The sequence below is a fragment of the Amborella trichopoda genome, chromosome 3, assembly GCF_054954075.1.
Source record: "Amborella trichopoda isolate Santa Cruz 75 chromosome 3, AtrichopodaSantaCruz75HAP2 v2.0, whole genome shotgun sequence".
In the NCBI taxonomy this organism is placed as follows: domain Eukaryota; kingdom Viridiplantae; phylum Streptophyta; class Magnoliopsida; order Amborellales; family Amborellaceae; genus Amborella; species Amborella trichopoda.
In genome coordinates, this window is record NC_142338.1 from 50,019,247 (window position 1) to 50,090,308 (window position 71,062).

The 71,062-nt window shown below is 36.3% G+C and overlaps 5 protein-coding genes across 20 annotated transcripts; 3 read left to right on the forward strand and 2 right to left on the reverse strand.

Annotated features, from left to right (window-relative positions):
• Window positions 1-2,465: 2,465 nt before the first annotated feature.
• On the forward strand, window positions 2,466-8,758 carry LOC18429126 (uncharacterized). Its single transcript, XM_006838418.4, has 3 exons — window positions 2,466-3,907; window positions 6,963-7,221; window positions 8,140-8,758. The coding sequence occupies exons 1-3, from the start codon at window positions 2,871-2,873 to the stop codon at window positions 8,332-8,334; spliced, it is 1,491 nt and encodes a 496-aa protein (XP_006838481.1). The 5' UTR covers window positions 2,466-2,870; the 3' UTR covers window positions 8,335-8,758.
• Window positions 8,759-12,610: 3,852 nt separating this feature from the next.
• On the reverse strand, window positions 12,611-21,203 carry LOC18429127 (coiled-coil protein). The gene is made up of 3 exons (XM_006838419.4): window positions 20,802-21,203; window positions 13,646-14,175; window positions 12,611-13,006 (listed from the first exon to the last, which is right to left on the reverse strand). Exons 1-3 carry the CDS (start codon window positions 20,968-20,970, stop codon window positions 12,788-12,790), a joined length of 918 nt encoding a protein of 305 aa, XP_006838482.1. The 5' UTR covers window positions 20,971-21,203; the 3' UTR covers window positions 12,611-12,787.
• A 1,511-nt stretch (window positions 21,204-22,714) lies between these two features.
• Window positions 22,715-35,629, forward strand: LOC105420248 (Cox19 family protein (CHCH motif)). 4 transcript variants are annotated; one of them, XM_011623188.3, is made up of 4 exons: window positions 22,724-23,033; window positions 25,301-25,377; window positions 28,048-28,126; window positions 35,369-35,629. In XM_011623188.3, exons 1-3 carry the CDS (start codon window positions 22,943-22,945, stop codon window positions 28,093-28,095), a joined length of 216 nt encoding a protein of 71 aa, XP_011621490.1. In that variant the 5' UTR covers window positions 22,724-22,942; the 3' UTR covers window positions 28,096-28,126; window positions 35,369-35,629. The 4 variants fall into 4 exon arrangements, with proteins under 4 accessions (XP_088717242.1, XP_011621490.1, XP_088717243.1 ...); XM_088861117.1 differs by lacking the exon at window positions 35,369-35,629 and adding an exon at window positions 30,901-31,152; XM_088861116.1 differs by lacking the exon at window positions 35,369-35,629 and having other exon boundaries at window positions 22,715-23,033; window positions 28,048-28,205.
• Window positions 28,158-37,520, reverse strand: LOC105420272 (uncharacterized). 9 transcript variants are annotated; one of them, XR_016051461.1, is made up of 6 exons: window positions 36,005-37,520; window positions 35,716-35,820; window positions 34,615-34,756; window positions 30,886-31,150; window positions 28,998-29,103; window positions 28,158-28,585 (listed from the first exon to the last, which is right to left on the reverse strand). XR_016051461.1 is itself a non-coding variant. In XM_020664551.2 (6 exons), the coding sequence occupies exons 1-6, from the start codon at window positions 36,088-36,090 to the stop codon at window positions 28,257-28,259; spliced, it is 1,029 nt and encodes a 342-aa protein (XP_020520210.1). In that variant the 5' UTR covers window positions 36,091-37,520; the 3' UTR covers window positions 28,158-28,256. The 9 variants fall into 9 exon arrangements, 5 of the variants coding, with proteins under 5 accessions (XP_020520210.1, XP_020520209.1, XP_020520211.1 ...); XR_016051460.1 differs by having other exon boundaries at window positions 30,946-31,150; window positions 35,716-35,876; XR_016051459.1 differs by having other exon boundaries at window positions 35,716-35,876.
• A 12,514-nt stretch (window positions 37,521-50,034) lies between these two features.
• On the forward strand, window positions 50,035-70,351 carry LOC18429128 (glycine-rich protein). Of its 5 annotated transcripts, none has more exons than XR_016051464.1 (13): window positions 50,035-50,447; window positions 57,898-58,148; window positions 58,244-58,309; window positions 60,124-60,202; window positions 60,950-61,029; window positions 61,156-61,179; window positions 61,690-61,814; window positions 65,724-65,940; window positions 66,059-66,154; window positions 67,809-67,855; window positions 68,931-69,015; window positions 69,630-69,693; window positions 69,849-70,351. XR_016051464.1 is itself a non-coding variant. In XM_006838420.4 (13 exons), exons 1-13 carry the CDS (start codon window positions 50,108-50,110, stop codon window positions 69,959-69,961), a joined length of 1,545 nt encoding a protein of 514 aa, XP_006838483.2. In that variant the 5' UTR covers window positions 50,035-50,107; the 3' UTR covers window positions 69,962-70,351. The 5 variants fall into 5 exon arrangements, 3 of the variants coding, with proteins under 3 accessions (XP_006838483.2, XP_088717244.1, XP_088717245.1); XM_006838420.4 differs by having other exon boundaries at window positions 66,059-66,112; XR_002280172.2 differs by lacking the exon at window positions 69,630-69,693.
• The last annotated feature ends 711 nt before the right edge of the window (window positions 70,352-71,062 follow it).

The following is a 71,062-nucleotide window of genomic DNA, read 5'->3' on the forward strand; positions in this document are numbered from 1 at the left end:
AGGTTAAAAATTAACCTGACAGTTGAACATGAAAAATAATCACCATGTGTAGTGATAATATGTAAGGGTAGTTCATGAAGTTATATTTGTTAGTTAATGCAAAATACTTCTATTGACAAAAATATTTTAATTCCTACTGAGAAAAATAATTTATTTATGCAACATTATAGATAAAAATAGCCTATATCAACCACTACATAAAGAACAATAAATTTACATTGATATAGTATCAATAAAAAATATATTTACAATGGTATAGTAATTCACAATTCCAATACATATGGACTTGTCACAAATATTCATTTCGACAAATATGAATTAGTTCCCACTGAGAAAAAAAAAAAATTTATGCAACATTATAGATAAAAAAAAGTCTGTATAAGTCACACATGCCAAATATTCATACATCTCAATTACAAATATGCAAGATAATATAATAAAAAAAACAATCTCCAAACATGCCTACAACTCAATTATTAATAACATACATTTTTGGCATTAAAAGTTTAATAATAAAATTGATAATTGCAAGCTAATATAATTATCATACATGATATTTTACAATGATATTCACTTTAATTCCTCATGATAATTCAGTTTAACAACATGTATTTTTTGCATTAAAAGTTTAAAAAATTAAAAATACTTTTTTATTGCAAAACTGCATTAAAAATATAATACAGTTTAACAACATGTATTTGTTAATGTATTTTTTTGCATTAACGACAAATTAAAAAATACAGTTTTGCATTAAAAATATAATAACATATATTTTTTTGCATAAATAATCTATCAACATGCAATTTTTTGAACTAGAAATTTAACAATAAAAATTAAAAATATTGTTTAATTCCTCATGATAATAAAAAACAATTTTTCGAAAAATCACGATTTCTCAAAAAAATTGATCGTGAATAAATAAATAAATAAAACCCAGTTCTTCACATACCAACCTAACATCAGTCATTCCAACTCAAAAATCCACCTCAAATCGAATAAATTACATCAAATTTAATACATGTTTTAATAAACAACACTATAAGGAATCAAAGCCCTATAATATTAATACATTATTATCAAAATATTAAATAAAATCGATTAAAGTTCTTCACAGACATCAGTCATTCAATCTCAAAAATCAATCTCAAATTGAATAAATCAGATAAAATTGAATAAATGAGATGATAAACAGCACTATAACGAATCAAAACCCTATAAATTTAACACATTCTTTGCAAAATATTTACTGAAATTGTGAAAATGGCGGAAAAAAAAAAAACAGTCCAATTGTTTTTTAACAGACATCACTCTTATTTTCTATAAATCCAACTCAAATTGAATAAATATAATCAAATTGAATATATCTAATGATATACAACACTACAAATAATCAAAACCCTATAAATTTAATACATGATTTGTAAAATATTGACTGGACTTGAGCGCATGACCGAAAAAAAAAAAAAAAAACTGAGTTTTTACCTGTTCTTCATGCATCCGTGCCTTCAAACTCAAAATTGATATGTATTCCTCCAAGATAATCACAAATTATGAACACAAAATTATGACCAATACTCTTACAATCACTCAGCCTAAAATTTTATAAAAAATGAAGCTTTATTTCTATTGAAATCACTGAAATGGCGAAAACCCTAAATCTCACTCCTCGATTCAAATTTGTTGATAAAAAACGGTGGTTTTTAATTCGTTTTATTGAGTGAAAGTGATTCGAAATTTGAATTAAAGCATGTAATATTCATTCATAAGACTGAAAACGTCAAAAATCGATCACAAAATGGTAAAAAAAATTGAAATCCTGTGAAAAATACTATGCTGCCCGTGTTCTTCCAGGTGACTCGGTACGATTCGGACGAAATCGCCAGTCTACTATTGAGAATCGACCGGTTCTCTCTAGATAAGGGCGATTTCTGTTTTATATACTGAATTGATACGTCCTATAACGACTTTCGAGTCGAATCGAGCGAGTCCGACTAGACTCGACGTTTTTTTAAAACCTGATTTGAAGTATTGCGGCATGTACAATTAAAAAAAAAGCAAGTACACATAGATATAACTACCTCATACAAGTATTCCTTGGACATTGAAGTGAGTATAATGCACCGAATATTACTAGAGAGAGAGAGAGAGAGATTATGACATAGAGAGAGAGGCGGTGAAACACGGGAGACGTGGCAAGAGAGAGGGGGAGGGGCCCATGCCAAGTTGAATGGGTCCTTCTCTTCCCCTGTCTTAGAGAGAGAGAGAAAGTGACGACGATTCTATTCCTATGGTTTTGAGAGAGAAAGAGACGATGATGAGAAGGGGCTAAACTTCTGCTCTCTCTCTCTCTCTAGTTTCTTCAATGCCGGGACCAGATAGATGGTGATTACAATACTTCGCCCTTTTATTAGAATCTAGAGAGAGAGAGAGTGGCTTGATAAGGCCGGCCGTGTGGAAAACGCTGAGCGACTTTCGCAAGGGTTTCGCAAGTTGAGATTGGTCAAGAGAGAGAGAGAGTGAGTTTTACCAGTTTGGGCTTTCAGAGGATTGATGAGAAAGAGAGAGATTTTTATCATTTGCGGCTTTCAGGGGATTGATAATAAAGCGACTCTTATCTTAATTCCAAGTGTTTCTGAGGAAGAAAGAGCTTATTCTCCAAGGAATTGCAGAGAAGAGTAAAGAGAGAGAGCTTGTCAGTAGGAATTAGATAACTGGGAAGGGACCATAACAAAGGGACTTGCGGAGAGAGAGAGAGAGAGGTTTAGACCTCTTCACAAGACTCGAGAGAGCAGGTGCAGGTACAGGTACAGGTACGATACCATAAAGGGATTCTAGAGAGAGAGGATGTTGTCGTCACGACGCAACCTGTAATGCATCAGAAGAAATCGGAAGTTCAGATCGGTACGGAAAGCAGGGGTGTCTCCTCAGATTACAAGCGAGCCCCTCTTCTCCATCACCATAACCATAACCCCAATAACCACCCATGGCTTCACCATCAAAAACCACCCATAGAGTTGCAGAATGAGCAAATACACCTTAACAAAAGGGCCATGGCCTCAGTCCCCACCTCCCCTTCTCTCTCTCGCTCCCCCACTCTTACCACTCTCCCCACTTTCTCTCACTACAATAAACACCACCATCACCGCCTCCTTCGCCATCTTTTCACCAAATCGCGAAGAAACCATCACCTCCTACTTCCTCCTTTCTTAATTTTAGCTATACCCACTTTTTATCTCTTCTTCAAATCCCCTTCCTCCTCTTCCTCTCTCTCTCTAGGCCTTTGGTTTGACTTTTTCTCTGCTCTCCTCTTCGTCTCTGCACTCATCGTCTCTCTAAGAATCGCTTTCCCCCATCTTCTCCCCTCCCCACTTTCACGAACCCTCGCCGCTTTCTCTCCTCTCCTTCGACTTCACAACTCAAAGCTCTTTCTTTCTTTACTCCATCACCACCCCAAACTCCCCCTCTATACTCGATCTGCAGTTAGCTGGACCATTGGTTCAAAGCCCCAATCTCTTCGATCATCAATTCCTCAAAACCTAAAAGAAGGGGTTCGTGTTTACAGCAATGGAGATGTTTATGAGGGGGAATTTCATAAAGGGAAATGCTCAGGTAGTGGGGTTTATTACTATTACATGAGTGGAAGATACGAAGGGGAATGGGTTGACGAGAAGTATGATGGCTACGGAGTGGAGACATGGGCAAGAGGGAGCAGGTATAGGGGACAATACAGGCAAGGTTTGAGACATGGCTATGGGGTTTACAGGTTTTATACAGGGGATGTATATGCAGGGGAGTGGTCTAATGGCCAGAGCCATGGTTGCGGTGCTCATACCTGCGAGGATGGGAGCCGCTATGTTGGGGAATTCAAGTGGGGGGTCAAGCATGGCCTTGGTCACTACCATTTCAGGTGAACTCTCTCTCTCTCTCTCTCTCCCTTTCTCTCTCTCTCTCTCTCTCTCTCTCTCTCTCTCTCTCTATGTAAATTTTTATCTGTGTATCCCATTGTACATTGCTGTGTGCCTTGTTTGGATCTTTTTTATTGGGCTTCTTACTTATGGCAATTTGTGGCTTTCTTTTCTGGGTAGTCAAAAATACTGGTGTTTTTTTTCCGAGTTTTTGTGTATTTGGGTCTGTTAAAGATGGGTTTGATTGTGGAACATGATTAGACCAGACTTTAGAAAATTTGGGAAATTTTTGAAAGGTTGATGGATTATTAGGATTTGTCCTGTTTTATATTTCACTAAGCTTTGGCTAAGAGGAATTGTGCTGTTTTAGATGTTAACTGGTTGTATTATAGTTTTCCTCGTAAGAATAGCTATGCAGAATTCCTCTAGAGTCTAGATTCAGCGTTAGACATGTCGATTGAATATTCTCTTGATGGGTCATGTTATACATGGACAAATAATCAACAAGGGAAGCTGGTCATGTCTAGGAAGGATTGATAGATTGATTATTTACTAGTGGATAGGGATGAGGCTTGCCTAAAGCCGCCCTAGACCTTTTGTGAGGCACGTCATGTTGATTGGAGACTTTCACATCACAGATGGAGCTGTGGTAGTCCACTAGCTTCATTCACTCTAAGCATTGTTCAGGACTCCATGGACTCAGGTATAAGAATGGTTTAGAAAGAGCCTATGATCATGTTGATTGGGATACTTGGCAGTAGACTCTTAGGAGTATGGGCTTTGAGAATGCTGGATTCAGTGGTTCAGGCTTCTATGACTACGAAAAAATCCTCGGTGAGGATATACAGGATCTGGAGGCCTATTTAGGAGTTCATGAATAAAAATTCTCAGTGAGGATATACAGGATCTGGAGGCCTATTTAGAAGTTCTTGCTGTTTGGGACAATGGTGTCCTTTGTGTCTGCTTCTATTCACGATCATGGCGGAATCTCTGTGCATGCGTATTCTTGGTCTAGATTGAAGGCTTTCATATTTGTAGGTCGTAGAAATATTATGTGGGGTTTTGATTGAGGAGGGGTTGGATGTGGAACTTATGTTAAGGTGTTCCCTTCATGTTTTATAATCATGTGTCACCCTTCGTTATTTTTCTGAATGTACGTGTCTGATGATTTGTGTCTTATCTTTATCAACTGGTGGGGTCTGGGGACAATACTTGAACATGAAGCATCTATCGATGGTGCAAAGTGGCCTCATCAATCGCATGTCCCTGTGCACCATCATTATCATAGAACCTAAACTTGGGCATTGTCCCACTATTTCTGTGACTGAAAGCTGCAACATTTTCAACCAGGTATTCATATTTGTAAGATTTAAATTATGCTCTCTTCTTTGAGTTGTTTTGAGCTTTCTAGCTCTAGCCACACATTATGAGTTTTTCTGAAGCATTTCTTCCGACATTTTGTGGTCTTTTTGTGCGCCATCTGTTCACGCATTCATGATTTGGTTTCATCGTTGTGGCATCATGTTTACTCTAGCTTTGTGATGTCCAATGCTTCTGCCGTTTTCTATTTTTCTTAAATTTTCTTTCTTCATATTTTATTTTGGCATTTTATTCAAGGATAGGTGTTGTCTTGCATGGTGGTCTAATGCTTGAGGAGAGGTTGATTATCTCTATTGTCCTCTAGCTTTCGATATATGTTTCCGAAACCTATTGCTTCTTTTATCCCTAAAATGATACATGAATGGAAATAGTAATGTTTGCTTATGCATAGTTTGGCATGGAAGTATGGTTCATAGTTCGACAAAAAGTTGATGTATCTTCAAAACAATAGCTAAAACAGAAACCATAACCACGTTGAGAGAAGCTTTCTTAGTGCCTAAGGATGCCAGATTTGACATGGACTCTTGACTTCAGTCCGCAAGATGATGTGTTCTCCTTATTGGTGAAGTTTATGAATGTGCCGATGTTGCCACAGCTTGTGAGACTTTTTCCTTTTTAGAGATGAGAGAACCACATTAGAAGTTGAAAGTGCAGCGATTTTGCACGACTTCCTATTGAGAGCTACTTTGAGCAAGTCATTGGTGGGAGGACATTGGAGGTTCTTGTTTGGTTTGTGAAGAGGGATGTTCTTACCTAGCTTTTTGTTACTATTTTTCATGTTTGTTTTTGTGATAGTAGATGCCTTAATGGTTTCATGATATTAGATTCCGTATGTAGGTTCATTGAGGGATTGTGCTTCCAATGTTCAATGACCCCATATGCATTCGTAAAGCTTCAGGTAGAATGTCACTCTGATGTCTTGGATGATTTATTGGTTTTATGAGGAATAACTTTTGAGTCATGGAGGTGGTAGGACTGTAGGTGTAGTTTCTACCAACTAACTACTAGTTGGATATGATTTAATTATTCATTGAACCAATGATTCATTATTGGAGCAGATAGCAACAGATTTGTGATGATTCATTTGGCCTTTTAGGATTGGGAAACATAGATAATGGGTTTTTCCTCCTGAGATGGCATAATTGTAAGCAATATATTGTGGGAGGAGGGACCATTTGGCATACCTGGGAGTGGGAAGAAGATGAGAATTTGAATTTGTTCCCGACTGAGTGCAATAGTTAGATAACATGGTTGGGAAGGGGCATGAGTAATTATTGACTTGATGTTTGCGAAAAATAGAAGTTGTCATTTCTTTCAAAGATAGAAAATGCAAGTTAGATAAATCGGCTTGACAAGGACGGGCATGGCAATGGAGTGGTAGGATCTGGATTAAAAGACAATTTTTTTGCTTGAAGAAGCCATGTCCTGTTTTCTTTTCTTCTCTTTCTGTTTTTCACTTTTTTGTTGGAATAGTTTTCCTTCTATCCGTACATTCTGGATCTTAAGCTGTGAGAGAGGTGCTCTGGGTGGATGGGTGGGTGGGTGTGGGTGTGTGTGTGTGTGAGAGAGAGAGAGAGAAGGGGGGGGGAAGAGAGCTAGCTAAGGTAGAAAATGATGGGCATAATAGTTCTAACATCTTTCATCCCCAACTCGGACACTTTACTTGTGTTGGTGCAGGAATGGCGACAAATATGCAGGTGAATATTTTGCAGACAAGATGCATGGGTTTGGAGTGTATCGGTTTGCAAATGGCCACCGCTATGAGGGGGCTTGGCATGAGGGAAGAAAACAGGGGTTGGGGATGTACACCTTTCGAAATGGAGAAACACAGTCAGGGCACTGGCAGAATGGCAGCCTTGATACTCTCAGCACCCAAAACACACTTCCTGGATCTCCAATTGCTATTAACCATTCCAAAGTCCTTAATGCTGTCCAGGTATAAAAATGCACTTGTTTAAGATTTAATGCATTGGAAAGATACTACAAACCCAAATTTTAAAGTAGATATTCTTTTTCTTGGTTCTTTTTTTTCTGAAAATTGGGTTTAACTGACGAATAAAATAATTTTGTTTTGGCAATTATTTCTGTTCTCCTAATAAAAAACAAAACCCAAGTTTTGATTTGGACCACCCCTAAAGATTTTCTCTTTGATAAGAATTCCCTGAGGAATGCTAGAATTTCTCATGAAAATCCCAAAATATCCAAAATCTCCCTTGAAATTCCCTCAAGACCCAAAACACTTCCTGGATCCCAGTTCCTGTTGGCCATTCCAAAGTCCCCGATGCTGTAGATGTACAAATGCAACTCTTGAAGGATTCACAGTCCCAAGGGAAGACACAACAAACCCAGCCTTTTCTTTTCCCTTTTTTTCTTTACTGCTAACTTGGGACTTGGTGAGAATGTAACTCTAGACAAAACATTGTGGCACCTGCCTCCCTGACTACCTTTTGCCTAGCCCATCCCTATCCACTCTTGAAAAATTGATGTTCTTGCAGTGTTTTTTCCTTTTCTATCCAACAAAAGTAAACATGTTTCTGTTTTGGCAATTGTGTCTACTGAATAAAACTTTAAACCCATGTTTTGATATGTTCATACTTTGCTTTTTTCCTAAAAAAAAATTCCTTCAAATTAAGAATTCCCTTCAATTATCCTCAGGATCTCTTGCGATAACTAAAAAACCGCCCAGGAATACCCAAGAACAAGATTCACCTGATCTCATCCCAAAAGGAAGAAAAACAATATTTGTTACCATCGGAAACTAAAAAAGAAAAAGAAAACTATGAGATTTGTCACCAATGATTTATGCTTTAAAAATTTTGATAGTTGCATATTTGTTATGTTTAATCTTGTTCAGGAAGCAAGGTGGGCTGCAGAGAGGGCATTGGAGGTGCCGCCCGTCGATGAGAGAGTGAACAAAGCAGTTGCTGCTGCTAATAGAGCAGCAAATGCAGCAAGGGTGGCTGCGGTGAAAGCTGTTCAAAAGAGAACCAATAATAATGATAAGAGTGGTATTTCTCATGGCAATAGTCAGGCACAAGCCATGGTTTGATTATATGATATATTCTGAACCATTTGTTTTGAGAGGGACACACGCGGCTGAGGTTTATGTATGCTGTTTGTCGCAAGGCATGGGTACGCCGGCCGCTTCTGCAGCTCAAGAGGATTTGTGAGAGGGAGAGAGGGGGGGGGGAGGTGGGGGAGAGAATATGGAAGTGGGTCTCTGTTTTCTGTGAATCGTGTATATAGAGGGAACAATGTCTGAGTCTTTCGTGTTCTTTTGGTTTTCTTTCTTCTTTGTAAATTCGGTTTTCAACAAGCAGAGCTAGCTAAAAGGTAAAGACCTCAGTTTGGCTGCTGCGCTGTATCGGACCTTTATTTTACGAGGGTCGAGTGAGTGCTGTTGGATTAACCCACAGCTTTCTCCATGCATCACTTGCAGATCTAATGGTCATACTCCTTCACCATTGTGGATCTCTGATCGCCTCTCTCTCTCTCTCTCTCTTTTTCTAGATGTGATTTCTTTGGTGTTCCTTTTGCAAACTTGGCTACAGATCTCTGTAAGGATTTGATGGTTTGGGAAAAGGCAAGCTTCCCCTACAAGTAAAACTTAACATAAAACTTATATATTTCCTTTGTCACGTTTCTACACTATTTATTTTTAGTTTTTTTCTATAAACTATTTTGACACCAATTTTTGGACATCCAATCCTTTATTTAACTCGCACTAGCGAAAAATATAAAAAAAAAATTTTCAACAAAATAAGATGATCAAAATACTCTTGAAAGTTTTAAGGGGTATTTTGGTCATATATTTTATCAAAAACTTATTTTTAATATTTTTTGTAGGTGCGCTCCAATGAGAAGAAGACGGGTATCGAATTTCATATTCATACAACTTGTATAAAAAAAATTAAAAATAAAATACTTTGAGACGTCATATCTATGATCAAATGGTGAGTGGTTCTCTTGATCAAAATTAACATAAATTTTATATGCTGTAGAAACCTTTCTCTTATCTAAATTATCTAGTTGTAAAATTTTAAGGTGTTCACATAACTCGATTTGTATTATTTTTTAAAGGTGCGGTTTTTATAAGGTTCAACCTTTAACAATCAAATTAAGGCGTACTTCCAAATTTTATCATAACTTATAATTTTGGTGCAAAAAATTTTTAGGATTATCTGAAAATCTATTTTCATATCTAATTATAAAATTTTAAACTTCAAAAATGGTTAAAATCAAGTAAATCTATGAACATATGAAAATCTTAAAAATAGACAATTTAGATAATGTGTTGCAATATTTTTTTAATAGACAATCTTTGTTTTTTTTTTGTTTTTTGTTTTTTTTATGGTGTTAAGATGATCAATTAGAGGGTTTTTCAAACAACATTTTTCGATAAAATTCTGAGGTGCATCTCTAATTTTGCATGTTAAGGTTGCAACCTTATATAAACTTTTTCCTTTTTAAAATTTTAAATTTCTTAATTAAAAGTGAATAGATTTGCATACTAGCCTACAAATTTTCAAAACCAAAATTATTTCCAATGAAGTTGTAAGGTGTGCCTTACTGTATTATTTATGTTGACACTTTATATGCAAACCGCACCCATAGAAAAAGAAAAACAAGCATAAACCAATGCTCGTATATGATGTGATGCTAACCCCTGAATCAACAAGCAGAACTGCATATCGTCTCCACCACCCAATTTGAGAACCAACAATATTACTCCCCGGATGAGGTTTCTATAGGGCCCAAGGCTTTTTGAAAAGAAAATAAAGCCTCACCTCAAAATTGAAAATCTTTACAATGGCTTTAAAATTAATTTTCAACACTAAGAATAAAATTTGAAATTAAAAAAAAGGTATAAATCTTGCGGATCAGTGACCTCTTAGTTTTAGAGCAAAATGAATGGTCTTAGATAATTTATTGCAAGATACACTATTTTTAAAATTTAAAATCCTAAATTTTTTACACAACCATAATGTTCAAGTTGAGATGGTCGATTTAAAGGTTTTTCAACACTTAAATTGCAATTTTTTGTGAGTTATAAAGTGAGGCTTTACTTATTTTGATAGAGCTGCAACCCTATGAAACCATTTCCCTTATTATCCAGCAGATAACACATGCATCTCTTTTACCTTCTTTCCTCTAAAACTAGTCTTACAATGATGCACATTATGTCTGTACCCTGCTTTTTTCCAAGGGCAAGCTTTGTATATTTCCCTTACAACATAAAACTTTTATACTTCCCCTTATCCAACCATCCATTCTAAATGGAGGGCTAATGCCCCAATCACAATATCACGTCTCTACACTTCTTTATTTTTAATGTTTTTTATATAAATTATTTTGACACCAAATTTTGTACGTTCAATCCGCTATTAAATTCGCACTAGTGAAAAATATAAAAAAAAAAATTTAATAAAATAAAATAGCCAAAATACCATTGAAAGTTTCAGTGGGTATTTTAGTTATTATATTTTATCAAAAAATTATTTTAAATATTATTTATAGGTGCGCCCCAATGAGAAGATGGCACGTCCCAAATTTCATATCCATACAATTTGTATAAAAAAAACTAAAACTAAAATACTTTGAGATGTCGGATCTAAGATCAAACGGGGAGTGGCTCTCTTGATCAAAACAGGATGGTTGGATGGTATGGGAAGCATAGATATTCTATGCTACAAAGGAAGTATAGAAACCTGTCCCATTTTTATGAGCACGTATACTATACTCCCTCAGGAGCACAGTTCACTTCTATTCTCAGTTAAAAGATCTACTTGGAAGGATTTTTCTCACTATGAAATTTGGATAACCACTTAAGAATTATTAGTTGCTAGATGATTATTCTCATAAAAACAAAATAATTGAAAATTGAGTTTTCATACACTTTGATTTCACCATCTAAAAATTGGATGGTCTCTATTTAATCTCGAGACATTATTTTTTGGGCGTGGTTTCCATAAGGTTGAAACCTTAAACAATCTAATTAAGGAGCACCTTCATATTTGATCATAACATATAATTTTGACATAAAATATTCTTAGGATTATCTCACAATCTATTTTCATTTCTAATTATAAAATTTCAAACTTCAAAAATGGTTACCATCAAGTAGATTTATAAACATATGATAATTTTGAAATTGGATGGTCTAGATAATGTATTGTAAGATGCACTATTTATGGGACTCAAAATCATTCTTTCTTCATAATCATACATTTCGATGTCAAGATGCTCAATTAGAGGTTTTTCAATATTAAAACAACATTTTCCGATATATTTTTTAGGTGCATGTGTTGTTTTACATTTTAAGGTTGCAACCTTATATACACTTTTTCCTTATTTTTTTCAAATAATATAAATATAAAGGGTAAATTAGAAAAGGGTAAGATTTGTATACGGTGTCAAGTTGCTATTGAAATAAGATGCACCTCAAATCTATTGTTGTCCTCAATTATGAAATTTAAAGTTTAAAAAATAATGATGATCAAACAGATTTATAAACGCTTAAAAATCTTGAAACGGATGGTTCATATAATGTGTTAGGAGATGAACTGGACTAAAAATCCTTTTTTTTTTCATGTCTATGAATCTCGAGGGATTTGAAGGTTTGCAAGCAGCATACGAACAATCTTCTCTAGTGGTTTTTAGGTGCATCTTACTTGTACTATATACCGTTGACACCTTATATAAATTTTTTCTATTAAAAAATTATTTGTATTGCTCTAATCTATGGGTTGAAGTGGTCACATCCCAAAAACTCAGGATCCTAAAATTAATTTTAGATGGCGTTTTACTCGATGGAGCAAATATAAATTCTACTCCCATTGAAGTAGAATGTCTTTTGGTTATTTTTATAATATGAGGTTGACACTTTATATAATTTTCCATTTTCTTCTTCTTTATAATTTGGCCCATGACACAAGTGACACCCCGTAAAAGACACGCGTTTCGGGCTTTGCGTCTCGTTTGGTAAAATTATCAAAATAACTTTTGAGGAAAACAGTTGTGGGCGTTATCAGTCCACCCACCCCATTTTGGGGGGACCTACGGCCATTTGTTTCTCTTCAAATTTGGCACAAAAACTACTTTGGACCTGGCGCAAAAGCCCATGAAAAAAAATCAGAAAAAAACCTCCAAAAATAGTATTTTTAAAATTGAGCGAGGGTATATCATTAATTTTATTTCGCTAGATCAAAGCCTTCAATCATATTTTTTTAGCTTTTTAAAAAAATGTTCATACCCTATTGATGAAAAGATATGCAACATCTGAGGTCAAGCAGACCCTGATCTAATTCCTAAATTGCACCAGACTACCTGTTAATGACCTGAAATACCTTTGTTAAAATATACATGGAGGCTAAGTCCCTAAGGCCCCATATATTTACAAAAGTATAAAAATCATCATCACGTTCTTGGTGTAGTCACGAGAACTCGAAGCCAAATCTGGCAATAACAAAAAATGAAGCCCACAAATTAAAGAAGCTGGTGATTTAGTCTTCTTCAAAATATTTTTCCTCTGCATCATGGCTAACTTCTCGCATCCAATGATCATCTAGGGTTTCATTGTCATCTATTTTGGAATAATCCAAGTGTTGGGAATCTTCCCCTGCAAGAAATTTATGCTGCATCATGCGTGTGAATTGTTCCAACTGTTCTTTCATATCCACTTCCTCACTCTCTATATTGCTTCTTTCGACATTGGAATGTGCCTGCAAATTGAAAAGGTTGATAATCTGATTAGCTCTTAAACCTCTCGGCAGATACTGCAGAAATTAGAGATCAAGAAAACTGCAATCACCACCTATGCGAAAGCAATCAATTAACGATATTAGGGCTAATCTAGCTTTTTTTTTCCTTTTCTTTTTTTCTTTTGAAAGTTAGCTATCAGACCAAGAACTTAACCCTTCCAAGGCCTCCATCTAAAATTTCTAGGGACTTTATGGCTTTGAATTGTGGTATCCTTGAAACAAGGTTATTGGACTTCCCTTCCCACCCTCCCTTGGAGGTCACATTCTGTGAAATCAACAAAAGGATCCACTAATGTTTTTTGAAGATTCCCCACATTCTCTTACGTAAATACTAACTATCCTATATTAGACACAGTGGCCAACTACAGTTTGAGACCAAGCTTTAGAACCTTGCGTCATGCCTAAACCCTAGAAACACAAAATATGAACCCTAAACCCTTTAAGAGTTAAGCCTTCTGGTTTAGCAGTTAGGGTGTGAAGACCCTTATAAGTTCAAATTCGAACCCCCCTCAGAGCACCCCAACCCAAAAAAAAAGAAAAAAAATAAAAGAAAAAAGAAACCCAAGTCCTAAAGCATTAATCCCAAACATTAAACCCAACCTCTGCATCTCTCATTTTCTCCACTTCTTCCTCTTCCTCCTCCTCGTCCTCCTCCTCCTCTTCCTCTTCCTCTTCCTCTTCCTCCTCTTCCTCTTCCTCTTCCTCTTCCTCTTCCTCAGGCCCTTCACCAACCCAAGACGTATCAACAATTCCCCTTTTTTGCTGCTCCCCCCTGATTTGTGCAATTATTATGGCTTCCTCAGATCGACGCATCAAAGTCTCAGACCAACGTTCCCCAGGGCGAGCAAGGCCCCTACCTGAGGGCTCCTGAAACTTGCCCAAGTATTCATGGTGCAGAAATGGCTCTCTTTCCCTCATTGCATCCTCAGAGAAGTACAGACCATCTTGTATAAGTTTTTCCATGTAAGCATGGCGCCGGTTTTTTACAGTGACTGCTCTTAAGTGTTTCTCCTCTTCTGTGGGATTAAGCAAGCTCCTAAGGTGTTTCAGATGCCAGTTGATTTCATAATCATCATTTAGAGTTTCAAATTCTCGGAGCTCGTCGCCAGTCAGTTGGGAACCATATCTTTCTGCATTAACACAATGCAAACAAATCAAAAGACCAAAATATACATAATTTTTTTGCGCATGAGATTGAATGGTAGCTCAGATAAGGTGCATGATACACTCTCAAGCATAATCTATTAGAATTTACTGTATTCACAACAACTATTGGGTAGCTCACACAGACTATATTGAAAGCTTCTTTATGGTGCAGTCAGTGAGGTGTATAACGAAGTTAGAGGCAGCAACATTTCTGTATAGTCCATGGTTCCAAATATTTCATTTGCTCAAACATGAAGCAATTTCCTACACAGCCAAACTAGAAATTTACTCCCTTTTGCTTTCAAGAGCATCTTTCCTTAGGTAATAGAGACAAAAAATGGTGATAAATTCAAGCAAGTCATTATTCATTAAAATATACATTCCAGCAAACCTTCAAGTGATCAAACTCTCTTCAGAATTTTTTTTTTATTGGTCATCAAGAAGTCAAGAAGCAGAACTCATAACTCCACAAGACTATAGTCATGGGATTTTCCCCCAATTACTTAGCCTTACCTCGTTTGAGGGCAGACCTAGAGCAGTGGATAAATTTTTAAAACCCAGAGGTGACTTAGGACTCGAGGCTTGAGCAGAAGAGATTCAGAGAACTCACCCCAGCAAATATTGTCAATTTTCTCAAAACGATATTTGAAAAACACAAGATGGAATTAAATATCAAAAACTGAAATAAAACTTAATGTAGGGTTCAATTTCCAGCCACCATAAAACCTTCAAAACAACCACCATGGCAATGCCAAGTCTTAAGAGACTCAGCAGGTCAAGTAGGGACTCATCTAATCTGTATCTAAAGTAATATGGTTCAAGAATAGCCCAAGTTATCAAAGAGTGTATACAGGAACCACAGGTGTAAAGCTCAATAGAAATGAGAAAGATGGAACGAAAGGGTCCATTATGGAGATCATATTACTCTCCTACTGTCCTGTTGGACATTCTTCGAATATAGTGGAGCATTCTGGTCACAAAGAAACATTGAAAAATTGCAATTTGACTTCCTCCAGAGTCAGGGTAAGAGACGACGAAAGTCCTTTGGTCAACTAAGATAAGGTTTGGAGAAAAAGTAAAAGGATGACTATGCAAATGTTAATAGCACTTTGTTTATGGAAGATCATCTATTAGCTAGTAATGACCAGGGCCTGCGAAAGGATATTACTATGAATAAATGTATTGTGCGAGAAAATGAATTTGGGAGGGTACGGAAGAAAACAATGGAACTTAGCAGTTGTATGCTGGCTTTGTGATAGGTGGTCATAGGCAATGTAAGAAATTGCTTAGCCCTAGTTTTGACAGTTCCATAACTTTATCATTGACTGGGACCTTTGTGATCTTATCAAAACTCATATGGGTTTCAGAACCAGATAGAGGAAATGGATTAAAGCCCGCATTTCTAACCCCACTTTTTCCATTCTCCTCAATGGCATCCCAGTCGGTTTCTTCCCTGCTTCTAGAGGCCTGAGACAGGGCGACCCTCTATTGCCCTTCCTATTCACTCTTATTGGTGAAGTCTTCTCCAGAGCCCTCACCAGACTATTCAATAGAGAGATTCTCCCGGGCTCTTCCTTAGGAGCTTTGAACTCCTAACTGGTAAGAAAGTAAATTTGTCTAAGACCAAAACGTTGGGCACTCTAGTGGATAATGGACAATTAGAGCTACTTGCCCAACATTTGGGACGTGCAATGGAAAGCCTCCCCTCTTCCTATCTTGGTCTTCCCCTTTATGTAGGCAAACCCAGAAAGCACCTCTGGGACAAACTAGTTGAGAAGTTCGACTGGAAGTTTGATGGCTGGAAAGGCATGTATCTTTCTCTTGGAGTAATAATCACCCTTATCAAATCCACACTAACAAACACCCCAATCTACCACGTCCCTCTTCCAAATCCCTGTCTCTATCCTTCAGTGTCTAGAGAAACTTATGAGAGGCTTTTTGTGGTCACGATCTGCTGAAAACCATAAATTTCATCTGGTAGCCTGGGACAAAGTGTGTACCCGAGGACTGGGTATCAAAAAGCTTAGAACTATGAATCTTGCCTTGCTAGGTAAATGGTGGTGGAAATTTACCTCCCCCACCCCCACCTGTGGAAACAGGTCATCTAAGCCAAGTATGGACTTGGAGAAGACGGGTAAATGCCTAGATCCCCCTTCCATAGATCCTCTGGAGCCTGGAAGTGCATCACTTCTGCCAAAAATTCTTTCCTCAACTACATTAGATTTCGATTAAAGAATGGTCAAAGAATCAAATTTTGGATAGATATTGGATAGGAGACCAACCCGTTAGGCATATCTTCCCTTCTCTATTCCTCTTGGCCCAAAACCAGCAGCAATGGTTGCCGAGTATGTTGAGGTTAGAGGGTCGGACTTGGTTTGGAGACCCATTTTTAGGAGAAACCTCACAGACCAGAAGTGCCTTTCCCTAAATTCCCTTCTCCTAATGCTAGCTCCTCTTTTCAGCCCTCTCCTACGTCAAGACTCTATCATCTGCTCACCAATCCCCATTGGGATTTTCTCAGTCTCCTCTTTGTACTTCTCTTTACTCCCTAGCACCTCTGCTCAACAATTCTTCGTCGCTGCCAGTGCTCCATAAAATTCAAGCCTTCATATGGGTACTTCTGCAAGGTAAAACCCTTGCTTTACTTCAGCGTAGGGGGCTTTCCCTTGCATCATATGTCTCCAAGAAGAGGAGACCATCCCCCACCTTTTTATCCACTGTGAGGTCTCTTGTAGCCCCTGGTCATCTTTCCTTAAAACTCTTTCACCTCCTTTGGGTCACTCTCCCTTCACTTGACAACCTCTTCAACGACTTCTTATCCCCTCCTTTTGCTAAAAATGGAAGAAAACTTTGGCAACTGTCCATCGTTGCCCTCCTTTGGAGCACTTGGCTGGATAGGAACTCCAGAACCTTTAGGAACATTTTAACGGGTCAAGGATCCATCTTTGACTCTTGCGTCGCCCTAATCTCCCCCTGGGCAAAGCTCATCCTAGTTTTTGCTTCGCTTCCCATCTCCTGTTTCCTAGCCAATTGGGAAGCCCTTTTGGACCTCTCTGCCCACCTACCAGCGTTAGAGCCCAGTGGAGTCCCCCTCCGGCCGGCTTTCTCAAACTTAACACGGACGACTCATCCTTAGGTAACCCAGGTCCCTCTGGCATATGTGGTACTCTGGAAAACTTCAATGAAATTTTCCTCTCCTTTTCTGAACACATTGGGATCTCGAACTCCACCTCTGCGGAAGCCACAGCTCTTTTAGAAAGTATTAAGTGAGTGCCTCAAACTAGGTCCAAATACCAAGGGCTTATAGTCGAATTTGACTCCAGCAACACTATCCTTTGGGCATCGCACCAGCACCACCTGCCATCACGCTTATTCTCTATTTTTTAGCATATCAATTTCCTTTGGAGCTCCATCCCAAAGATCATGTTCAAGCATATCCATCAAGAGACCAACACTGAAGCAGACAGGCTGGCTAAGGAAGGAGCACACCAAGCCACATCTCCACCCCACAGGTACAATGAGAGGCTTACACTTACGCTCACCGGTTGGCTAAGGGAGAGAGCCAAGACACAGGTGCAACCACCAGTCCCTTGAAACCACATACCCTTCAATCCCTTCCCTCTTCTCCTCCTCTCTCCTCCTCCCCCTTGAAAAAAAGAAAAGGAAAAAGAACGAAGAAAAGAAAAAGGGAAAAAATAGACGGTAAAAAGTAATAATAATAATAATAATACAGCCTGCCTCTCTCTCTCTCTCTCTCTCTCTCTCTCTCTCTCTCTCTCTCTCTCTCTCTCTCTCTCTCTCCGGCTCTTCCCCCCTAAACATTCACTCTCTCTCACTCCCTTCTTTCTCTAATCTCTTTTTTTTTTTGATAATGTTAACCTTTAATAGATGCAGAAGAGTAGAACAAAAGGCCTTGGCGATCCATAGAGTAGGATGCTCAAGGGGAAACGATCCAAAAAAGCAGAATCTAATCATTTTTTAGGAGGTTACAATGAGGCATAGCAACCTAGTAAAATAGGTCGATCCGAAGAGTGAGAAAAAGAGACAGTCCAAAACCCAAAACCCCAAAAAATCATCAGTTTTCCGCCATCGCTACAGCTATTTGGGCGAGTGTACCAGCTTCCTAGTGTCCTTCCCTCCATGTATGCATCCACGCGATGGACGTATTCCTGCAAAGGTGATCAATCTCATCAAACAAGTGAGCTAGGAACCAAGGGGGGGGGGGGGGGGGGGGGAGCAGGTAAGTCTTTGGGCCCAAGAAATGGTATTCTTGGAATCACCCTCCACCACTATCGATAGCAAGTGGAGGGGTTCAATGAGCTTAAGGCCTTCCAACAGTGCTAAAGCTTTGGCCTCCACATAATTGGCATGGCCAATGTGTTTGGAGATGATAGCTATTGTAGAGCCGAGGTGATCTCTAAGGATGGCTCCAACTCCTGATGGGCCAAGGCTCCCGATAAAGCCTCCGTCGAAATTCAGTTTAAGCTGTCCCGTGGGCAGGGGTTTCCACCTAGTTGTCCTGGGTAGACACATTCGATGGACTTGGAGGATGTTGCACCAATCTTGGCTGAACATCGAAGTTGGAACTCCTTTGAAATGGTGGTGGTTTGATGCCCAAAAAATGATGGTGGATTTGAGCTTGTCAAAAACTCTGGTCCAAGAGGAGTACTCCCCCGGAACGTTCTGTTATTGCGCTCGATCCATAGGGCCCACAATGAGGCAGCCACCGTGGATTTCCAAAGAAGTATTCCCGCCTTAGGTCATGGAAATGGTTTGATGGCTGAAATTATGGATGTTACCTCTTCCGGTAACACCCACTATACATTGAAAAGTTTAAGGATTGCCCCCCATAGATTGAAAGCATAGGGGCAGTGTAAGAGTGGACGATTGTTGGCTTCCCCTGCTGCGAGGCACATTACACATCTGTTAGGGATTGGGACAGCCCTCCTCTGCATTTGATCTACTGTGAGGACTCTCTGAGAGAGGGCCAGCCACGTGAAGATCTTGATTTTCGGTGGGGCGAAAGAGTCCAGGCCTGAGCCGCTATAGAAGCAGGCGCTAAGGGGAAAGTAGGTGGTAGGGACAGACTCCGGAAGAAAGAGGAGACTGTCAAAATTCTAGAGGGTGCTGGTGCCCAAATGATGCGATCAAGAACTGAGGGTGCTAAGAAGCAATTTTGAAGTTCTGCTGCCAAGATTGAAAAACTTTGGATCTCCTGGTCATTAAGGGCCCTCCTGACTCTCTAATCTCTTTCTAACAGCCCTTTTCTCTCTTCCCCTCCCCTATCTTCTCTTCACCCCTCCTCTGTGCAATCCATCCTTCTTCTATCCCACTTTCCTCCTATCCCTTAACATCTTTCGCCACTTTCACTCCTTTAACCTTCCTTCTTCTTCATCTACCTTCATCTCACCCCTCCTTTTCAATTGTCTCCACACTCCCTCTTCCTTGTGCTGCTGCATCATCTCGGACTGATGAAGACCTACCTTACCGTGGCGACGGCACCAAACAGTGCGCCTATTCAAGTTGTAGCTCTTTTCCTTTTCTTTCTCGAGCCACCACCGATTGTTCTACGTTCTCATGCTCTCGTCTTTCGCTGCCCTCTATTTCTATATTTTCTTCTCTCCCTCCAACTGTTTATATTATAGTCTGAGCACCGAACTTCTGGGATACCTTCTTCTGAACCTTTTTTGATGTAATACACTATACTATTAATACAAAGCTAACCATTTCCTCCAAAAAATAAAAATAAAAAGTAAAAAATAAATAAAACCTTTATCATTGATGAGATCACTTGGAGATAGGGAAAAAAGAGAAATTTTTTCAAGTAGGCAGGACAGAGATCGACATTTTTTTTGAGAAAGTGAAGCCGAGAAAGGGAAGGCCATTTATCATGAGGGAACTAATTTTCCTTTACACCACAGATCAAAGAAGAAACAAAGTAGAGTGTTTGAAAGGTAAAAAACAATGTTTAGGAATTTAAGAATAATGGTATGAAAGTAACATGCTTGATGGAGCAATGTCAAATGTAGCTGCACAATTCCACAGGTATGCCCGCATTTATCTCCTTTTACCAAATGCCGATGCAATTATTCATCAACTTAAGTACTTTATCAATGGTTAAAAATTGTACAAGGACTCAGAATTTCAACATTGAACAAGGACTCAGAAAAAGTTTTGTCTAACAATTCACGGGCTTAAAAATTGATTTATAAGATACAAGGTAATAGTTACATTATAATATACGATTAGCGTAGAATACACTTGGATAAATGGTAAAGTTTCATTTTTTTTTCTTTTTCTTTTTCTTTGGGATAGTAGAAAAATATAAGAAGGTGGGGCAGCCCACTTGAATTTCTTCTATTTCCACTGAATTTTTGGCATTTAGACATTCCATGAGATGTAATTCCTAGGTGAAGAAGAAACCTAATTTCCTAAATCAACCACACCTTGATGTAATAAATTTGCCATACTTGAAGCACCCACAAATTCCAAAACACAAAACCCAGAGAGAGAACAAACTGATAGCACATTAGTGTTGGAATACCATGTCAATAGGAAATACACATATTTTAGTGAGAGAAACGAAGACATAAGTGGAAAGAATGCACACCCAGGAAGAGGACGGGATCTCTGGAGAGGAGGTCAGCAAGAAGCGCCTTCTTCTCTTGGGGTTCCACAGGAGCTTCAGTCCTGAGAATGGCACGAGGGAGATAGAGGTCCTGAACCAATGAAAGCCTCTCGCATATGGCTTCGTTCCCCAATCCATCGATCCCTTTCATCTCTCTTCTTTCTCTCTCCTCTCTCTTCTACGAGTTGTATTTTGGAGAATTAGGGGTTTCTCCTCTCGCTTCTTCAAGCTCAGGGCCTTTTCTATTCTCTCTCCACAAGCTCTGGCTCTCTTGTGACTCTCTCACAGTTAAATTTTGCAGAAGTTCGTCGAAATTGCAGAGGTGGCCTGGGGATTTTATGGTAAATACTATCCTCTGCTCGCGCGGGATCACACTGTACATTAATCTCTTACGCAAAAGGCCCTAATATTTAATTTCGAATCACTTTGGAAATAACATATATTTATCTTTGTCAGTTTTGAGTTTTTAAGCTTTCAGATCTATTAGATTTCTAGAACTCACATTAGAGATCGTCAGACTTACATGCCCCCCACTAAATCAATACCATGTTTTATAATGTTGGATCACTAGATTGACGATCCGGATAGAGTTTATATCGATGATTTAGAAAATATTAAAAAATAAAATAAAATAAAGATTCATAAGGTGTGGGATATATCATGGACCACAAAAAATATTAAATAAGCTTAATATATATATATATATATAGAGATGGGAAAAATATATATAAAGTTGCAACTTTAAAATGTAGAATTACATATACATCTCAAAAATCTATCGGAAAAGGTTGTTTTAATGTTGAAAGATTCTCTAATTGATCACCTCGATATTGAGATGTATGAATATATAAAAAAAATATTTTAAGTCGTAAAAGTAGTACATCTTGCAACACATTATCTAGATCGTCTATTTTTAAGATTTTCATATATTTATAGATCTATATGATTTTAACCATTTTTTGAGTTTCAAATTTTAAAATTAGATATGAAAATACATTTTTATATAATCCTAATATTTTTTTACACTAAAATTACATGTTACAATAAAATTTGGAGGTGCGCCTTAATTGGATTGTTTAAGGTTGCAATCTTATTGAAACCGCACCATATATATATATATATATATATATATATATATATATATATATATATATATATATATATATATATATATATGATGAAAAAGTTTGCCATTTTTTAAATCGGATCAAGAACCATACCATCCTATAATTAGTTGCGTCCTAAAAGATTGATTGATACACATTGGCCAGATATGTAATAAAAAAAAGAAAAAAAGAAAAAATGCCACCTCAAAAATATCACTAGAAGAGTTGTTTTGATGCTCAAATATTCTCAACTTGATCATCTCGACATTAAGATGCATGAACATGAGAAAAAAATGAATTTCAAGTTTTGAAATTAGTACATCTTGTAACGTATTTTTGGACTGACAATTTTCAAGATTTTCATCGATATGCTTAATCAACACTATTTTTTAAGCTTTAAATTTTACAATTAAAGATAAAAATATATTTAAAGGCTACCACAAAAATTTCAAGCATTGAAACCACATTTATGGATACTATTTGAAGGTGGACTTTACTTTACTTTGATTGTTTAGAGGTTAAGCTCCATACAAACTGGACCCTTTTCAGAAATTTCTCATAAACATTCCATGCAAATCTAATAAAAGACAGAAAAGAAGAAAAAAAACCCCTTCAAATTTCGATAAAATCCGGAAGGCTCCCAGCATATTCAAATCACGATCGGTGATTCTCATTCGAAAAATGTTAAATCAGGAAAAAAATTTGATAGGGCCGCAGCCCTATCAAAATAAGTAAAATCTCACCTCAAAGTAACGCTTATCGCCGCTAAGCTATGTTCTTGAAGATCTCTTATTTTTCGGGCACGCGTACTATTTTATGTTTTCCTCTGTTATGGACCCTGAGGGGCTATATTATTGAGTTTGGAGAATGGGAGGGGATTCTGAGATATATGTTGGTGTTAAATGTATAAAAGAGAACTTAGAGATAGAAATATATTGGTTTTGAAAGTAGACCAGCTGAGAGAAAGAGAGAGAGAGAGATTGGTTTGAAGCATAGTGAGAGAGACGCGAAACTGTCATGGCCTCAAAGTCTTCAGGGCCCCCATATCCCAGCGTTTCCAGACTAGAAGACTCTATGTGCTTTCCTCAATACTCTGCTTCTCTCAAATGTAAATGCCTCCTTTCTTGTTCTTCTCTCACATTTACTTTTTTCTTTTTTATTCTTTCTGTAATCATAGCAACATTTGAATGTCTTACTTCTACTTTTATTACTGCTTGTATCTCTGGTTTTCTGCATTATTTGCTCTTCAAGAAGGATTAGAACCTCAGATTAAACTGGCAATTGTTTCATGGGATCCTATTGCAGCTGAAGAATGGCATTATGATTCAATATTTGAGTGTTTCCGAGACTTATTTGTTAGGGTTAAGTCATCAATGCGCCAGGCTTAACGTCAAATTAGTTCAAGGATTGGGTAAAAAGATAATCCTAGATTTTTTGTGAATTTGTTGAAAAACTTTTTTTCTGCACTAAGAGGAAGGTATTGGCAAGTGGATTGTAATTTTGGAATTTGTTGTTGATTCTCTCTTGATAAAAAGGGCTCTGCGTAGATGGCATCCTGAGACAGGGCACTGGCGTAGGCTAGGAGTTGGGTCGGGGCTGGACCCAAAACAAATATAGGACCTGGACCCGACGCAAAAAATAGAAAATTATATATACATGTATTATTTAAAGAAAACAGTTTATATAAGGTTGCACCCTTAAAATGTAGAATTAAAGATGCACCTCAAAATTCCATTGAGAATGGTGGTTTTGATGTTGAAAAACCCGCTAATTGATCATCTCGACATCTGAAATGGATGAATATGAAAAAAGTAAAAGATTTTGAGCCCAATAAATAGTGTATCTTGCAACACATTATCTAGACCATCCTTTTTCAATATTTTCATATGTTTATAGATCTACTTGATTTAACTATTTTTTTAGTTTAAATTTTATAAAAAATAAATTTTCAGATAATCCTAAGAATTTTTTACACCAAAATTACATGTTATGATGAAATTTGGAGGTGCAACTTAATCGGATTGTTTAAAGTTGCAATCTTATAGAAACCACACCCTTATTTAAATATTGTAACAAAAATATACAGTTATGTTTATTTAAATATTAATTAATATTATTAAAATGTTCTATACAGATGTATAAATAATACTATTCGAATCGGGTCTAGGTCGGATCCACAGGGACCCGGACCCAAATAGTGACCAGGTCCAATATTTGGACCCCGACCCAGGTCGAGTCCGGATGTCAAGTCCCGGATCCATTGCCTCGGTGCCTCCCCTAGGGGAAGGCTCCCTAAGCAAGCACGCCTAGCCCCTCAGCCAAGGCGCACAACTCTTCATTAGGGTATAACCAAGCCTACAAATGAATTGAGTCAACCCGAGCCAACCCTGCAGTGCCTAGGGTCAATCCAGACCCTGTCGGGTCCATGCCGATCTGATCCAGGCCCGACCTGCTAGAGGGTCGGGTCGGGTTCGTATTAAAATGTTAAAAAGTAAATGACACACACACACATATACACAGAAACTCACCAGGTCGGATTGACCCCAACCCATCCCAATTAGGTCAAGGCTGGACCGGGACCTGGACATGGTCAGGTCTAGGTCAAGTGGACCCAGACCCTGACTCAACCCATCTGGAAGATGAGTCCAAACACGGACCTAGATCAGGTCGACTAGCGGGGTTGGTGGGTTGAACCAACCTACTTCCCATCTCTAGGCAAAAAATTCCCTGAGGTAGGGGATTTTACCACCCCTAGACAGAAGCTGTCTCAAGGTAGGAATAATTTTGGTCATTTTCCCCCTATGGATGGGAAATTGAATTACGTGTTATCCCTACCGTTCCAATATTCCTATGAACCCTAAATGTTGTCCAGAAACAAGCAAAAAGGCAAGAAAAAATGAACTTATGTTTTTTTTAGATTTAGGAAATCAAGTTCAATCTGAATGTTTTTGGATTAGATTTTGCTTGGAAGAACAGTAGAGCTTACATGGATTGTGTGAAATGTGAATCGGCATTACTTCTAAAGTGGATTTTTCAATTTTTCTGTCATTCAATATACATGAATATACTTTTGTAAGTTTATCTAAAATGTGTATGTATGTACATACAAAACAAAAAGTTTATCTAAAATGTGTATGTATGTACATACAAAACAAAAACAGGCTGAAATATGTCATATATTAAATGCAGGATACATGTATGTATGTATTATTCTCAGTCTTGAGGACTGAGGTGACTGCCTAGGTGGCCACATTTCGCCTAGGCGACCAGCTCGCTCGGCCACTTAGGCATTGGCCAGCTCTTTTTAATGCATTGACTTCTTGCATTTTGTACATTTTCTGTTCTGAATACACTCTCGTCGTTTAAAAAATGCAGGCCTGGATGATTCGAACTACGACAAGAGCAAGTGTCAGGACCAGTTTGATGCTTACAAGGAATGCAAGAAAAAGGAGGTAAATGTTCTACCTCTTAAAAACTAATGATATTTCCTACTTTCCATTTGTGATTATAAATTTGAGGTTTTATTTTCTGAAGTACTAGAAACGTCTCTGATCAAAGGACTTTAATTCTCATCAGGGTGAGTTTTTTGTGTTTTTCTTTCTCCTTTTATTTTTAGTTCTTCGTAAACAAATGGGCAAATTTGTCAGAAAGGAAGCAAGTTGGTTGTAATATGGTTGTGTAAAAGACCATAAAGCACATCCCGTCTTTTGATTCTCTTCAGCAAATCAAAATATTGTACATGTATTATTGTGAGTTAATGTTGTATGAAGTATGTAAACACTGATCCTTGCTTATCATTTGTCGGATGAAGGACAGTAGGAGAAGAATATATGCTTATCTGATGATCATTCCTTCTAGATGGATAAAAACTATGTTCGGAATGGTCCTTTAAGATATTTAGATGCTTGAAAGATTGACACAAGAGTTATCTTTGCTAATAAACATGTAGTTGATAGATTATGTAAAATCTTCATCAATGTTGGAATATGATATAAATTCATGTTCACACAGATACTTGTACGAAACTATTCTGTCACATCCTTTCAACCTGGAGAAAAGATGATGGGGGCTAAGCCTTGTTTGTGAAAATATGTCAGATCATAGTTGCATGTTCCACCCATCCTCTATTACTTTATGACTATGAGTTCTCTTGGATTGGCTTTGGACATAGATAGTGATCTGGTTACATGGTGCAGTGGATTGAACTTTCTTCTTGAAAGCTTTTAGATGTTTGAACAGTGGGAAGATGGAGAAATCAGAAACCTCCCTGGTTCTCTTCTCTTTCCACCCCTTTCCGCCCTTTTTAAATGTTCTCCCTAATGGACTTTTTGGGACTAGCTCTTGAGAATTTGTTCAGAGACAATTTATTCCCCTAGATTTCTTACCATACTTTTGTGTCTTTGTATGCCTTTTTGGTCGTTCCACATCTCAAGTCACACTTAAGGAGCTTCCACATGTGCCGATTCCCTTCTGCGATCCCTTATTTATGGTGCTAGGGGCAGAAGAGCATTTTTTAGAGAGATTTGTATGTTAATTTTGAGAAATCAAATTTTTGCTATATTAATGGTTCTTGTCAAGACCAAAAGTGTATACCCCTGTTCTAACACCCATTAATCTCCTAAATATTACACGGGCCTATTCAGAGTGGACTGATGAGAGGAACCACTCTACAGGTTTTTCATGAGATGAACTAACTCTGTCAATGACCCAGCAACCCATCCCATTGTTTATAGAGTCACCCATCCACAGTAACCCATCCCATCAGCCTTATGGGGAGATCGTCTCACCCCTTCCAAGCATCTATTCCTTCTACTCGCTGATCATTTCACCCCGAGCTACCAAACCGCTGGGAGAGACATTATCAATTTGCACACCGCCACCCAAAGCCCGACCCGAACTCTTTCCATCACAGCCCCCTTCACAACTCTTTCTGCCTTGGCCACCTGATCCCCAATTGAAATCCTGCCCTTTATTCAAAACTAAGGCCAAAGCAACAAGATGGTTTCTGTTCAACCCAAACCTGATAGGCAAACTTCTAGCTCACTATGGGCTCCACCAATCCAGCGCAAGCTCCATAACCAAAATCCACCCTTGCTTACCCACCTCTACCAATCTCTCTCCTCCTCCACAACAAAGACCTCTACTACTGGGGCTATTATAGTAGGAGAGTACATCATGGTCTAAGAAGGGTGAGGATCTTAAACTTTCCCTTAACCCATCCCAAACCTGGGTAAAGGGGTTGGGTTGTGTTAGGTAGGCAGCCAATACAAAACTTTACCAAAACTTCTCATGAATCCGAAATAAGATAGTACATCAGCTTTGAAGAATCTCCCTACTGCCCTCATTGCTTGTGGGTGTTTTCAATCCCTTCCAGACATGGCAATAACGGGATCTAAAGCTTGGGCCAAAATGATATGGGATTCGCCTGATTTCTGCTCCAGATTTTTGTGACCCTACGAGAATTAAATGTAAAACGATGTGACCTGACGGAAATTTTGTATTATGCAAGCAAATTGTATGTTCATTTCTCCGCCGCATCAGAAGCTTATTTTTGGGAAATTGTTTCATGCAGGCTAGACTGTATTTCTACAATATGCAGTGCAGAGGGTATAAAGCATCCATCTTAAAGATGGTCGTAAATAGGTGGTCCATCTAAAAACAAGTGTAACTAACAGTCCAAATGTTTCCTTGATATAATTATTATTTCTAGTTTTCAAAAAAAAAAATTTCATATTCATGATCTCCATGTTAAAAATTATATATTCTCTAAAAATTAGGATCAAATTATATGTAAAAAAAAATATTTATTGCCAAGCCCGCATTTCTTCAATATGCAGGCTGGCCGCATAGAAACCATGTCATTAACTTTTTGTAGTGTCAAATCCTCCTGGTATCATGAAAACTATCATTCAAAGTTCTGATTCTGGAACAACCTCTCTACGTTTATTTACTATTGTCTTATCAGTAATATATTGATCTTGTAAACAGTGATTTGTTTATTTCTTCATTGCATATCTCCTCTGTGAGCAGATCATTTCTTTGGAGATATCTTAGGGAATCTCTATATAATCATTTTTGTTATTCCATTTTCTTCTACTGAAATCATCCTCTTGTCATGACAGAGGGAAGAACGTTTGGAGCGCAACCGAAAGAGATCCTTCTTCCAATGAATTAGATGGTCCACACCCAGAGTAAAAAAATGTAAACATCATCATGTAACCAGGCTTGAGGATCCTTTCAAAACCTTATCTCCGCCATAAATAAAGGATTGTTTTACTCATTTCGTGATATTTAACACAAAATAAACAAACATGATTCTTTCTTTCACGTTTTACACAATATGTTCTTTGCTACATTCTAAGATACTCGCTGCACTTGGCCGCTTGTCTCGGCAAGGGTGTAGCATGGAAGCCATTAGTCTATTTAGCTCATTGGAGCGTTGAGTTAAGTATCTAACTCCATCTCGCTCTGGACTGGAGCGAGGAAATAATTTACCAGTAGCTAACTCATAGACCATAGCCCCAAAGCTGTAAATGTCCGATTCAGAACTGGGATCCTCCTCTCTAAGAAGCTCAGGAGCAAGATATCCCCCATCCCCCTCTTGCCAATCCCACTGACCACGTGTGACTGCTAGGCTGAAGTCCCCTATCTTAAGAACACCTGAAAAGGAAAGAGAGTCACTAGGGCCTATCCCATGATTTGGATTGCATGCAATAGATTTTCTTAGATTTTATTTTATTCTTTTGAGAAAGTACATCATAATCCAGTGGAGCATACAGTAATCTGCAGAGCATGCATCTTATTTCTCTTATGTTCTCAATGATGGTTGGTGGAGATCGACTGTATGTGGCTGAAAATGTCTTCATGGGCCCCACTTGAATCAATATCCACTGTGCTTCATTACAAACAATTGGTAGGTTCCCCTTGATACTGCATTGCATACTCCTCTGGATTACAAAATGCTTTTCCTTCTTCTTCTTCTTCTTCTACTTCTTCTTCTTCTTATTATTATTATTATTATTATTATTATTATTATTATTGATGCATGTAGGAGTAGAATTGAGGGAATTACCCTGCTTATCTAGGAGTATGTTTTCGGGCTTAATGTCAAGGTGGAGAATGGAACTTGCATGAATGTGTTTGAGGCCTGATGCAATCTGGCTAATGTAACTCCAGACCTGTGAACATAAAAGAGAAAGTATGTGAGCTTGTTTTATCAGCATCAAATTCAGTTCACATAGGTTCACCTAGTAAATGAACTGCATAAAGAACATGGACTATGCAGCAATTATAGTGAAAACATAGTTGACTCTTAATTAGGTCTACCTAGTAAATGAACTGCATAAAAAGTAGGAAGTAATTATATGCAAAAGATATTTGAATATGGATTTGGACCGATGAATAGTATAACGTTGTCTTTTAGGCACTTTTGTTTGGTAGAAGGTTGGCCTTCAGAAGGTTCAGCTTCAGAAGTCGAACCTTCCAAACTTATTGGGTCCATGGGGGAGGAGGCGGGGGACATAGAAGGGGCGACTTCCATTTTTTCCCCCACTTTTGGAGGTGGTGGTTCCAAAATCCATGGATCTACTAGCTCTTCGAGGCCTGAGAATGAACAAAGCTCGAATGCTTTTGAAATAATAAAATAGTAAAATACTTCTCTTTCGACTCCTGCACAGCCTCACAGGTTGCACACTCTGCAGGAATAAAGATATCAACATGTTCAGAACATATCAAGTTTTGTTATCTTGACTAAATGTTTCACAGGCAAATTCTTATGAGGCCTCGCAGAACCAAGCTCGAAAGCTTTTGAGATAATATAATAAAATGATTCTCTTTCGAGTCCTGCACAGCCTCACAGGTTGCACACTCTGCAGGAATAAAGATATCAACTTGTTCAGAACATATCAAGTTTTGTTATCTTGATTAAATGTTTCACAGCCAATTTCTTATGCGTACGGAACCTTGGTAATCTGACCCATTCCTCATCTTATAAAACATCTCCTCCTACCCTCAACCACGTGCATAGCTATCTAATAATCACCACAATACCCCAAGTACATATAATAAAACAAAAAATAATAATAATTGAAAGAAATTTCTTTGCCATGCATGTGATAAAACCATCAATCCTTGGCAAGGAAGACTTCTTGATCATGTCAATGAAATTAAGACCAGACCGGTCCGGCCATTCAGACAAGGAACTGGTGATCTAGTTCCTCAATCCCAAATTAGGGAAAGCATCGAACGGCATCAAATTGGGGAATTTCCGGCTCGATACCACAACCCGCCGGTTCGACTATTACAAATTGAATCGCAACTTATCAAAACCAGTCAAAAGCCAAACTGGTCAGTTTAGACCGATCAAACCAAATTGAATCAGCCCGTTTAGAATTTTTTAAATACTTTAATTTTTTATATTTTTTTGTTTGTGCTTTTTTAGACTGGTCTAGCAAGGTAACTGGCTAGTAACGGTTTGGACTACCTTAGTTCATATAATGCTTCAACTTTCAAAATAGAAAAAACTTCTTATGATGGGAAAGCCACATTCAGTTCTTTCGGTTGAACTGTTCCATTATCTTATACCAGCTTCTGAGTGCTGGTAAATCACAGATTACAGATTTTCTTTTTATAGAACAAGTTGGACCAATAAGAAGTCAATGGGAAACATGAGAATAAAATAAATCCAACCGCTGCTACATTTGAAATTTAAAACCTGCTTGCTTCCTATAAGGTCTTAATGCCATGGTGATGAGGTTACATATGTCTCAATTAATTCAAGTCCCAAATTTGATTGCTGAAGGCTGTGGCTGCTAAAGAACACATAGATATAACAGTTAACTCCCATCTTGGAATAATAAATTCAATATTTTCATACCATGTTTGAATCAAATTGCTTTATTCATACTTCAATAGAATTTTAGATTGACTAACAAAATTTCAGTTCTTTTTTGACTGCTTACATGCCTTACTCTCAGGAAGAAGATCACTAAGTTGATCGAGGAAGGAACGAAAATTGCCACCTTCACATAATTCCATTTGGATAAAGACATGCAAATCCTGCTGCCAACACCTATAGTACTTGACTACATTTGGGTGCTCTGTTAATCCTGCAACAGCTTCTACTTCTCTCATGAAATATTCCCTTTCTTCTCGATTGTGGAACTGTTGCTTACTTGTTTTGATGGCATACAAAACCCCATGTTTCTTTTCTTGACCTTCATACACCTGTGAAAATGGCCACCACAATTCGATTGAAATTACAACATTCAAAACACAAACAAGATGTTACAAAGCATAAAGAGCAATAAGGTTGCCATTGACGATTGTTACAAAGAAAAATGCAACCACAAGAGAGAATAACTGCACTTTTAGACCAGAGTAGCTAAGAAACCTGACCATCTTCTACTCTGGGTTCAGTTTTATTATTTGGCAGACACAGACAACAGTAGTTACAGAAAGAAATTAAGCTTCAACTATTAAAAAGAATTTAAGCTTCAACTATTAAGGTAAATATATGCTTCTTTAACTGTATGGATAACCCCGTTTCAAGATGCTGGAATATAGGCCGTAGAGCATGGAGATATGCAGAATAGCCTAATGAATTGAACCCATGCGGCTAAGATCTATCCCTCTCTCAACATTTAGATGCTTCATGCAATATTCTCTTATGTCTATGACTCCATATAAGCAACTTGCTTATTTTCTGTTGCCTCTGACTTTGCAATTTTATTTTTTATTTTTTAATATGGCTCTGCAATATTTTATATGTTTAAAACTGCAAGTCTTACTGTGACTAGCTGGAACCATAACCCTGCTAGTTTCAAGGGCTCCCAACTCAATGATGGCCCTGTTTGGAACAGAACCACCTGAGTTATTGTTCAAGCCCCAGGTGGATTTGATGCAGACTCTCCCAGGTCCCCAAATCTGACCCGAGTCAGATGGACTTGGTGGGTCCGATGCCTTCTTGGCACAGTGAAGTCCGCTTGAAAACAAAAGCCAGTTTTCAATTTGTTGCTAATTGTAAACAGTTCTAAAGGGGATAAATTGTCCCCTTAGCCACATTTCGCCATCTTTCCCTGCTTTAGATGCAAGCAAAAACAAAGTTGAAAGGCCTCCATTTATCTTGGATTTTGGAGATTGGAGATTTGGAGTTTCCTCAAGAAACCCATCCACACATTGAGCACTAAAGTCATTCATATTCGAGGCACTTTGGGGGGGTTCTGGGTTGTATTTGTTTTCGGAGAAGCCAATGCTTTCAAACTTTTTAGGGGTGGATTCGTGGCAGGTAAGTACTTTACAAATCATCTTTTTGCCTGCTGTCCACTATTTATATGGTGATTTATTTCCATCAAGAAACACTCGATCAATAAAGGTCCAAGGTCTGTTTAACATGGGTCTAGTGTTTTTAGTCCTATAATAGTTAGATCTACTAATTTTTTTACAGATCTACAATTTTTTGTTTAAGAATATTTAGAAAATATCTAAAAGAAACATACAAATGCAATGATTTAGCATGCAATTTGTTTGTAAGTATTTTTTTATATAATTTATATTAATAAACTTTCAGTATTTTTCTATCTTTTTGGGATTTTTTCCATTTTCTCAGGACTTGCCAAGTGGAGTCAGTACTTGGTAAGCCGACCCACCTCGTGTCCAGGCTAGGTTTTTGAGCAATATGTAAAGGACCCGGTTCCTATGTGGCCAAGCCCGCATATGTAGAAATGCAGGCCTATTAATAAATCTAGTTTTGAGATGGATTTTTGGACTTAATTTTTAAGGACATGTAATCTCTAACATGAAGATCATGAATATGAAAAAATAAGTAAATTTTAAAAACTAGAAATAATAATTCTAGTAAGACAACATTTGGACTGTTAGTTTCCATTGTTTTTAGATGGAACACCTACTTGCATCCATCTTTAAGATGGATGCCTTACACTTTTTGGACCACATATGTGGTCATACGGTCCAGCCCGCAAGAAACAATTTTCCATATGTAAATTAATAAGCTACATTTTTTCTAGTCCAAACATTTATATAGACCATATTTAGAAGGCCCGAAGCCCGAAAATTATGATTGACACTGGGGTTGCCTGGATATCCTTGGCACCATAATTAAGGAGGCTTGTAGTGAGAGGATCAACTCTGCCTCTTAGCTAAGAAAACAAGTCAATAGGGTGATGAATGAATAGTCATACTGGAATGTGAAGGCGGAATCTCTAGCCCTAATACATGGCATCATGTTTGCCATGATTCTTTAATCGGCCTCTTATCAATTGAAGGGTCCGCACATAGTCAAATGGATCCATAATTTTGGGACGCCCTGTGTGTCACATGAATACTATAAAAAAGTCACTTTTTGTTTCCATCATTTAATATTATGAACATGTATACTGTGAATGTTGTGCCTTGGTGAGTTGTTAGTAGCCTTGAAGCATGCAGAAGTGGCAGAACTAGCATTGGCAGATTGGGATGTCATTTTGGACTTGTAACATCTGAACTCTCATGTATGTTGTGCTTTATTTTTTCTTCAGGTTGATAATCATGTTTTTTCTGATGGGGTTCCATTAAATGAAACTATTTCAGAAAAATAATTAGGACATTAGTCCCAAGGCAGGGTGTGCTGAGAGCCTCTGACTATTTAGGCTGCCCTCCTAAGAAAGTTGCTTCCTTGGAAGTTTCTTGTTGGGAAAGGGATGTCAACTGTAGCATATCGGATCGAAAAAGTAATGTAGTACTCAAAAATCAACGAAGACGATTTCTAATGGCAATTGGTTTCTTCATTCAACGCCTCAAATATTGGGTTTCAAATTCGGATGATCCAGGAACTTTAAAATTTTGAGTGAATAGTAAATCTGACATTAAAATCTCACAACTCCAAGATTTTCTTTTCTTTATTTATTTTTTAAAATGAGAAACGAGACTATGAGTGGATGAAGAATCCAAGAATACACTTGGGGAACAAATTTCATCCAAAATTGACTAATACTGGCAAAGAAATCGAAAGTTTTCGAAATAGGGAAACATGTAGGTTAAAATCTTCGATCTCTCAAATAATTGAATTGATGATTTGATTCAAATATGATCTATCCGTCTGTCTAGTGGCTAGATCATGCAAAAACAAGTGTATGGGCAAAATTTGCACTCAACTGGGTGCATGAGTGATGGAAACAAAAAAAAAAGGGGGAGGGGGCAGATTTCTTGCCCCTTTATATTTAAGGTTCGGTGACAAACTCAGGTGAGTTTTGATGATCTCAAAAAACTCGCCCGAGGGACACCCTACTCAGGCGAGTTGTGAGCTTTTCTATATAACCCCAAGTTGGGAGGTTTTGCAGACTTGGCACCCTAGGAAGCCCAAGTGGTTTGAGCGAGTCTGAGTGGGCTCACCCGATTCAGTGAACACTCATCAGAACATTGTGAGGAATCAATATGCATGACAGTTACATGTTTCATTGTCGTAATCACTAAGGTTGTCATGTAGTTGTCTTTAAGATACTCTGAGCCTTCTAGCCATCCTGTGGTTTTGAAATGTGAGACACATCAACCAGTGACCTATGTGGTCTGGGGTATCTGCAAAGATTTGTTGTATTCATACTGATAATTGCTAAAATAACAATATACTCCATCAAAGCATAACTATCATGCGCAATGTGATTGACTCAACACAATAGTCATGCCACGGCACCCACCTTGCTAGCTGAGCCTCTCCCAATTTCCCTGATGTATTCAAAGTGCTCCCCAAACAAAAAGAGACTAGTGGTTCGCTTCAATGTCGTGGTCATCAACAATTTCGTCTCAGTTAAACTGTCCTGCCTTGCAAGATCCCAACTTCTATGCTTATGAACAAAACAAATCAGTAGGCTGGACATAGAAATGCATTGATAATTTCATGTCAACATAAATAAAAAACTTGGATTATAAGTTAAATGTAAAAAAATTACAAACAGAGACACATAAATAAGGAGTGGAGAATGAGTGAATTCCCAACCATAGGAAGCAATGTTAAAGCATATGATATGACAAGTTTACTACAATTTCAACAAATGTCAGGCTAAAACTGTCACATGATCCTTCACTTTCAGCGACTCTGGAATCATGGGAGAAAGCCAGGGTCTATAGAATCAAACATCAATTTTTATGGTTTTCAAGAACTTGCTTTGAGTAGACATCAGAAACATCTATGCAATGAACTATATGATGGCCGACTTCTTGGCATCAGTGTAGTCCGAAAATAATATGACAATGAAGGAATGAATATCAGTTAAAAAAGGTTCTTGTCCAAATGTAGAATAGCAGCTGTATAGAATGCAGACTCCTAATCATGTATGATGTACCCAAAGCTTGTTTCATTTGATGTTTAAACATTTGATATTTTAAACATATATCACAACATGAAGGAGCATAAACAACTCATCTTTGACCATCTTGTTTGATTTCTTCCAGGAATATCAATGCCTTCTTTCATCTGGAAGGCCTCCATCAACTATTGCAAGATACTACACTTTATGAAATTTTTCGTCTCTCCAGGTGATTGGCTGCATTATTGAGAAAATCAAGTTTTCTCATTCTTTCCCTACTTGGAGATGTTGATTGAATCAATGAATGCGCCCTTTTATCAATTTAATCTTAGAAGATGATCATATTGGATATGGTGGGATAATCATGTTATTCAAATATTTCAATCTAAGTTACGGTAGTCGGCTAGACTGATCCAAGGGGGGATTGGCTGATTGCTAGAGAGAGAGAGAGAGCAAAAAAAAAATTTGTTGAATGGGTGAGAGAGAGGTTACCTGAGAATGGGAGAATCAGGGCATTCAGCCACAGGGGGAATGCGAGATGCCAAAGGAGTGACAGGCGATTCAAAGCAGGGTATTGTCACTTTGAGCTCTGGAGACCTGCACTCTGTTTCATAGTGAGATGTTTCCAACTCCACATATCCATTCCTACAATACTATCACCCCAAACAACTGTTACAACATGGAAGAGAGAGATAGAGAGAGAGAGAAGAAACCCACATGCTTCAAATACTTTCTAGGTTGCAGAATGCAGAGAGATAGATGGAGAGAGAGAGTGAGTTACAGTATCTTCGACAGGAATGGGAGGGGGTCTTCTAAAGGGCTTGTGCATCTTAGGGGGCTTCCTGATGAGAGAGAAGTCGTCGTCATCGTCTTCCACGCCTGCCATTTGAACACTCTGTCAAGGGGTTAAGCTCCCCTTGTACAGGAATGATGAACAAAATGATCTCTCCAATTACTTAGAGAGAGATGGCTTCTAGAGAGAGAAATCAGAGTCGGATGCGCTAAGGTCGGTCAGGAAAAGGGCGGGAATAACTTTTCAAATTTTTATGATTAATTACTGAAACACCCCAACATCCTATAAATATCGCTTATTACGGGCGGCTTCTATTTTATTTGATTTTGGAGACAATTTCAAGGTATATCGTATTGTTGAAAATATCAATATAAAAAATAGCATTCAAGTTCAGAAAAATATATTCAATAAATAAAAAAGAGTATAGAGTTTGGTCAATAAAATCAATGTAGTCACCCAATTTTACATCCAATGATGAATATTAATTATGATTATTTTGTATCAAAGATAAATGGTTTCATAGTATATTTTCTTGAAGGAAAATTGTTTCATGCGGGGTGGACCGCATTTCTACATATGCGGTCCAAAAAGTGTAAAGCATCCATCTCAGATGGATGCAAGTAGGTGTTCAATCTAAACACAACAAAAAACTAACGGTCCAAATGTTTTTTTACTATAATTATTATTTCTAGTTTAAAAAATTTATTTATTTTTTTATATTCATGATCTCCATGTTAGAGATTACATGTCTTTAAAAATTAAGTCTTAAAATCCATCTCGAAAATATATTTATTAAGAGAGCCGCATTTTTACATATCCGGGCTTGGCCGCATAAAAACTAGGTCCTTTCTTGAATAGACAAATGAATCAAACTAAGCGATATGTATAAGAAAAGTTATTCATGAGTCAGCAGGTGTAAAAATCGGCTGACTCGCTTTGTAAAAACTCACAAGGTTTATGCAATGTAGAAATGTTTTTAAATAAATCACATTTTAAATATTAAAACTTCCTGTTTTTTTTATATCCAGGATCATCTTAACCTAGATCATGAATATTTCCATGATTATCTTAACCTAGATTATGAATCTTTAAAATTTAGATTAAAAGTCCATTTCAAATATGATTTAAGATGTGTATTGTATGAGTCGGCTCGGCGGAATCGTAGTAACCCCATATGTGTATGGTATGAGTCGGTTAGGCGGACTCGTAGAAACCCCATCCATATTATGTATGTAACTTGCCGTCATTTTGATAAAGTTTAGGGTGTTATGGTCATTATGCTGAAGTGGGAGCGTGGACTGCCAACCAAGTACACGTGCATGTCGTTCAGAGGTCGAACTTCCGAGTGCCGGCGGTTAACGCCTCAATCTAAGGAATTATTGTTGGTTTGAGAGCTAATTAATTTTTGGCTTGAAATTCTTAGTCAAAATTGAGAGTTTTTTTAAATTTAAAACTCAAAAATTGGTACCGATCGAGCACATCTACGAGCACATAAAAAAAAAAAAAAAACTCGAGAATACACATTTTAGACAAGAAAAAAGTGTATATAAGGTTGCAACTTTAAAATGTAGAATTATAGATGCACCTCAAAAATCAATCGGTTGAAAATCCCTCCAATTGATCATCTCAATGTTGAGATGTATGAATATGAAAAATAAAATTGATTTCTATAAATAGTGTATCTTATAACACATTATCTATACCCTCTATTTTTAAGATTTTCATATGTTTATAGATTTATCTGATTTTAGTCATTTTTGGAATTTAAAATTTTCTAATTACATATGAAAATAATTTTTAAAATAATCCTAAAAATTTTTTACAACAAAGTTATATGTTATGATAAAATTTAGAGGCGCGCCTTAATTGGATTGTTTAAGGTTGTAACCTTATAGAAACCACACCTTTTTTTTGTCTTTCTCCATAATCATACATTTTATGGTCGAGATGATCAATTAGAAGGCTTTTAGCCACCAAAACAACTTTTTTTAATTAATTTCCTGTTTTTTTCTACAATTTAAAGTTGCAACCTTATTTTTACAATTTAAAGTTGCAACATTATATAAACTGTTTTTTTTTTTCTTATTTGGGTTACTTTCTCTTAGACCCGGCTTAAACAAGCGTTCGACATCCATATACTAGATGTACTGAGATGGAAATCAATTCAAAACTTTGGACAAGAGTTCACATTGAAAATTGACCCGATATTTATATAAAATTGATGGTTCTCTCTTTGATTTTGGACTCGAGGCTTGGGGTAGCGACAGGTCGGGTCAGGTCTGGGTCTAGCCGGACTCAAATCCAAAAATATAATGTGGAACCCGGATCCGATCGGAACTAACTCAAAAACTAAATATCTATTTATTTAACTATATTTGGATATAATTCATATATTGGGACTCGAAAAATATTATTGGACTTGGACCTTATCAGACTGGGTCTGGCCTAACCCCAAATAATGTTCGAGTCCATGATTTGGACCCTGACCTGACCTGCATGGTCCAATTTTTAGCCCATACCCGGATCGGGTCTACCCCTCAAGTCCCAGGTTGGGTCTGGGTCCGTTGCCGCCCTATTTGGGGCGATATGGTCATGTTTTCTTGAGTTGCCCCCGACTTGGTTGGAAATCTAAAATGCAATTGAAGTCAGGCGATCACAATCTCGGGATAGATTTTTCAAAGTGAAGTTCTTGGTTTTCATGTTGCACTCTCAAGAAAACCATTTAATATCACTACTTCTTCATGAATTTTGGTTTCAAACCAGTAAATTTCTCACTAAGCTTTGACATGAAACAAATTTCATTGAAAATAGATTAGAAGAATGTGAGAAATCATATGATGGGGACGAGAAAAGATAGGGAAAAACTCGAACTGCAGATTTTTCTTAAAACAAATGAAAGCACAAGGTGACCATAACATATTTTTCTTACCAGATTGCAGCCATGTGCCACCACATCTAAGCACGTAGTGGCACTTAAAAGGATTGAACTTGCTACCAAACTCGTGAGGGGTTTGGTGCAACTGCCGGTTAAACTGGTTGGATCGGTTTTTTAAACTAAAAAAATATAAATATAAATAATATCAACTTTTACTAGTTTTTAATCAAACATAGTGTTTCTACTTTGAATAAAAATACAAGACCGGCTGAAACACTAGTCAGCAATCCAATTAGTCGTACCACCGGTTCGGTCTAGTCACTATACTAAAAAAAAAATAGTCTTTTTACTGAATACTTGCGTGTCACTGCAGCATCTCATACAATGACATGCAGGCTTCTTTAGCCATGAGTGGTTATTGAGAAAGAGAGCACGGGTAAAAAACACAACAAGACTTGGCAAAATTTTGTCTATGAAATATATTATTAGCGTAATACATTACATGCAAATGGATTGTTATTATTTGGTTAGTAGTTAGATGCAATCTGGGAAATACATTGCTCTTACTAGACATAGTGATTTAATATGGAATTGTCTATAAAGATACCATTTATCTTTTGTACGCACAATCATTCTTATTCTTTAAATTTATAAATGGGTGGTTGTACTAGTGTCATTGAATAAATACAAAATTTCAAAAAAAAAATTCATTTCATGACTCACCTCAAGCCATTCAATTTGACATCTAATATTTGAGAATGATTGTGACCTTCATTCATTAAAAGATAAATGGTCTATTTGTAGAGATTATTATTTAATATTGAAATGCATATGTGTAGATAGCATGACTACATTATGATTATCATGCCTCGAAGAATAATAACTTAATAGTGTGAATTACTGTTTGTCATAAACATTGAGTGAACTATTTTAGTCACAACTTTTAAATATCTTTAATTTGTAGTTTAAATAGTAAATTAGTAAATGGTGATGTATTTAATTATTATTTTTAAATAGAAATACAATTTTTTTGTTGTAATTTTTTTTTTTATCATTTTATGGCCGCTTTAAAGAAATTGAACATGTATAGAATGTGTTTTTGAAAATCTCACCGTTGAATTCATTTTAATGGAGACATTCAAAATTGAAACTCCTACTATGTTAGCTGAAGAGAAGATATATGAGAACATTATTTCAAACTTCCAATCCATGATTATAGGCATAATACTACCCGTTTGATGTTATTTTTTAAAGAAATATCTATGTGATCTTTTACTGAGGAATCATATAATTTATTTATTTTTTTATCCGTATTTTTTTAGTAAAATATCACTTACAAGTGGTCTATCACAATAACACATGCTTTAAAATAAAATCAACATAACAATAAAACTAATATCTTAAAACTTGATACCATTGAAATAACTATGCGCTGTTTTTGAGAATATAAAGATTATATTGCAAGTAATAAAAGTGAAGAGCGCCGGAGATTACCTCGACCGGGCTTATTACACCCCACACTGAGTCACCACCATCTGACGGCGCATGATCAATGATCAACCTTCAATCTCAATGGAGAAAGCAAGTTTATGCAAAACTACACCAATAGAACATGAACCCATTTGATTATAAACTCAAACCTTAGGTGAGAGATTTGAGTCATCTATTCCATAGATGGGTCATCAACGGTGTATGAACCATTATCCTCTTTCCTACACCATTTTTCCATCAATATAAATTAAATAAATTAAATCCAATTAAAACATTGTGCATACCATAAAATAGCAAAAGTCTACTCAATCTTTTCATGAAATATTTTAAAGATATATCAAATCAATATTTAGTTCAAACCATATGGTCAAATGCTATATCACTAAAAAATAAGAAAGAGAATAAAGGGTGGGTGTGCCACTCAAGAGTGGCACTCATGGGCCCCACCTTCTATAAATATGGTGGGTTAATGTTCACAATGGGCCTCTATAACATTTTTATATACTTAAAATCAATAAAGGGATTTTATAATATTATTTGAATATTTAAACTATTGTAAAATCAATATCTTTAATTTTATAAATCTAAATTTCATAAATAAAATATCCAGACGTTCATAAAAAATCAAATAATAATTCTAAAATAATTTATATCATAGAACAAACATAATTAAATTAATATGATGGTAAAATGATCCATACAGCTTGTGAATCAACAATCATGAGGCACTTCACCTTCAACTGTAGACTACATACCACACTTGTTTTATCAAACCGACCTAGTGTTACACATGACCCACAATCCAAGTAGGGGCTCATTAACGGGTCACTAAAGTTTGCCCGATAAGCCAAGGGGTCGCAATACCAATCTATGGATTTCAGGTCCTCCCCTAAAGACGAGTCAATGTCGCCTAGACCTGATGCGACCATAGTTCCTATGATGCATAGGGATATCTCTCGCACATGTATACGCTTTACCATGAAGGTGGCTTACCTGGTTTTTCAAACGATCTATCAATATGCATGTTGTGGAATGATACATGGATGAAACTTTGGGCCTCGTATTTGTAGACCACCATCACACACAAGAGTCACACAGTCCCTCAACTCACTCATCTGGGCATATGCTCCGACCTCATAAATGAATGACTCATTAGAACCATTATCGGTTTGTTCTCTATGCCCAGGTAACATGAGTTTTTCCCAACCGACTGGCTTAGATCGTCAAACACAGTTCGGTATCAGCAAATATTGTTTGCTTAGTATAGTCCATGAGGGACCACACTTCCACTGAGCTCATGTTCCACTATATCATTTTATTTTACAAGCACTCATAAGACCTTTAAATGTCACATAAACCCAACAAATTTTAGTTGTGTTTCACTATTTAAGTGCTACAACAATTGACGCACTTGTATTTACTAAATAAAAATTAGGATTGTATGTTATGAGATCATTTATCATTGGTATTAGGACGTGATAATTACTCCTGGCCATTAAATGTCAAATTGGATGGCTTGGAGTGTGTCACAAAGTTCACTATTATTTTTTCTTTTCAACTTTGAGTCCAATTAGTAATGGTATTACAACCACCATATTTAAAATCTTACAGATAAAAGCAGTACAGGAAAAATCTAATCAGAATAGTTAACCGGACATGAGCCCATAAGCGGTTCAACCAGCCTATTTAAAAAATATAAAAAAATGCTAATCAAATATGAAAAATATTTTTAAAGAATGATTGAACAAAGAACATCAAAATGACGTTGAAAATTAATAAAAAAAAAATGGATTTTAAAGAATCGATTTGTGCCAGGGATATTTTTGGTTTTTTTTTAAACATGAGAAAATATAAAAATAAATATTTTCGGTCAAAAAAATTTCCAATATTTTATTGTAACGATGAAAAATATTAAAAAAATACACAACAAACAAAATTCCTTATTTTTTTAGGATTTTATATAACTTTTTTATTTTTTAAAAAATACTCGACCAGTAACCGAGCGATTACCAGTAGACTACCTGATTTTTCCTTCAATGAACGATTTGATTATGAAGTCCTTCCATAAATTTCTATATAAAATCGCTACCATCATTTAATCTGCAACAAGAGAGTGGAGGGATGCCTTCTTTTTTTTCTTTTTTTAAAAATATTGGAGGGATGCCTTTGTTTTCTTTTTTATTTTTTTTAATATTGGAGGGATGCCTTCTATGCTTTACGGTTTGCGATCTCAAAAGTGATATCTTTGAAAGGACATGAATGCCTTTTTAGGCGAGAAGTATTTATTTTAAGAACGGGAAAGGTTTCTATGCTTTCCTTACAGCTTAGAAGTTTTCCTTCTCTATCATCTAGCCGTCCAATTTTGTTCAAGAGAGTCATTTATTGTTTGATTTTAGTTTTGATGTTTTAAAATATTTTATTTTTAGTTTTTTTTTATACAAATTGTATGAATATGAAATTTGGTACGTGTCATCTTCTCATTGGGGTGCATCTATAAAAACTATTAAAAATATTTTTTTGATAATATATGAAGACCAAAATACCCATTGAATCTTTAAAGGGTATTTTGGGTATTTTATTTATTTAAAAATATTTTTTTTATATTTTTTGCTAGTGCGAGTTTAATAAAGGGATGAACGTCCAAAATTTGGTATCAAAATAGTTTATAGAAAAAAAATAAAAATAAAATAGTATAGAGACGTGACATTGTGATTGGAGCAATCTTAACCCTCCATTCAGAATGGACGGTTGAATAAAGGGAAAGATAGAATGTCTATGCTATAGGAGAAGCATAGAAAGCTTTCCCTTAAGAACGACCCTTATTACGTTTTAATATATATATATATATATATATATAAAGCTTATTAATTCCATTTCCCTTGAATTTAACACGACCATGGGAGTTTAACATGAGTATCTAGAATTGATTCCTTCTTGAAAGGCATGGTGCCCTTCAACACTGCCTCTCAATCTGAACCTCCAATTTAAGCTCGTGGAGTATTGAGTATCAAGTTCCATTTTACTTTTGAAACTACCCGAAAAAATAAACTGAGTATCAAGTTCTATTCCTTCTTTTGGAAATGATGCAGTTTTGTAAAGCCTTGCCTTTTGATAAATAAATAAATAAATAAATAAATAAATAAGTAAGTAGAACCGCCTCATGTCAAAACCTCGTTCAGAAAATACTTTGAGCATTGAAAATTTATATGATGGTTTAAAAATCATTTTTCTCTAGCAACTGTGAAACTTGTACCTCAAATAATGCTCTCTAATACAAAAATAGCTATGGAATGATTACTACCGGCACCAAAATTTATGAGACGGGATTACATTATATGATCATTTAAATTTGGCATAAGAATAGGGGTGGCAATGGACCCGGACCCACCGGGTATACCCGACATGGGTTGAGTATAGGTCTAGTATTTGGACCTAGTGGATCGGGTATGGGTTCAAAGCTTGGACCCGAACACTATATGGGTTCGAGTCTAGCTGAACCCAAACTGTACCCGTAAACTGTTAGAGATAAAATACTTTACTTGAAACCCTATTCATTTGGGTGTATTAATGATCGTATATAATTAGACAACAAATCATACGGATTGAAGTCTAATAACGGGTGATTTGTGACCCTGTTGCCAATAAAACGGGTATATAATTGTAAAAAAAAGAGAAAAAAAAAAAAAATCACAGTGAGGGTGACAATGGACCTGAGACCCGATGGAGTAGACCCAAGACCCGACGGGTACGGGTATGGGTCAAACCCGAATCGATTCGGGGTCTGGGTCCGGATCCGGTACTAGCTGGACCCAACTATAAGAATGCCACAATTGCGCATGACTTCAGGGTTTATATTTGACAGTAGAGTGCGTCATAAAGTTCGGAAAAAATCATTTAAGATATTTTTTTTAGCAAATAAAATATTTATAATTCACAAGTGCCCCACCCGCCCGCATACATCAGCACGCTTAGCCCCTGACGCATGTGGCCTTTTGCATCCCCATCACGTGCACAATTTTATTTAAGACTTTGAACTTAGTCAAAGGTATACCCCAGTCATCTCATGTTCACATCGACTAGCAAAGAGTATAGTTATTAGGAACAGATCGGATCAGCTGGCTCAACTAGTTGGACTGCCAATGGTGTTTTTGACTGGTTTGCCAATGGTGTCTTAGATGGTCTTGTTTGAAGCAAAAACTGAGTTTTAGCTAAAAACCAGTCAAAACTAATGTTTATATAATTTTTGACCAGTGACACCGGTGTGATTTACTAAAAAAAAGTTTAGCAATTATTTTTTAATATATTTTATATTTAAAATTATTATTATTATTATTATTTTATTATTTCTAAAGTATGGTTGACCGATTCAACTAGTGATCAAACCAGTTTTGATTAGAGTAGTCTTCTCACTAGTTCGGTGACTGGTTTGATTTCAATGATATTGGTTAATACCAATGTTAGAAAAACCATATTAGTCTGGCAAATCGACCTATCCAGAAAATTGGTCTAGATCAAAGAGTTTGACTGATTATTTATTGTGACGATTGGTCCATAAAAATACCAAATATATTAGATAAAAAAATAATAATAAATATAACGTATATGAACTGCCCAATCCGGACAATCCAAATCGCCTGGTTCCTTGACAAAACTAAACAAGTCTATAGGAACCACACCAAATCCTCCAGAGGAATCAGGTTGGTCTAACCCGCTTCCTAGTCCAAAAAATTAATTAACTTACATATTGTCATTTTTGTCTACTTTTAAATCACTAGTTAATAGTTAACTAATGATCATGACATCCTTGTACTAAAGGCAAATAATCTAATACCATATTTTCTCATTTTTGAGAGAACACTCACTCAAACCATTTGAAGCAATTTATACGATGAATTGCATTATGGTTTAACCATTATTATTAATACTATTGGGCCAAGCTTTCTATGTTTAAGTTCTATCCTCCCTCTTATCCAAACATCCATTATGAATAGAGGGCTAAGATTGCCCCAATCACAATGTCACGTATTTACACTATTTTATTTTTTATTTTTTTCTATAAACTATGTTGACACCAAATTTTGGACGTCCATTCCTCTATTAAACTTGCACTAGCAAAAAATATAAAAAAACTATTTTCAATAAAATAAAATAACCAAAATACCCTTGAAAGATTCAAGGGGTATTTTGTTCATTATATTTTATCGAAAAAATATTTTAGATATTTTGTATAGGTGCGCCCTAATGAGAAGATAACACATACCAAATTTCATATTAATACAATTTGTATAAAAAAAACTAAAAATAAAATACTTTGAGACGTCGGATCTAAGATCAAACGGTAAGTGACTCTCTTGATCAAAATTGGACGGCTTGATGGTAGGGGGAGGATAGAACTTCTATGTAGGGGAATCATAGAAACCTTTTCCATATTCATGGATGAGTTTTGTATAAGGTGCCCACCTCATACTATTCAAGTAAGACGCACCTCTAAATTTTCTTGGAAGATATAAATCTAGCATTGAAAACCTTACAATAGCTTGAAAATCCACGTTCAAATTTAATTTTGAAATTTTAAAATCTGAAAATACTTATGATTGAGTGGATCTATAAACTCTTAAAAATCTTCAAATAACTTGTTACAGGATGCATTATTGTTATGACTTGAAATTCTTGTTTTCTTTTTTATCCATGTATCTTGATGTTGAGAGGATCAATTGCAGGGTTTTCCAATTTCAAAGCACTACTTTGTATTGGATTTTTTAGACGCACCTTATTTCTATATTTAGATACCCAACTTAAAATGAGCTAATTTCCAAATTTCATAAACCCTAATTTCCCAAAACCAATCCAATATGCCAAACTAATAAATTTACACCTTTAAGCCTAATAAATTTACGAGATTAACCCAAACACCAGAGAGCTAGCAACCTGAAGTTCTATGCATGTAAACCCTTTAAAATCAAATCAAATTGGACTAATTTTGATTCTAAAATGAAGAGAAAATCAAGAGCTTCTTAATAGTCCAATAATCACCCTAATACGGTATACGGTTTGAAAGTTATGCATAGAATAAAATTATTTATCAAAAATGTTATTAAGTTCCAGATGTCTGGAAATTTGGATTATGAGCAAAAATTGCCCGAGACATCCAAATTAGTCCACATATAATCCATTGTCCAGAGCAGTTTTGACCATCAAAACCAAAATTTTGACATAAACGCATAGAGGCTTCTAGAAAATGCGTGGGGCCTCGTAAAATAGTCCATAAAAAGCCAAACTCATGATCCAAGCTATCTTCGAGTTTTGGAAAATTTCAGTCATAAACTCTAACTTTAGAGAGAGGAAAATTCTCGAGAGTGAAACTCCAGGCCAGCATAAACCCTAGAAAACCCTTGGTCATCCAAAAAAAACCCTAATTTTGTGAAACCCTAATTTCAAGAGTCGTTAAACCCTAACAATTGTCAAACATGAGCAACAGGGTAGGTAGGTAATTATTCAAGAAAAAAATCAAGGAGAGTGGTGTAAAAAATCCGCGGTCATGGGCACCCACTTTAAGTGTTCGAATGTACCGGGCCAATCAGCCTGGCTAGATAGGTGCTAATGTTATTTTTTATTTTAATTTTAATTGAATTCATATTTTTAGTTTAATTTAATTAATTTCTCAGTTGAAATGTTTTTTGGTTAGGATTTTGATTGATCTAAAGTCAGATCTGCCGGTGTTTCTTAAAAAGCCCTAATCTCTCCAAATCTGGATTTGTTTAAAATAGTAATTTGATGGACCCCATTTATTTCTTTTGATATTAATTTTAGCTTGTTTAAAGCATAAAATTTGGTGAGATTTCTTCCAAGATCTTACTGAATTGGATAAGGTTGTAACCTTACATTAAGTTTTTCCTTCTTGGAATCTCAATAACATATGACATCTAATGGGGAACTCGCACATTTGAGCATTAATTTAGTTTCATTGCACAAAAAAAAGTTTTAAGTGAAATTAAATAAAAATAGTCCAATTGGGTGACATTTCAAGGTTTTGTAGCCTCCGAAAAAGTTTTACTTTTTAAAATCGTCTCTGAAATTTAGTTCTCTCTCTAAACTAGTGGAAACTTAGTAGATTTATGTGCATTGCATGAATGATTGTAATGCATATAAGAATAATAAAAATATTAAAATATCACAAAAAATTAATAATACAATTTTAATATTGTCGTAGGCAGAGACAGATGAACAACAAAATAAAATTCAAAGAACAAATGAAATCAATATTATCATTTTGGGGAAATTCATTAAAATGCACATCACATTTGAACGATATAACATTTTATTTTAGGTGTATTTTGATAATTTCAAACCCATTTATCATTTGATGGACTATTTGAAATTTGATCAAAAGAATGATGCACAATTTATGATCAAATCAAAAGGTATGGGTAAGATGTTAAATATTTTAAATCACATGCGTAGTTTGATAAATTTTAATATATTAATCTAATGTTAGGTGATATTTAAAATATCTCTATTTTTATATCACAACAAATATGTCAAAATATTGGAGTTGTGAGCATTTAGAATCCTGTTATGAAAAAATTCGAAATTGATCATAAGCTGCAGAAATTTTTTTGAAGCATTATCTCAATTTTGATCTTTCTAAAGCTATTCAGAAAATAAAATATCTTATAAATGAAAACTATTTCCTAATTTCAATTCCTATCTTTCAACATCAAAAAAATAAAAATAAAGTTTAATGCACCAAAAACATACAAACTTTATTAATATAAGAGAACAAAAATTGGTTTTCTAGTGTTGTCGTAGATACAACATTATTTATTTAGGCATTATAATATTCCAAACTTCAAATATTCAAAAAATATTTGGGTGGTAAATCCTAAAAATATTAGTTTATAAAGCATTTAAAATTAGAAACAGTAAAGTTGGTTTCCTTTATTTTTAATATAAATAGAGGAGTATTTTAAAAATCTAATATTGCTATTTTTGTAAAGAGTAGAGCAGTTATATTTAAAGAAAAAATAGATTGAAAATTTCTAGAAGTCACTTCCAACTAAATTATGTTTTATTTTATTTGAGAAATCTAGAAATCAATAAAATAGTTGAAAATAATTTTCGTTGCCTTGAAAATAAGTAGTAAATATAAATCTATTTAAATAAAAAAAAAGAGCAAAAGATCAAATTATGTTTTCCTATGACCAATTTTGCTCATAAAATTTCGCATAATTTTTGTGAAATATTTTGAGATTGTTGAAAGATAATTAAAGCACTAAAAAATTGCTGAAAATCGCATTGTTTTCTAATGTAATATTCTTAAAAGAGCAATAAAATGAGTCATCAATGTAATTTTGAAGTACTCAAATCTAGAAATTAATGCTTGGAAAATTTGAGGCATAAAAATTTGTATTTAAAATGATAAAATATTGACAAATTTATGAAGGCAATCTAAGTTGGTTGCTTATTTCAAACAACACAACTATTTCCTTAACCATGTAAATTGTAATAAGAACTATTAACTTCACACGTCCTCTCTATTTCTTTTGGATATCTCAATTTGTTACGAAAGTGGCACTTATTTAGGATAAACACGATAGTTTCAATATACAAATCTATCAAAAGAACAATGATTTCATGCAACCCTTGTGCAGTAATATGACGCAATAACTTTAAAAAACCATCTTATGATTATTTGTTTGATCCAGATTTTGAAATATACACTCTTTTCATTCTAATGAACATTCACAAAAAAAGAAAAAAATGAAAACACAAACTAGAAAGTATTTTTTTACCCCAATTAACATAGGCCGTTCATTTTGGTGAGATGATTAGATCTAGGCCTTAAAAAGATTTTTTCATTTCCAATTTTTTTGGATGACTTTGTTATCATTAGATGAACAATGTTAAAAAATAAAAAAATGATTTTGAGTTTATAAAGGCTAAGATCTTGAAATTCTCAAAATGAATGGTCTAGATTCGTTTTTGGAGAGGACTCATTTTGACTATATCTAGAGTTCAAATTGATTTTTTTTAAAAAAAGAGGGAGGGGGATTTGATTATTGAGATGAAGAGAAAGTACGTGCAAAATTTGAAATCATACAAATACTACAAACATGATTTTCTAGAAGTTTCGTTTCATTATACTATGACACAACCGTTGCATTGGATCATTTCTTTTATCAAAATTCATCCAAATCTCTTTATAAGATGCAAATGATTTCTAAAATAAACCCTAAGCTCTTTTTAAATTTTTGTAAAGAGCTCTACATTTCTTTTATGCGACTCTACATCTTTTTAAATCTACCTCAAAATTTTAGGAGACAAGAAGTAAATAAATATTTTTTTTTTTTTTCAATATTCTATCTATCCGATGCACTTAATTTCTTTCATGTCATCTCTTTAAATTCTAAAAAATATATTTGATCTATCTAATTAGAAAGATATTTATCTTAAAATCTATCTAAAAAATTCTTACTTCCGGCCTTTATCAACTCTAAATAAATTTAGCTCTATAAAGCCCTTCCCAAGTTTAGAGCGCTCTTTATCTCTATGACAAAAGGTAGGTTAGGGTTCAAAAGTAGGTTAGGTTAGTGCCATTTTCTCTCACTAAAAATAAAAATATATTTCTCTCACTAGGAAAGAAACCCAATTCGTATTGCAGTTCGCTGCTCATCTCTTCTTAGTTTTGACTGTTGAACCAAGTCCCTCTTTGTGGAGGATTGAGAATGGATTTCTCGGAGCAAGACGTGGATGTGTTTGGTGATGATGAGGAGAGAGAGAATGAAGCAGGAAACCATGATTCTTCAGCGTCTAACTCCCCTTCTTCTTCCCCTGCTTCCTCTTCTTCTTCCTCTTCTTCTGATGATGACGATAACGGCGATGGAGATGGCGATAATAGGAGAGATTCGGGTACGAGTGGAGAGAGCAGCAGTGGTGATGGTAGTGGAAGTGGTAGTGATGAAGAAGGAGGAGAATGCAGAAGTAGGTCTGATCATAAAGATCTCTTTGGCTCTGATGATGAGGATTATATGAAAACTCTAGCAAAAAGCCCATTTCCAGTGCCCAGTGAGTTCAAGCTTTTGATTTATTACTTTCTGCTTCTCTATCTTCTCGTTGTTAAATTGTGGTGATTATATTTTGAGTGGTGGATCTCTCTCTATCTCCAGTATCTCTATCTACGGCAAGTTCTAAGGAGAAAGCGGGTAACAATCTAGAAATCACCTGCTATAAAAAATTGACAACGAGAGTTATGTTTGAATTAACTTCGATGGGTCTAATTTGAAGTATGAATTGTGCGTTGTGTTGGGGATCGAATAACCCAAAATCCCAAATAAACCAACCACCGAATATCACACACACAAAAACCTAGTATAAGTGAAATGATGACCCAATAACAAACCCAAGCAACCATGTCAAATAAAATTAAGAGAAAAATAAATAAAAGATAGAATAACCAAATGACCTGAGAAAATGAAGAAGAAGCCACAACACTGAATTTTACCTGGTTTTCCGTGATGCATCTGCGGGCAAGGTGGCAAACAAAATTCCACTACCAAGATAAATTTACAATGAGAGATACAATGTTACCTCAATGGAGAAAATCAGTGAAAAATCATCACGAAAACACCTTTTTGGACTCACCAAAACCCACAATTTACCACTGTGATTCTCTACTACTTTAGATAATTCAAGAACAAGAGCAATACAAGCTCACATGATCTCCCCACAAAGAGGGACAATATGCACCTTCTTCATCCCTTACCCTTTCTCCATTTTACCAAAAGGGAAACCCTACCTTTGTGGAGAAAGAAAAAACAAGAAGGAAAAAGAAAATTGGGCCCAAATGGTTCCAAACTCTTTTATATGACTTATTTTTAGTAATTAGAAAGGAGCCCCAAAAACATTCGACAAATACATCAATGCCCCCATTACGTGATTTCCTATCACTGCTTACATTCTCCACATTGATAGTAAATCACCTACTTGCCTTGCCAATAATTCCTACATTTGCTTTTTCATGAAGCCTAGACAAATTATGTTCAATTACAACTTCTTTACTAAACCCGCTTTTGTGAGCATATTTGCCATATTCTTCTCAGTTCCAAGTTCCAACTTTCACCAACCGAACTAACCATCTTTGACAATTTGTTGAACATAATGGTGTCAGACCAATATGTGCTTCGTTCTCTTGTGGTATATGGGTTCTTAGCCAAATTAATGGCACTCATGTTATCATATAGTATTTCCATGGGTTTGGAATGACCCATAAGACCTTGAAGCCAGACCGCTTTTTTGCTTACTCCTTTTGCTGCCATGTATTCACCCTTGGTGGTTGAACTTGAAAAGATATCTGGTAATTGATCTTCCTCAATTAAGATCCCGGTATAATTTGGATCAACATAGCCTTGAATGTGCCTTGAGTCTTTGCTCAATGTCATAGCATAATTCCTTGTGCCTCTTGAATCCCGAAGCTTCCATTTTGGACCTTCCCAATGAGCCTTTATGAGATTTGCCATATAGTGACTTGAAACATCCATGGTGTATGGAATGTTCGGCCTAGTACACACCATGACAAAGTTAAGGCTTCCCACAAAACTTGCATACGGCACCCTCGCCATAGTTTATTTTCTACCTTCGCTCTTTGGACTTGTTTTGGAAGACAACTTGAAATGAGGAGCTAATGAAATCTTCACTAGTTTTGCCTTACTCATGCTAAATTTATAAAGCATCTTTTCTACAAAACCCTTTTGTGAAAGTGACAAAGTCCCACTCCATTGATCTCTTTGAGTTTCAATTCGAAATATTTGTTTTGCAGGCCCTAGATCTTTCATTTCAGAATTCTTGCTCAAAGATTCCTTGAGCTCATCAATCACAACCTAATCCTTGCATGCCAAAAGTATATCATCAACATAAAAGAATAAGATCAATTAAGTACCATCATTAAAAAAAAAACTTCATATAAACACAATAGTCTCACTCCTTTGGTATCCAAGATCTACTATTGGACATGTCAAAAGTCTTGTATCATTGTCATGATACTTGTTCGAGTCCATATATCGATTTCTTTAACTTGCACACTATTTTTCTTTTCTCTTTTTAAGAAACCCTTCCGATTGATGCATATATATTTCTTCCTCAAATTCACCATATAAGAAAAGCTGTTTTTGCATCCATTTGTTCAAGTTTTAAATTATATAATGCAACAAGCCCAAGCATTAATCGGATAGAGTCTAGCTTCACAACTGGTATTAGGATTTCAAGGAAATCGACACCTTCCTTTTGTGCAAAACCCTTCGCAACTAGCCTCGCCCTATGCTTTTTTATATTTCTATCAATCTCTTTCTTGATTTGAACACCCACTTGCAACCAATTGCTTTTCTAACTTTTGGTAGTTCTACCAAATCCCAAGTCTTGTTCTTTCTAAGAGCCAACGTTTATTCTTTGATGACTTTCTTCCAAGATATGAAATCATCCCCTAACATAGCGTCTTTATAAGTGCTCGTTTCTTCATTCATGACCACCAAAACAAATAAGGATCCACATTGTCCTTAAACAGCTATAGTGGATGAATTACTCTTGAAGATTGTCTTGGCATGGATGGTGTAACTTCTTTATGTGAATCACTGGGTTCACCAATGCCCTTCATCATCAATGAATTATTTGTTAATACTTGTGGGTGCATCTTCCGGTATATGACCCTCACTAGATGATGGAACATAGGGTCGAAAATCAATTTCTTGGGTGTTATTTCGAGATTCTTCCTTTTTTTTAGTCTACTTTCGTATGTCTCTTGCCAACATAGAGGCCTCATCAAAATGCTCATCTCGGCTTGTAACACTTTGATCCCATAACCTGTATCTTTTCACACTTTTGTTATGCATTTATTTGATTTTAGTTTGAGCTTATTGCTTTGACAACTAGGAATTAAAACATAAGCATCACAAGAAAAATCTTCAAATCAAAATCACAAGGGGTTTTGAACTATACTTCATGTGGATTTTTCTCCCCCAATGCCGCTGAAGGTGATTGATTGATGAGATAACAAGTTGCCATTACGACTTTGGGCCATAGATTTTGCTCTAATCCGACATTGTTCAACGTGCTTTTAGCTCGCTCCATCAATGTGTGATCGATCCTTTTCGCAACACAATTTTGTTGGGGAGTTTATACCTTGATGAAATGCCTCTTGATTCTTTCATCTTTACAAAATTTTATGAACTCATCAGAATTGTACACCCATTATCGTTGGAGTGTTTTGATGTAGTGCCCCGTAGTCTTTTCAACTTCTGCCTTGAAATGCTTAAAGGCAAAAAACGTATTACTCTTTGATTTTAAGAGTGAACACCTATACCCTCCTTGAGAAGTCATCAACAAAAGAAATAAAATATAATGCACCACCATATGATATAGTAGGCGAGGGCCCCATAAATCTGAGTGAATGTAGTAAAGTATTCCCTTGCTTATATGACCCTTTGGCTTTGAAATTTCGTGTAAGTTGTTTTCTATGGACACAATGCTCATAAAACACAATTCCCCAATTTTTATGGTGGGAATTAGATTTCTCATGATCAAAATCTCCATACCTTTTCAGATTTACAAAAAAAGAAAAATCTCCATACTCTTTTCACTCAACTGGCCCAACCTTCTATTCCATAAACATAGTGGAAGATCATTACTTTCTACCACCAAATGTGCCGCATCAACAACAATAAAGCTTCCTCATAATTTATACAAGTTCCTAACTCTAACATCCTTGATCATAACAAGAGCACCCTTTGATACGTTGAGAACTCCATCTTGCAAGTAAATATATGGCCATCAGAATCCAACAAAGAAAGAGAAGTCAAATTATTCTTTTGAGTCTGGCACATTTCTAACACTCTCAAGTGTGAGGATACTTCCATCATACATCCTTAATTTCACCGAACAATTCCCAACCAATCTACTACTTGAATTGTTTGCCCATCAACATAGAACCACCCTCACATGACTCATATGAACTAAATACTATCCAATTTCTAATTTTGATGGAATTCAGAATTGTAACCTGCGGTATAAACTTCTTCAATGAAACCAGATGTAGATTCTTTCCACTGGATTTGCCTCATTCTTGGGCTTATTGTTTTCCCTTTTTTTTTTATTTTTGTCCTCTCCTTTTCGTATGATTTCTTTTTTCCCCAACAAATAAATTTCTTTTCCCAACCTTTAGACTTTGATCAACTTTTTGACTTACTTTATGAAGATTTTTGATAAGTCCCCTTGGTATGTGAACTTTCGATTCTGGTTCATCAATGGGTGCTTTTTTTCCGAAGTTCATAGGCAAGCAAAGTGCTACACATCGTACTCAAGCCAAGTGAATATTCTTTAGTGTAACTTAATGTTGTCACTAAATTATTATAACATTCCTGTAAAGTACATAACAACATTACCGCCTTATCCTCATCTTTCATTTTTTTCACCAACACTTTCAAGTTCACAAGTAATATTATTAAGAGTGTTCAAATGATCGGATACTTTTGTCCCCTCTTTCATCCTTAAGCTTTTCTCTGTAATAGAATAAGATTTGTAAAAGATTTATTTTGGTAAACACTCCAACTTCTCTCACAAACCCTTTGAGGTTTTTTATCCCATTGTATTGAATAAAATCTTATTTGCTAACACAATTGGTTATAGCCATAGACTTAAGGTCCAATTCCTCCCCTTCTTTGTTACTCCTGGATTCCAACTTCTTTTTCTTTCCGAGTAACTCTTTGTATGGTCATTGCTGGACCAAAAGATTATGAATTTGAATTTTCCATATTCCAAAATGATTTTGCCCATCAAATTTCTCCACCTCAAACCGATTACTCGCTATTCTCCAAAAATATTGCACAACACCTAAAGCTCTGATACCACTTATTGGGGATCGAATAACTGGAAACCCCATATAAGCCGATCACCGAATATCACACACTCAAAATTGATGCATGTGAAACCGATAACCCAATAATGAACCCAAGCAAGAGTATGAAATAAAATTAGGGGAAAATAAATAAGAGATGGAATAACCAAATCACAATAGGAAATGAAGAACAAACCACAAAACTGACTTTTATGTGATTCACCCCATAGGGCTATGTCCATGGGCATTGCAAGCAAAATTTCTACATCAAAGAGAAGTTGACAATGGGAGTTACAATGATATCTCAATGGAGAAAACCAGTGAGAAATTCTCACTAAACCACCTTCTTGGACTCATCCAAAACTCGCGATTTACCACCGTGATTCTCTACTTCAGATGATCCAAGAACGAGAGCAATACAAGCTCACACAATCTCCCCACAAAAAGGGACAACAAGCACTGTCTTTGTCCCTTCCCCTTTCTCCCTTTTACCAAAAGTAAACCCTACCTTTCTAGAGAGAAAGGACAAGAAAGAAAATAAAATTGGGCTGAAATGGCTCTTCACACTCTTTTATATGACTTAGTTTTATTAATTTCAAAAGAGCCCCAAAAACATTTGAAAAATGCCAATAATGCCCCATTAGGTGATTTCCTATCACCATTAACACATCATGTTGGCATTTTTTCAAAAAGGGTCTTCCAATATTCATATAAGCTGCACTTCCTTGTACACTATAATTAATTTTGGAACTGCATATTAGATGATGATATTTGTTTCAAAGTTGATGGATCATAATGGATTGAAGGGTGCATCTTTGCCTGGCATAAACTCAAATTTGAGCTGTGGTTACTATTTAGTTGTGATTGGTTTTAGAGGATTTTGGCATCAACTTTTGTGAGCTTGTTTTATTAGGTGGGTTTCTAAGAACTTTGATTTGCAGGAGTTATGTGACTCATGAGAATGCTTGCATACTAACTTAGTAACTTATTCTTCCTTCTAGAGAAATTGAAAATTGAAAATTTATAGATATCCTGAACTACCAATTGAGGTTCTAGGGGACCCAATGCGCATATGGCACATATTACTTAAGTAATGTGTTACATGGATTCTTCTGTTTGGATGCCCTACCTGTATTGAATATACACACATAATGACACATTCTTCTGGATTCTTCTTCTTGTTATACTAACCATTGGTTACATTAGTTTAGAGGCTTGATCTTCTTTTTTGTTTTTAACTAGACAAATAGGAACTATGAAAATATCTTTGGATTCAGCCAAGTATGGTATAATTGGCTTTTTGTTCCACTGATCATGAAACGGGATATTATTAGAACATTGTTGGATTTGTTTATCTTTTCATAATATAGTTATGTTGCCGAATCCTTTGTTTCATGGCATGGGGAATCTGACCCCTTGTACTTGCATTCGACATTGAAAAATGCACTTGTGTCCATGCAACATAGTTTAAGCATCTCTGTATAGCATAACCGAGTAACCTATCATTCTCCTTATCGAGATCCATACATTAAGTAGTCAAGGTCCACACATGGTAAGTCCCTTGGTTAATGATGTTTAATTTATTATTTCACTTGTGAGTCATTACACGTCTAGAGTCTACACAATTTCACATGCCATAGACGAGATGCACGACAGTCACACTAACCTTCTGTAAAATAGGAGTCAAGAGCTTATGCTTACCTAGCAATCCCAAGATCATTAAAAGCTGTCTATACCCCTAATCCATGATATTGACATGTATTCTGAACATCATTGACTAATGCTTTGCAAAAGATTATGAAGTTTATGCCGTCATGTTTAAGTTAATTATGAAGCACCTGATTATCGAAGTCTTTAGTAATACTTAATTTTAATACATATTTATCATACTTGTTGCTGAGATCTTCCAACATAAGTGAAGACCCCACTTTAGAATCTCACTGTGGCTCTCTGGACAGGGATCTTCGAAGGATCTTGATTTTTAAATTTTGGCATCTTGACCCCCACCATTATGGATCTTGATTCCAACAATTTGGGATCTCAATCCCCATCTTAAAAACCAGGATAACGACTAAGCTAATGATTTTCTTTATTTATAAACACATGCAACGATACTTTTAATGTAGTTTCATGGATTCCTCGCTATAACTTAACAGATCCCCACTTTAAAAGCATATATATTCCTGGACTATATATACTATTTAAAGTTGGGAGCAAGATCCCTAGAAGTTTGGGATTGAGATTCCTAACATTTGGGAATCTTGATCCTCTAACATATGCATTGTATTGATAGCGCTCCCAACCATAAGGATCTTTTAGCCTTGCACATTTCCAGTTCCTGCTCTTGATTCTGATCCCTCTTCTAATCTCACTCCCGGTCCCAACAACTATGTTTGGGAAAATTTCTACAGAATCTCCTACATGCACATATAGATATATACATTTTATGTTTATGCATATATACATACATGCACATACAATATATTCACATACATTTGCATGTATGAGTGCATATGTTCATATATTTATTAGAGCAGGTTATCTGAAAATGGGTTCGGAATTCTGATGAATTTTGTTTTTGATACTTATGATACTCTTTTGCTCACCTTTTTTCTACTCACACTTAAAATGCAGCATTACCTGTTATTCGCATATCTAACAATCAGAACAGAATGAACTCTGGAAGAGGTCGCTGGCAGCCTAGTTTTTCAAATGGTGGTAGAGGAATCCTCCCACGTGGGCCATATCATCACAGGCAGCCATTTGGCGCTTCTCATCCAGGTCATAGATTTGCAAATGGACGTCCAGATGAACGCCTCGTTTCTGAAATGATGCTTTCTATGAGTGAGGAGACTTTGTCTAGAAAGAATGTTAAAATACAAGAGGTATTTCAAAGTTCTTGGTTTCGTGATTGAATGCCCGTTTTACTGGTCATAAATTTTGTCTAATGCTCCCAAATTTGTGGCTATTGACTCAATAGCCTTGCGAGCTTGCATGTTACAGCCGAGTTGAAGGTGGAGAGGTCTATTTTGATGATCGTTGCCTGGTAAGAGTCCTGGTTTCATTTTGGTTATGATTCAGGATAGTTGTTCCTAGATTTTTGTTACATATATTATCAACATTTGCACCTTATGAATTTCTGACATCTGTGACAGATTAGCTCAAGTTCTACCGTATCGGATTTAAATTTTTTTTTTGGTATTTTTAAGAAAGAGTGGGATAGAGGGCATATTGGTCGAATGCTATAAAATTGATCGTATATGTGTCATTTCCTGAGGGAGAGAGGAATGGGGTTGGTTTGAGAGTTTATTTGGTGTGAGCAGTGTTGGGAAATACATGAGCCACTGACTAGGCAGCCAAGGACGACTGGCCAACTTGGCATGAGGCGCACGCCAAGGTGGTCACTTTGGTTTTGAGGCGCCCTACACACTTATATGCCTGAAAGTACATATGTACATACGTGCATGCATACACACTCTCTCTCTCACACATATACATATATGTCCCAAACATATATTTATGCATATATAAGCACCTGAAACACGTTGAAGACACCAATGCTGCCTTGATCTTCGATGTTTGGATAAATATCGAGCTCTACATCACCCAAAATATCCTCTTACAATTTCTTCATAGGTCACAATGAATTATATCCAAAAAAAAAAAAGATTTGAGAAGATTTCTTGAACTTCATGAATTCTTTTTTATCTCAAAAAAGTAAATAAAAACCTTCAAATTATAGATATGTTTAAGAGGATATTTTGGGTGATTTAGGGTGCAATATTCATCCAAACATCGAGGATCAAAGCTTGGCGTTTTCAACGCATTATATATATAGGAAATGGTTAAAAAAGGTCTTGGCTTTATGGGAAAAAGTAAAGCCTCACCAAAATTGTAGTTCGAGCATTGGAAAACCTTCAAATTGATCATATCGACTTTGACTATTATGGTTTGTGAAAAGAATTAGGATTTCAAGCTAAAAGTAGTGTTTATTGTAACACATCATCTAGACCATCCGTTTTCTAGTGTTCAAAGATCCACTCGATCTTTACCATGTTTTGACCTTTAAATTTTATAGTCGGTGGTGGAAATTGATTTTAGAGCGATCATAGAGATTTCCAATGCCCAAAGCGTTTTCCAGATGAGGTTCCAAGGTGCGGCTTTACTTTTCATAAAACCTTGGCCTTACAAAAACTATATATATATATGATTGGGATATATATGTATATATGTGTGTGTAGGAGAGTGTGTGTGTGTGTATGCATGTATATATGTGAGTAGTTGGAGTTTGCATACTGTTTCTCAGCTATTTAACAACAAATCATATCGAAAAAACAAATAGATTTGAGAAGATTTCTTGTACTTCTTCAACTTTTTTGTAAAATTTGTTTTTTTTTTTTTTTAAACTCTAAAATACACTTAGAAGTAGTTTGAAAGAGAAAGATATAGGGGGGTGGGGGGGTGTGAGGCTGCTATAAAACATCCCCTTCCCCCAAAACTCCCCAGGGTTCAAATCTTTTCTTTCCCTTAAAAGGGGGAAAGGGTACTTTTGCCCATGACCGGGGGAAATACCTTTGGTCCATGGGCAATCGAGGTGGCGCCTTTGTTGAGCTGCGATGCGAACTTCTTTTACATTGGGTGTGAGTGATTCATTTTTATGTTTATATATGGTGGAAAGAAATCAGTTTATTTATTGTCATAGAATTCATATTATATCGGCTGTCACAATGCTGTGGCATCTTTTAGATCATGTTTGCTTATTTTTCTCATTATTAGTTACATTTTTATAGTCATTATCTATCTGTGACTATTTCATGCTTGATTTACTGAAATCCTTGTTCATTCTTTATGTGCTTTCAGAGACAGTTTAGGCGCCTTGTTTCTGAAGAAGTAGGAGTTGATCTAAATGCAGGATTTGAAACTTTTATTGAAAAGAGAGGTGCACTTTAACTCATGAGCATTCAAATAACTGGGAGTTCATTGTATTATCTCAAGAAGCATGTTATTTGGAGGTTTCTTTTTTATTTTTTCTCCTTTGTTTTTGCTCATCTGATTTTGCTATCCATCTCTGCTAAAGGTCATGGATTTTGTGAATGGTGTGGGGTTACACTATTTATAATTCTCTCTCTTTGCTCCTGAAAATTGCCCTACAAGGCAACACTTGTGCTTGTATAAGTTTGAAGTGGAGTTTCTGATTATGATTATGCTGCTATAGATGGATATACTTAGGGGTTATGGCCCTCTCTCTCTCTCTCTCTCTCTCTCTCTCTCTCTCTCCTTCCCTCCTCCCCCCCCTCCCACACCCGCCTTCCCCATCCCCACCCCCCAAAACAAAAGAAGAAAAGGGGGGGCTTCTCTCCTCTGTTGAGAAAGAATACCTCACAGTCTCATAATCAATAAAAAAATGAGCACTTTAACTGCTCGCCTTAGTCGCTCTGTTGAAGTCCTAATATTCAGCATAGAGCGTGGGTGTCTGAACATTTGATGTTGCAAGAATTATCACTCTAATATGAGTACTTTTCTACACTGTTAATTTTTTCTTTTTTTGGTCCAGCTGGGATTCAAACCTTAGACATATGCCTTGATACCTTCATATTTTTGTCTTGGGTTCTCCTTGATGCTTGCTGAAACAAATTTTTAGTGTTCTGGCAAATGGGCTAACTCTATGGTTTGCTCTTTAAATCAGACACAGATAATGAAGGATTTGGTGATCTCCTTGCTTCCATAAGAAACAAAAAGATCCCACTTCAAAATATTCATTTTGTGGTAAGTAGTGTCATTTTGTTAGAACTGAATCAAGCTTTTTGATGCTAAATGGCATTCACTACTGATTTCCTGGTATAATATTTTAATGTTCCAATTATGCCTGATATAGTTCTTTATTTGCCACAGACTTTCCGGAACAACCTCAACAAGGTAATGGCTGATTCCATTATACAGTGGCTTAACCTTCCTGGTGGCACATTCCTTGGAATTACATCTACTAGAAAGATAACTTATGCTATTTTGGTTTGTTTCATTCGGTTATGGTTCTGTAGAGCATGGATGCGGTTTATCTAAATCTGCAGTTAATTTTGGCTGTCGTTTTGGTTATATGAAGATATTCATGTATTTTTTCTTTTGATTTCGATTAACGATTAGATTGGCATATCAAAAGTTCTCACATGGGTAGATATTCCTATAATATTACCACCCAACATACATACTACATACATATACCTGTGGATACACACACACACACATGCAAAATACATTCATATACATGTATATTTGTTTGTGTGAGCATATGTGCATGCAGGTATGTATGCATGTGGCATGCACACACATTTTCTCGTGTATCTGTCCCTTAATTTTACTTTTTATGCCATGAATAAAGGGATATTCCATGATTGAGGAATTTTTGAAGCTCTCAGTGTTGTGTTTTAGATTATGGCGACTGCTTACAATAGACATGATCCATGGGAGATGGGTGTACACAAGAGAAACGGTGTGGTCTATCTTGATGTGCATAAGCTCCCTGAAAGGCCACAAAATGAGCTAGACCGTCGAAGGTATTTCTTTTTTGATTTCAATCCCTTGGATTTGTAAGTGAAAATTTTCAACTTTTTTAAATTTGTTTTCTTAATTTAACCTGTTTTTTTTTTTTTTTTCATTGTGGTTACTATCATGTAGTTAAATGGCTTCTATTTCTGTATTATGATGTCAATTGGTGGTGTCTCTCGTGTGCAGTTTTTGATTAATAATAATAATAATTTTTTTTGACAATGTTAACTTATATTAAGTATATTGATCTTTACAAAAAATTTACAAGAGCAGCAAAAAACAAAAAAGCTAGACTGATGGCATCTAGGTTAGGGTGGACTGAGCCCCCTCCTTAGCCAGTGCATCAGCTGAGAAATTCGATTCCCTAAAATTGTGGTTCCAGGAAATGAAGAGGTTTCTGGAAATTTGGCCCATCTCCTAAAAAATGTGGTCTAATCTCCTCGGGCAAGAGGTGGGATTGGATGCCCATGATATGGCCCCCGAAAGCCGAGAACTCCAAAGAGGGTTAAACTTGCAAAGGCCCTCTAAAAGAGCTAGAGCCTCAGCAAGAGTCAGAGTCGGCTACTGGCTAGGGCTGATGATTACCCTCCCTGCTGATGGGTGCAGAGGACTCTACCCCGATGAGACTAGTTGCGTTTAGCTGGCACACTTTCATGGAATGTATTCTGAATGTGGACCATCTGCATGTGTGTTATGTACCATGGACCTCTTGCAATGACCTTATAGTCCTTTATATTGGACCTCATCCAGCTACCTTAGGTGAGCTTTGGCAGGAGGCAATTTTGATATCTGGTTTGTTTATTTTCGAGATAGGGGCCTCCTTTTGTGGAAAGTATGTCTTGTGGCTTATATGGAAGGAGTGTGATAACCGGATATTTAGTGGAGAGGGAGTTAAGGGACTGATCCTTCTAATATGGAGAGAATCTGTGATCAAGTCGTTCTCTGGGCTCTGGTGAGGCCAGAATTTTATCGTTTCTGGACAGTGGACATCCTCAGAGATTGGAGGACTGTGGCACTCTCATTGTCAGCACTACCAGATTGGGTTGCAGGTGAAAGGCACCTCTAGGAGGAACCATAAAGCTTAACATTGATGGATGTTCACGGTATAGGTGGATGGGCCACCAAGGGACTTTGAGGGAAGGATTACTCTCTTGTTTTCAGTCTCAGTATTTTTTTTTGTGACTCTACGTCTGTGGAGGCCAGTGGGTAGTTGTGGGTTTGCACCTACGCTTTCAAAGGTGGATGCCCTGTTGTTATAGAATGGGATAGCCATATTGTGATCAGATGGGCGAGTGAGGATGCTTTCTTCCCCTTGGCACTTGGAGGTGTTGTTTGATAAGATTGGCGCATTTGCTATGGGTCCCACTGCCTTAACATGTAAAGGGGAAGCCAACGATGAGGCTGACACATCAGCTAATGGAGATGCTGCACAGGATTCTTTATTGGTAGAGGTGTTTCTTTTGTAGGTCATCAAGATGCTGCATTAGCGTATCTTTGTTTTTTTGTTGCTCTCTTTTGTATTACTCTTGACATTCGTGAAATTTTGTTACTGATGAAAGAAGTGGGCGGGGGGGGCGGGGGGGGGGGATAGAAGTCTCCAAGTAATTACTTGGTGGAGAGTACTACTCTGTTCAACATTTCTAAGAAGTAATAGGTTAACTTGAAGTACTCAAAGCTCCCAGGAAATGTTGATTATGAACGACGAATCCCAAGCCAGTTGGAGATCCTGGTCAGTGAAATTCCATGCAGTGCTTGAGTTTTAGCAATAAATTGTGTGGTTTAGTACCTTCGTGAGTTGTATAGACACAAAAACTTAGAGGGGATCCTCTTAATCCCTCATTTTGCCCTTGGTAGTTGGCCTCATTTGTGGCACTCTGCGGAACACCCTCCTCCAACACTGGTTTGAAATTTGAATCCCCATATGGGATGCACATTCTCCTCTTTTTCTCCGGTGACACTGAGAGTGATGGACCAACTTTACCTAGTCCCTAATTTTCTTTTATCTACTCTATGGTTTTTAAACATATGAAGTTCCGATTTACTTTTAGAAATCAATCACATGGCTTATTTTGTTGGTATACATATCTCTATTGTATCTGCTCATATGCCTAATTTTAACCAATTAGGTCCTGTTTGAGAAGACCAAAGACAGGGCTGTTTCTCTTCATCACCCCTTTAGGAGTGAAAAAGGGTCCAGCTTGTTCCACTCGTCTATTCACGGGCCCGTCCCTTTTTGTAACCCTTCTTATCAAAGAAAGGTTGCCCAAATGTCCTCAACCCTGCAGCAAAACACCTGTTTTCCCCCAGCTCTGAACAATTCCCCATGTTGAGTTGTCTTAATCTTCATTGAGTACTGCTTTTATGAGTTATCTTCATAGAGTATTGCTGATTCATATTGACTTATCGTAGAGGACTCTCAATGATTCCTGAATGTTGTCTAGCACGGCGAGTCCTTAGCTCTCGCTCAAGTTGACTTGGTTGGTATCCAATATCCATTCACAATGATGAACGCCAGGGCAAATTAATCTTCACCTTCTGTCATTAAGAACTGAAGGTGGATGTCCTGGTTGTCTATCTTAAAGGCTAATGTCATTATTTGCTTTGCTTTGGCCGAAGGGGCTGAGGAGAAGAACAATAAAAACTGAAGCAGTGGTAAAAAGCTTGATAATTTTTTCAATTTTTTCCTGATTTTTGAAAGGCTCCCGAATTTTGAAAAGTTGCCTATATATTGATTTTTACCCCTGAAAAGTGATTGAGTTCTACCAATGTATGTACTAGGTTTTCTATGATCAGCATTTTTTTGGGAGATGAACATCTCTTTATTGTAGGTGCTTAGAGATGAACATTAATCTTTAGGATTTTACGCTATTTGTAGAAAACCTAATATTTAGAAACAAATCTTGGGGTTTATGTGGACTTATTTTCAAGAATCAAACCTACTATTTTTGAGCTTCCTTTTTTTGATACCGTTAACATTGTATTGATGGAAAAGAGAGGTACAAAAAGTCACCCAAGCGAATAACTACTATTTTTTAGTTTCTTTACTTCTTAAAACAAAGTAAATAACAGGATTTAAGGAGCCCCCCAAATGCAGATATAAGTTACTTAAAAAAGATCATTACCATTAAAGGCATGTGAATCGTTGGTGAGTAATGAAGATTAAGGGCATTTGGAAGCAGCATAGGTGTCTTCATGTTTATTGTAAATCGTGAACCAAAGCAAAACAGATCTCTTTTTTGTGACCTTAGTAGCATTTTGCTGTGGTTTCCAAATACATGCGCCCAGGAAATGGAGCGCAACATAAATTTTTGTGAAACAGTTCCTTGATGTGTACGATTTAAAAAATACTGTCATATTTCGTGGTCTGCCGCCCAAACACTTCCCCAGCTATATATTGGTAACTTACTTAAAAGACACAGTTATAGCTCGATATTTAAGTTTGAAATATGTGTGCATTTACGTAGTGGCTTCGACATACTCACATAGCACAAATGAATTAGTTTGGTTGCACAGTTAATCTCCTTAGAAAATTCTACTGTTTATTTGTTTCAAATTACAAGTATAGAAATCCAATAAAAGCTCCATCATATTTTTCATATATTTATGAAAGTTTTCATGTCTTATTTTTAAAACGAATTCCCAAAGATTTCCCTCGAATCGCAGAAATGAATTGTTTCTGTCCCTTAGCCAAAGCAAAGAGGGCTCGGAAGAGAATCCAATAACTTTGGTAAAGGTTTATAGCATACAGTATGTGTATGGTTACTTTTCCTTAATTCTGTTCACAAATTTTCTCTACAATCAACTTTATGACATTAGGTGTCATCCCATCTACTTTGCAATCCTAATGCCAACAAATTGCGTCATCTTTATTTTGTATTCATGCTGATTCTTCTTTGATTACATTCATATTGTTGCAGATGCTACTGGGGTTATTCTTTTGAGAATCTTGCCACTGAAGAATCTAGAAGAAATGATATCGATAATTTGCATCCTGTTGATGCGAATGTTGAATTCTGTGCTGTCATTAAGACCAAATTAGGCGCACATCGCATAATTATGGGTGCTGAGATGGATTGCTATGATATCAGTGACAATGGGAGGAAGCATTATATAGAGCTGAAGACTAATCGTGAGGTTACCTCTTTTCCTCCATTGATGTAAATTTGAAGCTAACCTTAGATATGTTGTGGATTTCGTTCTATTTTTGACTAGTAAAGTAATTGTTGTGATGGCATTTGATTTTGATGAACAGTTGGACTTCCACACCGAGGAAAGATTTGAAAGGGAGAAACTGCTAAAGTTCTGGGTACAGGCTCTTTCTACCCATTAAGAATGTTAACGTTTTTGTGTAAGTTGTGCTCTCAGTATCTGACTGGCATCTGGATGTGATCACTGATTCACTTCCTAAGCTTTTCCTTCCCAAGCCTTTCTCTGGTGTCATTCTTTCCTTATACTGTTTTTGTACAATGAGATCCCCTAGATTATTAGGCTAATTTGTCGATCCACAGATGGCCTTCCTTTTTTTTTCTCATGTATGTGGAAAACTTATTATTGTTTTTGATGGATCCTTGTTAGATTCTATTGTGTGACTTCTAGCATTACTTTCAAAACTTTTTGGATTACGTAGTTTGTTATGCTATCGTTAGACTTTCCAATTGAATGTATTTTGCATTTATTGCTTATCTGAGCCTCAATATGATGATAAGATGCCTTGATACAATGCAGCAAATAGAAAATTTCACATTATCTTCCTTTGTGAATTTTCAAACTCATGCTTGGATTTCCTCTTGTGATTCACTTGCAGTTTCTTCTAGTTAAAATATAATTTAAGATGGGGATATCGAATTGTCATGTTAGCAGCTGAAAGGATTGGGAACCCATCATGGAGGATAAAATACCGTCAAAGAATATAATGAATGATTTCAGCTGATGAGAATGCTCCAGAACATGTATTACAGTACATTGCAGTTCACTCTATTGGGATTAAAAACCGAGATTGGGATTTTGAATTGACTCCTACAAAATAATTTTAAAGCCAGTTTGGATGTGGCGTATAAGCTGCCTCACCAAGGCGCCCCATTGGGGGCAGGGCAGAATGGCTTTTAAATTTTTACCGCCATCCATGATAAGCATTGTTTTCCATACATGTGCAGCTGTTATGATGTAGCTATTGGACCTGCACCAAATTATGTGCATATAAAGCTGCTGCATTGGCTAATTATACATGATCCAAACAAGTCCTTAGAGAGTAGCTATAACTGGGCTTGAGTTGTCTATTTTTGAGGGTTTCCTGGGCCAGGGATTTTGTTTGAATGCCATGATTTTTGACGAGTTGAGAGAGCCTTGTCAGTGTCTGGCATGAGGTATGAACCTCTTCAATAAGTTCATAGAATTATGGATACAAAGAAAAGATTAAAATTGTGTGCATCCATTCAGGCAAAAATAAAATAGGTAGATCAAATAAATCTGGACAAGACTTTCTTTCATGAAGACCACTAATATCCTTAGTCACTTTCTATAGATTTGTGATGACAACTGTCTCCCCAACTAGAGGTGCAATTTCTGTTGAAATGTCTATGAACTGACCTTCAACGTTCATCTTGGTTTCTTTCATGTAGACCTCTAATAACCTTAACTTAGTCACTTTCTGCCCATTCGACGCGTTCAAGATGCGTGTGAGATATCCTTAACCATGTCTCTGTTTCCACCTATGATCGGTTCCAACTTTCAATCTGTCAAAAGAAATTCATCCAATTCTCAAGTAGTTGTCGGTGACATCTCTATTTGCCAATTGTATTATAAAATATGATTTAGTCTTGTCATGTTCATGGATGTTGATATGCTTCTCACTTTATTTCTTCCTTTGCCAGCTTATCTTACTGTGTTTTAAGATTGTTACTTAGTAGAGACACCTATACACTCTGATCATCTACTTAAGTGCACTATCCTCGCTTCTTTGAACTGAATACAACTATAATGGCTCAAATTTTTGTTCTTGGCAGATCCAGTCATTTATAGCAGGTGTTCCATGGATTGTTGTCGGATTTAGGTAAAGCCTATCCTCACGCTGTCACCATCCATTCTTCAGTTGGTTGCTCTTATTTCTCTAAATAGTGAGATGTCGTTAGCCAAGCATGGATAGTCTTTCTCATGCTTCGTTTAACACTTAAAAAAAAAAGGTTTTTTTGTAAATTATTATTATCATTATTTGTGCGTGTGTGTGGTTTGGGGGTAGGAATTGAACTTGTGATCATTGCTAACATCAACTGCTAACCGCTTAAGCCCAAGTCCGATTCCTACTTCGTCTAGCATTTGTATTATCCATAAGATGTGTGTAATTGACTTTACATGATTTTAGTTATAAATTTGGTTTGGAGATGCTCTGCAAAGTTCAGAATATCTAGTATATCTGTTGCATTACCTCCATAAGCAGAATTTGAGCTCTTTTCATGTAGCAGATTCTGAATATGAACTGTTTTCAGAAGTTGCAGAACATTCAAAATTGGTGGAAAGGTGGAATAGAGGGTTGATAGGATCAATGAATAAATTGGTGAAAATATGTAAAAGGAAATTTGGTTGAAAACTTTGGATTCTCAAAATTTAGGAAGAAACTGAAAATTGCACAAATTGGGTATATGAGTGTAATATTTATATCTTATGGGGGATTTTGGTAATAATAGTAAATTGAAGAGATTGTTTATCAAAAAAAAGAAAAGTAAATTGAAGAGATATTTTTTTGTAATTTTCTCCATATAAATCATTTTATTCTGGTGAACTCCTTTTTCTCAGAAGGATCTTATGATATTGTATGACACTCATTTTGCCTTGTTTCAAACATTTTGTTTCTTGATGAAGTTGAGGGTTTTTTTTTTTTTTTACATTACATTGGTGAAAAATGATTCTCTGTAAGAAATTGATGCATCCGTGGATTGAAGATCCATGGATTAGAAGTTGACAATCAAGTTTTTCTAGTTCTCAACCTTGGTCAAATAAGACACTTAAATTGGATTTAAATCCACTGGTCAAATGGATCTGTGCATAGAACATTGCCCAGCTGAATTGATTTGGCTGTGCATTGCGAATATTACTTATGAGACTGATGATATCTCTCCCATTCATTTCAGAGATGATCATGGTCGTCTTCGTCGGACGGAGAGGCTCAGGGTGAATGATATCATACACAGAGTTAAGATGAAAAATTACTGGCAGGCATGTGGATCATATATCTTCCATAGAGATAAATATTCTCTTTTAAGATGTTCCCGTCTTTTATTTTGATTTTTTGTTGCAACTTTCATGCCACCATGTTGATTCTCAGTGACATATATCTCTTTGGAAAACTTCACAGTTCTAATGTGAGTTTTTCTTTTTCAAGAAGATATTTTCCTTGATAATGAGAGATGTGCCCCTGGATTTTTCTTGACTATTTTTCTGCATTCGTTTGTTGCCATGTTTTTGATCCTTACTATTTTTAATTGCTTGAAATTTAGGACAAAGATGTTGAAAAATCAGAACGAAAATTTGGTAGTATCATGATTTCTTCCAGATCCCTTTGATTTTTAGTTATAAATTTTCTTAAAAAAGAATAAATATAACTTTGTACTATTGTACAACTTTGCAGAAACTGTGAACTTAATATCAAAAAAGAAGGGAATATTGACTATTTTTCCCTTATTTAAAATGTCTCAAGATTTTCTTTCAGTTTTCTAAGAATAACCCCGAAATCTTGTAAATGTCCCGAGAAATTCTCTTGCCAAGAAATTCCTGAGAACAAGATTTATCACTACTAAAATATCGAGAACCCAATGCGAATGGTTTTGCAGGGGACTGTGTGCCTCGCATTCGCTGATGAGGTGTTCTGCTGGCTCTATGGAACAGTCAAAGATAGTTGAGTTTCCATATACCTCAACATGTGTTCCTTTCTCTTTCCTTTCGTCTCTAGTGTCTACCTGTGTGTGTGTGTGTTTCTTAACTTTTTTATCTCCTCTTTTCTACTGTTTTGAGAAATGCATATAACACCTCTTTCTTTGAAATTGTTTCAGATGAAGATTATGTATTGCAATACATGCCGCCATCAAACAGATTGGAGCTTCTTCAAGCACGGTCCTGCCCACCTTCCATTACCGCTCATCTAGAGCAACTTGGGTCTACGTAAAAAATAGCCCATATCTTTCTCCAGGGTTCCGATTGTGGTAAACATACATGAGGGTTTCCCTGCAGTTGATACTCCCTTTCTCAATCGCTTCCACCTCTATTTATCTTTTACCGTTTGTAACACAATTGCATAAATTATCCATTATGTTTGGAGCCAGTTTTCTCTCTCTAGGACTCCTGCTGCCGAAGTTAAAATTGTAGATAATAGACCTAACCTGCCCAGTGAGTCAAGCCATCCCTGATTATGTTTATTCTTGTATGCCAATTGTTAAATAGGTGGGTTATGTAAAAGTTTATTCTAAGGGTCTGAGATGATTGAATATTCTGAAATGGCCTTTTGTTTTTATGTTTTTACATGAAATTAACGGCTTTGTAGCATGGCCTTTGGTGTTATAGTTTCTTATGCACTGTCATGGTTTGACAACTTTGGTTATTAAAGCCCATGGCCTCCTCTCTCTCTCTCTCTCTCTCTCTCTGTCTCTCTCTCTCTCATGTGTGATTGTCCTAAAACAAGGGCAGGCCTGCATGCGTTCTCCTTTTCAAAGTCTAAAATCTTCTCTTTACCATCTCTACCTTCTCTTTGGATCTCTACACCTCTTTCCAATACCAACAATTGACCACTTGAATAAGAAAGTTGATATCTCAATACCTGCTTAAAATCCTCAAAATGATCAAAAGAGCAGTATTTGGCATGCTTTTCGGTTGCTCTAAAGCTCATTCTACAAAGCATGAAATCAAAACTGAAAGGATCAAAATTAAGAGAAAAGAAATTACCATTTAACAAATGAAAAATGACATGGTTGTCCAATGTAACAAATGATCAAATGCGGCAGTCTCGAGTGAGCTTCGATCACCTTGCTGCTTGGGTTGGGTTAAGAGAAAATTTAAGGTCCGCGCTCTTTTTAGAACCTAGTATCGTGTGTATATTATAACTAAATACACTGATCATATACATCTAATCATATGTTAACCAAGCGGAGTTCAGTTTGAACTAGGGTTGTCTAAGAAGTTAGTTGTTAGGCTTAGGCTTGTGGAGATGGAAAATATTGCTCAAGAATGATGTTGGCGCATCAGTGGGGTGGATGCCTCAACGTAACGTCCC

Excerpts from the sequence above, each read along its gene's own strand:
- LOC18429126 (XM_006838418.4), top strand. The coding sequence starts at position 2,871 with ATGCATCAGAAGAAATCGGAAGTTCAGATCGGTACGGAAAGCAGGGGT. Across the intron at positions 3,908-6,962 it reads CTTGGTCACTACCATTTCAG|GAATGGCGACAAATATGCAG; the intron begins GTGAACTCTCTC and ends GTGTTGGTGCAG. Across the intron at positions 7,222-8,139 it reads AAGTCCTTAATGCTGTCCAG|GAAGCAAGGTGGGCTGCAGA; the intron begins GTATAAAAATGC and ends AATCTTGTTCAG.
- LOC18429127 (XM_006838419.4), bottom strand. The coding sequence starts at position 20,970 with ATGAAAGGGATCGATGGATTGGGGAACGAAGCCATATGCGAGAGGCTT. Across the intron at positions 14,176-20,801 it reads AGATCCCGTCCTCTTCCTGG|AAAGATATGGTTCCCAACTG; the intron begins GTGTGCATTCTT and ends GTGTTAATGCAG. Across the intron at positions 13,007-13,645 it reads AGAAAATGAGAGATGCAGAG|GCACATTCCAATGTCGAAAG; the intron begins GTTGGGTTTAAT and ends TTCAATTTGCAG.
- LOC105420248 (XM_088861115.1), top strand. The coding sequence starts at position 22,943 with ATGGCCTCAAAGTCTTCAGGGCCCCCATATCCCAGCGTTTCCAGACTA. Across the intron at positions 23,034-25,300 it reads ATACTCTGCTTCTCTCAAAT|GCCTGGATGATTCGAACTAC; the intron begins GTAAATGCCTCC and ends TAAAAAATGCAG. Across the intron at positions 25,378-35,368 it reads AGGAATGCAAGAAAAAGGAG|GAATATCAATGCCTTCTTTC; the intron begins GTAAATGTTCTA and ends GATTTCTTCCAG.
- LOC105420272 (XM_020664550.2), bottom strand. The coding sequence starts at position 36,109 with ATGGCAGGCGTGGAAGACGATGACGACGACTTCTCTCTCATCAGGAAG. Across the intron at positions 35,877-36,004 it reads CCATTCCTGTCGAAGATACT|TATTGTAGGAATGGATATGT; the intron begins GTAACTCACTCT and ends TTGGGGTGATAG. Across the intron at positions 34,757-35,715 it reads CCTGATTCTCCCATTCTCAG|AAGTTGGGATCTTGCAAGGC; the intron begins GTAACCTCTCTC and ends TCATAAGCATAG.
- LOC18429128 (XM_006838420.4), top strand. The coding sequence starts at position 50,108 with ATGGATTTCTCGGAGCAAGACGTGGATGTGTTTGGTGATGATGAGGAG. Across the intron at positions 61,815-65,723 it reads AATGAGCTAGACCGTCGAAG|ATGCTACTGGGGTTATTCTT; the intron begins GTATTTCTTTTT and ends ATATTGTTGCAG. Across the intron at positions 69,694-69,848 it reads CTATGGAACAGTCAAAGATA|ATGAAGATTATGTATTGCAA; the intron begins GTTGAGTTTCCA and ends AAATTGTTTCAG.